Raw genomic sequence first — 72,089 nt, 5'->3', positions numbered from 1 at the left:
TGACTTATGATTTTAAGTTTATCTTAAAGATATTTTTCCGACTTTTATTATGTTTAGAGTGGTTTTTGAGAGATTGTAAGTTTTAGCAATATTGCTAAGTTAGGATTTGCAAAAGTTTGACGATTTTATGATATAAGTTATTTCCTTTGAGTTTTCAAATATAGTTGGTTGTTTTACTTTGAAAATAGTGTCAAAAATATTATATATATATATATATATATATATATATATATATATATATGTATACATCGGCCGAAGTTTGTGAGTATAAAAAGAATTTCTAGTACTTTTTGAGAAAACGAGTAGTGGATGTTTCAGTTGGTATCAGAGCAATGTTCCTGTTGGGAATCGATATATAGTTTAGAGGGGAGATGAATAAACTCTCCTCCTTTAATTATAGTTTTTGCAAAAGGTACTAGAATCCTGTTAGAGATTGTAGCTGTTCTTGTTCAATAGTACGTCCAGCATATCACAATGATAAGTGCGAAAACAATCCGATGGAGTAAGGTGAAAAACAGTAATAGCAGCAGGCAATAAACCAGTAGTTGTTTCTGGAAGTTCGAAGATAAAATCTTCTACGTCTCCCCTTCTTCTGTTTCCAGAAGGTATCACTAAAAACTTTGGATTTTACAGTACAACACTTGTACACACCCACTTCAGCAGGGCTTATCTCTTGCCTAGTCAAACTCTTAGTAACTAAACACAAAGTGACTCAGTACAACGAAGTTTTGGAAAAGACTCTTTTCCAGTTTACAAACTCTTCTCGAAATATAGTAAGGTGTTTTTTCTTGAAGAGATGAGGAAACAGCAGTACAAGATGATCTCCAAAGATCAGATGTAAAATATGAAGCGTGTACTGCTTTTCGGCAATTTTGAGCTTAGAAGATGATGATTGATTCGCGGTTGCTCAAAGTAGCGTTGGATAGATAAAAGATCAGTTGTCATCTTCAAGTGGTTTTGATCCATATATATAGATAACTTGAATCCAGCTTCTATAATAAAAAACGGCTCTTTTGGTGTCTGAAAGAAACAGCTTTATTCCTTAAATGGATCCTGCAAAAAGCTTTCAACACAATCAATCTTGTTACTTACTATAATGGGTAAATCGAATTAAATGACTTAGTACAACATTTAATGGTGCAATAAATAATGTACTTGATAAAGTAACGGTAATATTTAAGACTACTTCCGTTAGCATATAAGACGTCAAGTTTTATCCTAATTGCAGACTCGGTTCGGCTACTGGTTAACTGAGTTCTGAAAACTAAGTTCTGCTTTTATATTGTCTACTGGTTTTCAATAACAGCTAGCTGGTTTTGATTCGTATCGCCACAATAAATTTAGGTCTAACAGTTCCTGTAAAGGGTTTTGCCACTTTTAGTGCCAGAAAGCTCAGTCGTCAAGCCTCAACGTCTGTAAGTTTAAATGTTTTAAAATTTTAATATTATCACATGCATGTTTACATGATTTATACGTTTAAGCTACATATTTAAACAATTTTGAATTTAAATGACATTTATGTTTAAGTTTGCATGATAAATGATTTTTATAATTAAACCTGCATCGTTGCATGCTTTTTTAAGCTAAAAGGTTTGATGCTTTAGAATTTTTACGCATATTACGATATGAAATAAGAAATTATATGATTTCCATACATGGTGGCCTTGTGGATTGGATATGTTTAAGAATTTGGTTAATGGGCCTTAGGAAAGGTCGAAATGATTGGACTATATTGATTTTTGGATTAAAAAGCTTAAAATTATTGAAATTTATGTCATGCGAAATATATAGAAAGTAACTAAAAATGCTAATAACTTATGGGTTAATTGTAGAATTTTCAAAATTTAGGACCAGTAGGAATTTATTTTCAATTGTTAGGAATTTAAGGGCATGTATGGCATTTTTTCGAAAAGCTAGGGGCCAAATTGCAAAATTCAGAAACTAGGAGGGCCTAATTGTACTTTTCCAAGGTTTCAAGGACTAAATCGAGATATTTAAAAGTCCAGGGACTGAATTGAGATAACCGAAATTTCTTGGGTAAAATATGGATTTTCGAAAATTCAGGGACTAAGTTACACATTATAAAAAAGTCTATGGGCTGTTTTGCAAACCTTAGGTAAATAGGGTTGTCTTCGCAACTTCTGGAATTCTAGGGGTTGAAACAATTATTTCTGAAAGTTTAGGGTCCAAATTGATAGAATGTGAAATTCATGAGGCTAAAATACAAATAGTCGTAACTATTTGGAGTAAATGTTAAGAATTCGAAATCTTAGAGGATGGAAACACAGCTTTCGAAAATTATGTGGGTGAAATGATGAATTTTTAAGGAAATTATGAATTTATCTTGCAATGTTTAAGAAATTTGAGGACTAGTTTAGTAATAAGTGAGAACTAAATGGGTCAAAAGATAGGAATTTTTTATGATTTAGACTTGAATGGATATTTAGAACCACAAAATATAACAAGTTGATGAACATGTTGGGTATAATATAAGGAAAATAAGACATGATAAGTTTGGACCTCCATTTCTAATATTGGGAACGAAAGCGTGAATTAATAAACTTTTTTAATTATCGAGGATAAACGAATTTTGGGGACGAAATTCAATTTAAGGGCGTAGATAACATCCCAAAAATTTTAAGGTTCACGTGAACCACATGCATACAAGTTATTAAATTTATTATATATTTTAATTAAATGGTTTTAATTGCATGAATTAAATATAGAGTTCATGTTTACATATTTAAAATGTACTTGCGCGAAGAGGCTGACATGATTAGGGAATGTTTATGGGTTGTTTTTACACGAGTTAAGGGTCCTAGAAAACACTAGATAGACTGCACACGCATTTGAATAAGCTGGAACCTTGGATACACGTTTTTGTGTCAAGCTATGGTTTTGAGGGGTTAAACTGTAAGGTCCAAAATTAAGACGACGTAATCCAACTGCATGCAAATCTAGGAAATAATGGGAAATGAGTAATTAACTGATTTTAATTGCTATTTTATTATGTGACATACATGCTTATATGTTAAATATGTTTTTATTATCACCATGCATAAAATTGTATTTTTAAGGAATATTCAAGTTGCGATCGAGGAACGGAGACCGATGGCTGAAAAATAGAAAATGTTTTTATTAAATAATTATTTTTAATTATTTAAAAAATGGGCGATGGTTTTTATTATTTTTTAAAATAAGAGGTTTTTAGGTGGTTTTATACGCCGGGACGTAATTTTTATCGATGTTGGTTTTCAACAAAAATACGAACATATGGGCAACCCGGCTAATAAATTCACAAATTTATTTAAACAAAATTATATTTTTTGTATTTTAATTAAAGACTAATGGGCCTAATTAAACCTTTAATAGGCCTAAGCCTGGTTAGTAAAACAATTAAGTATTTAAAATACAATTTTCCCCTAACTTTCCCCACAAACTCTCGCCCACTTCTCCAACACAAATCAAACAAGATCAAACTCTTCCCCACTCTCATAAACTCACGGCCCCTTCCCCAAAAAATACCAACCCCTTTGTTCCCCAAGTACACGACCACATACTCTTTTAAATTCAAAAAAACTCTCCCCTAAAACCCTCAACCACACGGCTCCCACATCACACGTAGAAAGCAAGGAAATTATTGAGAAAACTTCAAGGGAACTATCATAGCCTTCGTCTCCTCGCTCCGTTCTTCGTCGACGACGAATTTTCGTGCTTATAAAACGCAAAGGCACGCCATACATCTCTTTTTCTCATCCATCATATCATACTGCCGTTTTAATTATTGTATGCATGAAGAACATGATTTATTTTTTTTTTCCAGAATTTCGGATATAGCATGCACACATGAGAAAAATTAAGATTTTTGATGCAAATTCATGGTTTTATCATGTAAAGGGGATGCCATGGTCTTAGGTTATGAACAAGTAGTGTTTATGCATGATTTAGAGTCACACACACGGTAATGACCCGAGTCCTTGTTTTGAATGAAGTATTAATTAAGAGATAATTAATGAGTTGTTAATTAAGTTTTAAGGAATTGATAAATCGGGATCAAGTTGTTGGTATCCACCGAATTTAAAAAGAGATATACCAATCTACTTCAGATTACATTATCTTGAGAAATCCAACTAGAAAAATGAGATTCTGACACGTGGCAGATAAGATTTATTCGGATATTCTGAAATAGTGCGGATGCAGCCTATAAATAGAAGCCGATTCTTTTGTTTCTTTCACCGCATTCTTCAGAGAGAGTTCTAGTTGTACATTAGGTTTTCTAGCCAGTTTCTATGGCACTTTGGTGTCGGGAAGTTTCGAAGCTAGTGTCGACTCGAGTAGGGTCGGTGAACTGAGATCGAGACATCATCAGCGGGCTGACGACGGACGCGGGTATAATCCTAAATCCTTAGATAGTGATTTAAGGATCATTAGGGAGATCTTTGTAGCATGTTTGATCTGGTTTGTTAGTGATTTCATTATGTCAATATTGTCTAGGTTCAGAGCTTTCTATCAGATTGTTTTAGTGAGGTACGTGATGTATTGACTGAGATAACCAAGCGTAGTATACACACTTATATGCTGCATATTTATTTGTTGCATTATACATGTTTTACTGCTTTGGCATATTATGCATGACATATAATGTTAAGCCTGATATCTTTTGAGATATACCTCGTTTGTTGGAGCCGCTCAGCCCTAGTCTGTATTGTGGACGATGGAGCATCGAGAGCTACAGTGTCCGACGGGACCCGCGGGATCTGATGACCTGGACATTGTAGGTGTAACGTACCGTATTTTCATACTTAAAAATTTGCGGAAAAATTAAAAATTTTCTTAAATGTAAACATCCATACGGTCGTCACTCAACATTCATAAAAATAAATCTCAAAGTCATCCGTCACCAATAAAATTTTGCTAAAAGAAACTGTCTCAAAATATTTCGCATCCAGATATTTAAAAATCAAAGTATTTTGAAACTTTGCATAAAACGTAAGCATTGCGGTCCTCGGGTCTAGCCTTCCACTCAGTCCAAGCATGCCCCTTGGTCGCCACCTCCTGTCTCCCCAACATAGTCACCTGTATCGATCAAGTCTAGCGAGTCTAAAGACTCAACACGTATAAACTGGGATAACGAGTACTTCGTAATAAAATCGCATGCAACTTTAAAAATAAGACATACATAACTTGAGGCTTGAACTTGCATAATAAACTTGGACATACGTACGTACATAACTAGACATGCCATCAACATAAACTTTCATAAACATACTGCATACTTGAACATACGTAACTTCATCATTTTCGTAGAGGATGTTTCAAAGCAAGTGACCCATACATAATAAACGCCTGATCAGACAAACCACAGTACTGGGCTGACAGAGACGTATCCACTGCCACATATATGAGATCCCCGTTCATAATTTAACAGGCTGGTTGGTCCCCGTCCATAATTTAACGCTTTCCAACCATGATCTAACCCGTTCATAATTTAACGGGGTGGAGAGGTCCTCGGCCACGTTCACCGACTTCCAAACCCATTCATAATTTGGTCACAAGACATTTAGCATACCCCAAAAACTTAAAATACTTTCTTGCACGTCATACATACTTACTTGGTGTTGAGGGATTCGTTGGACTTCGATCGGGGCCGTTGCTGCACATACTAACATTAATTCACATACGTAACTTGCATAACTTAGACGTAGGTAATCATGTTTACTTACGAGTTCGTTCAATTACCTAGGACGTTCTAAAATTCCCATGACTTGACCTTTTAAATCATTGCACTAGACCAAGACATCGAACCTCAAACATGTTATAATTTTATTCCCAAAATATGAAGGACACGGACCCCGTGCCTACATCCATGTAGGGGTCCGTGTAGGCTCGGGTGAAAAGGTTCGGAAAGAAGGGTGGACACAGACCCCGTGTCAGGGTCCGTGTGGGGGTCCGTGTAGACTTTGGAAAAATACACCAAGGAGAAACAAAGGCACGGACCCCGTGTCAGGGTCCGTGTACCTACTGTGATCACGAACTTACGGAAATTATGTACATGCTTCGCTCAACTTTCTAGACTCGGTTGCACGGACTATGAATCGACACCCCGAGACCCATCCTAGCATACTATAACATCAAATCGCTTCCGTACAACATCCCAAGCAACGATGTTCACCCTATGGTACATACGAGTCAAAAACGTGGCAATTGACACCAACTCGATTCCTACGACTACAAAAGTGCTCGAGTACCTATCGACACTAAACGACGTATCAATTAACATCCAAACATCATACTAATAATACCTAGACGCAGCAACGATCACCCGTCGATCCCCAACGAAGCCTGCAACATAAAAACTTCAATAACACAATTTTCGTAAAAGTCGCAGTTTGAGCAGTCCCACGAAAAACGTCATAACTCACTCAATTGTCATCCAAAAAGCTCGAATTTTATATCAAATCGAAGTCATCGAAAAGTTCTACAATTTTCTAGTTGAAAGTTTTCTCAAAATCCCGAAATAAAAGTCGCAGTTTTAACCAGAACATTAAAAACGTAAATTTGAGATCTAAAAAGGGTTTCAAAAGCGATTTAAACATGATTGCTCAAACTTCTGCACCACATACACATGGTTTTACGCATAAATAACAATGCACGCATATTATGACATGATCTATGCATCAAGAACAGAATATACGTGCCTTTTGATATTTAAAAAAAACCGTAACGACGATACCGAAGCGGAGATGGCGTGAGGATTGATCCGGGACGATCGTGGAACGATTTTCTTTGAAGAAAACTCGACGAAACTATGCTGGAAATTCAGAGGGAGGGGGCGGCTGCTGACCTACTCAAGAACCCTATGTTTTCACTTTTAAAAATAATAATAATCTGAATGAATAGGTGTGTGTGTGTGTGTTAAGGGTTTCTAGTGTGTGTAAAAACGTGTAAGTGTGTGTGGGTGTATAAAACGTGTGTGTGTGTGTTTTAATTAGGGATAAATTAGTGCTAAATTAACTAATTAAAATGCTAATTAAAAGTTAACACACACTACTTTAATCAAACTCCTTGTTTAAAATAATTACACACTAATTTTAAAAGTTCTAAACTCTTAAATTGCTAAATACATAAATAAAGCTTTAAAATGCTAAACTAAATAAATTATTTAAAATGCCCATCTTAACTTAAAATAAAATACCACATTAAAATTGCCAACATCGTCACCGGTCTTTTCCTCGATCCCGCTTCGAATAATCGCCTAAAACATGAAACTCGAAAAACATTTTAACGTGCATCACTTAAACATAAATAATTTAAAATGATGCATTTAAATAAATCATGCAAGTCTAAAACTCCTTTTAAAAATTAAATGAATGATTTAATAATTAAATAAACGCATGAGTTTTACGTGTACTGAATTTGGGCACTACAGTTCCTCCCCCACTTATATAAAAATTTCGTCCTCGAAATTAAGTCTTACCGAACAACTCCGGGTAGCGAAGTCTCATATCTGCTTCTGATTCCCAAGTGGCCTCTTCCACCGATTGATTTAGCCACTGGACTTTGACTAGCTTAGTCACTTTATTCCGGAGCCTACGCTCTTGCCTGTCTAGGATTTGGACTGGTTTTTCCTCGTAAGACAAGTCTGGAGTCAGCTGCAACGGCTCATAACTCAGAATGTGCGAAGGATTAGCCAGATATTTCCTCAGTATCGAGACATGGAACACATTGTACACCCCGGCCAGATTCGGCGGAAGGGCAACATGATAGGCTAATGTCCCAACTCTGTCCAGAATCTCAAAATGTCCAATAAACCTCGGACTTAGCTTACCTCTCTTCCCAAATCTCATAACACCTTTCATAGGTGCTATCTTGACGAATACATGATCACCGACGGCAAACTCGAGATCTCTCCTTCTCTTATCAGCATAACTCTTCTGACGGCTTTGCGCAGTCCTCATTCTGTCACGAATCTTGACCACCACGTCTGCAGTCTGCTGAACTATTTCTGTCCCAAGTGCTGTTCTCTCACCAACTTCATCCCAATGAACTGGTGATCTGCACTTTCTCCCATACAACGCCTCATAGGGAGCCATACCGATTGATGCTTGGAAGATGTTGTTGTACGTAAACTCCACTAGAGGTAATCTAGACTCCCAAGTTCCTTGAAAATCAATCATGTAGGCTCTTAGTAAATCTTCCAGAATCTGAATCACTCGCTCAGACTGGCCATCTGTCTGCGGGTGAAATGCTGTACTGAAAAGCAACTTCATTCCCATAGTTGCATGCAAGCTCTTCCAGAAGGATGAGGTGAACCTCGGGTCCCTGTCGGACACTATCGAAACTGGGAACCCATGCAAACGTACTATCTCCCGGATATAAAGCTCCGCATACTGCGTCATGGAGAAATTCGTCTTCACTGGTAGAAAATGCGCTGATTTGGTGAGTCAGTCCACTATAACCCAATTAGAATTCGATCCTCTGACTGACCTCGGCAACCCAACCACAAAATCCATAGTAATGTTCTCCCACTTCCACTCGGAAATGGGGAGTGGCTTAACCAATCCTGCTAGCCTCTGATGTTTTGCCTTCACCTACTGACAAGTGAGGCATTCTGACACAAATCGGTGGATGTCTCTCTTCATCCCTGGCCACCAATACAAAATCTGGAGGTCTTTATACATTTTGGTACTTCTCGGATGGATAGAATACGGAGATGCGTGTGCCTCTGTCAAAATATCGTGTCTGATCGATTCGCCACTAGGCACCCACATTCTACCTCTGTATCTCACAATGCCGTCTGTCACTGAGTAAAGAACATTGCCCTTTGCTTCATCTTTCAGTCTCCATTTCTGTAGCTGCTCATCTGAAGATTGTCCTGCCCGGATACGGTCTAGTAAATCAGATTTGACTATCAGATTAGACAGTCTAGGGGCTCTGCCCTCACGATAAATCTCTAGACCAAATCTCTGAATCTCCGACTGAAGCGGTCTCTGAGCTGACAACTGAGCGACAACTGCCACTTTTCTACTCAAAGCGTCTGCGACAACATTAGCCTTCCCTGGATGGTAGCTAATTTCGCAGTCGTAATCTTTCACAAGTTCCAACCACCGCCTTTGTCTCATATTCAGCTCTTTCTGCGTGAAGAAATATTTGAGACTCTTGTGGTCGGTGAAAATCTGACATTTCTCGCCGTATAGATAGTATCTCCAAATTTTCAGTGCGAAGACAACGGCGGCTAACTCAAGATCGTGCGTCGGGTAGTTCTTCTCGAGCACCTTTAACTGTCTGGAAGCATAAGCTATCACCCGACCCTGCTGCATCAAGACTGCGCCTAAACCGAGCTTAGATGCATCGGTATAAAGCACAAACTCACCTTGCCCTGTCGGCATGGCTAGGACTGGCGCTGAAATAAGAGCTTGTTTCAGAGTATCAAAGCTCTTCTGACATTCATCACTCCACACGAATTTAGCATTTTTCTTGGTCAGTGAAGTGAGTGGCACTGCTATGGACGAAAATCCCTTAATGAACTTACGGTAGTAGCCTGCTAAACCCAAAAAGCTGCGGATTTCTAATGCATTCTTTGGCTCAACCCAATCCTTAACTGCCACTACCTTGGCTGGATCCACCTCAATACCGCTACTAGAAATTATATGACCCAAAAATGCTACCTTCTCCAACCAAAATTCACACTTACTAAACTTTGCAAACAACTTGCGGCTCTGCAAGGTCTGTAAAACTGTCCTCAAGTGCTGGCTGTGCTCCTAATGGCTCTTCGAGTATATAAAAATATCATCAATGAATACTATGACGAACTGGTCGAGGAACAGCTGAAATACTCGGTTCATGAGGTCGATGAAAATTGCTGGAGCATTAGTCAACCCAAACGGCATCACCAAGAACTCGTAATGCTCATACCGGGTCCTGAAAGCTGTCTTGTGGACATCTGCATCCTTCACTTTTAGCTGATGGTACCCTGATCGAAGATCTATCTTAGAGAACAATGTAGCCCCCTGCAATTGATCAAACAAGTCTTCGATTCTAGGCAACGGGTACTTATTCTTGATCGTTACCTTGTTCAGCTCACGGTAATCGATGCACAGTCTCATGCTCCCATCCTTCTTCTTCACAAAGAGCATTGGTGCGCCCCACGGTGAGCAACTCGGGCGGATAAACTCTTTGTCTAAGAGCTCCTGAATCTGCTGCTTAAGTTCTAACATCTCTGCTGGAGCTAATCTGTACGGTGCCTTACAGATTGACACTATACCTGGCATGAGATCGATTGTAAACTCCACCTCTCTATCTGGTGGAAGGCCTGCGACGTCGTCTGGAAAGACGTCTGGGAAATCTCTGACTATTGGCACCCCTGATATAGAAAGAGTGGGCACGTCCGGTGCCGAGATGACACTAGCCATGAAAGCCTGACACCCCTTAGAAATTAGTCTCCTCGCTTGCATGCAAGAGATCATGCGCGGGAAACTCCTCCATCTGGCTGGCTCAAAAAGAAACTGCTCCATGCCCAATGGTCTGACTAACACTGATCTCTTCTGAAAGTCGATAAGAACTCTGTTCTTAGTCAGCCAGTCCATTTCCAATATAATATCGAACTCTGGCATCGGCAAGACGATCAAGTCGGCATATACTAGGTGGCCGTGCAATTCTAGATCGATATCTCTGACCACGCTGGTAGCTAACAGCTCTTCCCCTGATGGGACTGTCACTGAAAAGTTCACATCTAGGCCAATGGACTTGAGGTCCAAATGATTAACAAACGTCTCCGACATGAAGGAGTGAGTGGCTCATGAGTCTATCCGTGCAGTTGTGGATAATCTCTTAATAAAAATGTTTCCTAGGAGACGTTAGCACACAAACTGATTTATATCCCCAAAATTACTAACATAAACCTTAAGCACAATAGAACTCAATATCCCTAGGCACACAAAACATTACTAGCACCCTATTGATCCCAAGTAAAAATTCCACATGCAAGGCAAAATAATACTGAGCTTAGGTAGAAAAGTATACCAGTCAGTAAGGTGGTGTCTGGGTCCGCCTCCTGTGCATGCATGGCGAATACCCTGCCTTGGGTTGGCTGCTTCCACTGTGGGCACTCTTTCAGCACGTGATCTGTAGCCCCACATTTAAAACATTTCCCGGATCCCCATAGGCACTGTCCGAGGTGCTGGCGATTGCACTTCTGGCACACTGGGAAGTTACCGAGCTTTTGAGGCGTCCCTTGCTGCTGGATTGGACCCTTGCCCTTTGGTGGTCCATGATACGGCTTCTTCCATGGCGGCCCCGGGAACGGCTTCTTAAACTGGGGCCTCTGATGCTGCTGCTGGTGTTGCTGCTGCGGTGGAGCCTCATAGGGCCTCTTGCCCTGTCTGTCTGCCTCTATATCCCTCAGATCCTGTTTTGCCGCCAATGCTCTAGATACGGCGACCGCATAGCTAGTAGGGCCAGCTACTCTCACATCGCGGCGCAGGATCGGCCGCAGACCATTCAGAAAATACCTCAACTTTGCCTGCACATCATTCGCAATGAGGGGCACGAAGTGAACCCTCTCTCAAACTTCCTCACGAATTCTGCCACGCTACTGTCTCCCTGCCGCAGCGTCATAAACTCGTTGGTGAGTCTGGATCGTACTTCCTCAGTGAAGTACTTGGAGTAAAAGACCTCCTTGAAACCATTCCAAGGCAGCACCTGCAAGTTGACTGCCACTGATGCACTCTCCCACCATAATCTGGCGTCTCCTGTCAGAAGGAACGTGGCACATCTGACCCTATCTACGTCGGTCAGTTCCATAAAGTCAAAGATTACCTCTATGGACTTAATCCATCCCTCTGCTACCATCGGGTCAGTGGTACCCGAAAACTCCTTAGGACTCATCCTCCTAAACCTTTCATATACTGCCTCTGGTTGGAGCCTCGCCCCTGCAACTACCGCTGCAGCCTGGTTCCCCGCAAACTGTGTGCCCCGCAAACTGTGCGAAGAACTGCGTCATACCCGCAAGCATCTGCGCCTGCATATCTGGAGGTGGTGGTGGTGGAGGATTGGCCCTCTCCTCAACTCGAGGCTCTCTGTCCTCCTCCCTTGTTTCACGGTCGATCACACGTCTAGGAGGATACTGTTCCAATAAATTACCCAACACGTAAACCCAATATGCATGAACATATATCAATATTTTATGATGCACGTAAATCAAACTTAAAACATGCACATACTGAAATCATAACTTGATGCTTACTACATAACATAATGCAAAACTTTAAACTTACAGACTTGAGGTGTGACTTCGTGAGCTTCTTGCGACTGGCAGTAGGCATAACCCTTTACAAGAACACGGCTCTGATACCAACTGTAACGTACCGTATTTTCATACGTAAAAATTTGGGGAAAAATTAAAAATTTTCTTAAATGTAAACATCCATACGGTCGTCACTCAACATTCATAAAAATAAATCTCAAAGTCATCCGTCACCAATAAAATTTTGCTAAAAGAAACTGTCTCAAAATATTTCGCATCCAGATATTTAAAAATCAGAGTATTTTGAAACTTTGCATAAAACGTAAGCATTGCGGTCCTCGGGTCTAGCCTTCCACTCAGTCCAAGCCTGCCCCTTGGTCGCCACCTCCTGTCTCCCCAACATAGTCACCTGCATCGATCAAGTCTAGCGAGTCTAAAGACTCAACACGTATAAACTGGGATAACGAGTACTACGTAATAAAATCGCATGCAACTTTAAAAATAGGACATACATAACTTGAGGCTTGAACTTGCATAATAAACTTGGACATACGTACGTACATAACTAGACAAGCCATCAACATAAACTTTCATAAACATACTGCATACTTGAACATACGTAACTTCATCATTTTCGTAGAGGATGTTTCAAAGCAAGTGACCCATACATAATAAACGCCTGATCAGACAAACCACAGAACTGGGCTGACAGGGACGTATCCACTGCCACATACATGAGATCTCCGTTCATAATTTAACGGGCTGGTTGATCCCCGTCCATAATTTAACGATTTCCAACCATGATTTAACCCGTTCATAATTTAACGGGGTGGAGAGGTCCTCGGCCACGTTCACCGACTTCCAAACCCATTCATAATTTGGTCACAAGACATTTAGCATACCCCAAAAACTTAAAATACTTTCTTGCACGTCATACATACTTACTTGGTGTTGAGGGATTCGTTGGACTTCGATCGGGGCCGTTGCTGCACATACTAACATGAATTCATATACGTAACTTGCATAACTTAGACGTAGGTAATCATGCTTACTTACGAGTTCGTTCAATTACCTAGGACGTTCTAAAATTCCCATGGCTCGACCTTGTAAATCATTGCACTAGACCAAGACATCGAACCTCAAACATGTTATAATTTTATTCCCAAAATATGAAGGACACGAACCCCGTGCCTACATCCGTGTAGGGGTCCGTGTAGGCTCGGGTGAAAATGTTCGGAAAGAAGGGTGGACACGGACCCCGTGTCAGGGTCCGTGTGGGGGTCCGTGTAGACTCTGGAAAAATACACCAAGGAGAAACAAAGGCACGGACCCCGTGTCAGGGTCCGTGTACCTACTGTGATCGCGAACTTACGGAAATTATGTACATGCTTCGCTCAACTTTCTAGACTCGGTTGCACGGACTATGAATCGACACCCCGAGACCCATCACAACATACTATAACATCAAATCGCTTCCGTACAACATCCCAAGCAAAGATGTTCACCCTATGGTACATACGAGTCAAAAATGTGGTAATTGACACCAACTCGATTCCTACGACTACTAAAGTGCTCGAGTACCTATCGACACTAAACGACGTATCAATTAACATCCCAACATCATACTAATCATACCTAGACACAGCAACGATCACCCGTCGATCCCCAACGAAGCCTGTAACATAAAAACTTCAAGAACACAATTTTCGTAAAAGTCGCAGTTTGAGCAGTCTCACGAAAAATGTCATAACTCACTCAATTTTCATCCAAAAATCTCGAATTTTATATCAAATCGAAGGCATCAAAACGTTCTACAATTTTCTAGTTGAAAGTTTTCTCCAAATCCCGACAGAAAAGTCGCAGTTTTAACCAGAACAGTAAAAACGTAAATTTGAGATCTAAAAAGGGTTTCAAAAGCGATTTAAACATGATTGCTCAAACTTCTGCACCACATACACATGGTTTTATGCATAAATAACAAAGCACGCATAATATGACATGATCGATGCATTAAGAACAGAATATACGTGCCTTTTGATATTTAAAAATACCGTAACGACGATACCGAAGCGGAGATGGCGTGAGGATTGATCCGGGACGATCGTGGAACGATTTTCTTTGAAGAAAACTCGACGAAACTATGCTGGAAATTCAGAGGGAGGGGGCGGCTGCTGACATACTCAAGAACCTTAGGTTTTCACTTTTAAAAATAATAAAAATCTGAATGAATAGATGTGTGTGTGTGTTAAGGGTTTCTAGTGTGTGTAAAAACATGTAAGTGTGTGTGGGTGTATAAAACGTGTGTGTGTTTTAATTAGGGATAAATTAGTGCTAAATTAACTAATTAAAATACTAATTAAAAGTTAACACACACTACTTTAATCAAACTCCTTGTTTAAAATAATTACACACTAATTTTAAAAGTTCTAAACTCTTAAATTGCTAAATACATAAATAAAGCTTTAAAATGCTAAACTAAATAAATTATTTAAAATGCCCATCTTAACTTAAAATAAAATACCACATTAAAATTGCCAACATCGTCACCGGTCTTTTCCTCGATCCCGCTTCGAATAATCGCCTAAAACATGAAACTCGAAAAACATTTTAACATGCATCACTTAAACATAAATAATTTAAAATGATGCATTTAAATAAATCATGCAAGACTAAAACTTCTTTTAAAAATTAAATGAATGATTTAATAATTAAATAAACGCATGAGTTTTACGTGTACTGAATTGGGGCACTACAGTAGGTCCACGTCTTGATGATGAGTGTGGGATCCAAAACATGCCTAGGGCAGATCAGAGACTACACACCCAGGCGCCTCTAGACTGAGCATGAGATTCTTGATTTGATCCTTGATATATGAGCATATTGTATTTTGCATGCATCATATCAGTTTGTATACTCGTTCATTCTCGTATATTGGGTGATTGTCGCTCACGTCCTTGTTTTCATCTTGGGCACCCCATCCCACGGGGCAGGTCTTAGGTTGGACGGTTCGGACGACCATGGCAGTGGCTAGAGCAGTTGGGTTTTCGGTGGTGATCCAGTGGAGGTTTTCTGTGGTTTATCGTTTTCTCGTTCAAAATTATGTTTTAATTAAGGTTGTATTAATGTTTAAGACTGTTGTTATTGTTTTGTTTTTGTTTGGGTTGTAATATGATTAAGTATTTGGTTTCCGCTGTTTAATGGTTGTTATTAAGTTTAATATTGCATGTTTATTAGTTTGTTTAGTAGTGGCTCGGGTAAGGGCGCTACACACACTCACCCTAAACACCACCATAGTCGAAAGAAACAAGCCAAGTAGCAGAAGTCGATTTCTGCTGTCAAAGGGTTTGGGGTAATCGGGTTCAATGGTTAAGGGGTTTGCTTGGTCTTGGCTTGGGTCAGGGCTCGGCTAGATCTGTCACGGGTCAGGGGGAGAGTCCTAGCCATGCTAGGACTCGGTTTGGAAGGGCTGGGAGGAGTCCTTATAAACAAGGACTCCTACCCGAGAGCAAGCTGCAGTTTGTTGCAGGGCTTGCGCAGCTTGCTGGGAGGGAAGGGCTCGGCCCAGGGCTCAAGGGCTGGGCTAGGGCGAGTCCTTAGGGTCCTAGGTAAGTGTTCTAGAGGATGGTTCAGGGTCTGGAGTGCCGGCTAGGTTCACAAGTCCACAAAAGTTGAGTCCTAGCAAAGCAAAACCCTCGGCCAGCTTATGGGTGAATGTGGGGTTTTCGTTTTTGGTTTTGGGATAGGTTTCTAAGTGGTCTAAGGGTCCAGTAGGGTACTCTAGGATGCTAAGTTTTGGATCAACTTGGTTCGGGGGTGACTCGTGAAAATCGAAAGTTGGCTCGGGGTCGAAGTTTAGGTGTCAAATTAGGATTTTTAACTGATAAAAATTGAAAAACGGCTCACGGGGGTCGAGTCGTGGTTCATAAGGGCTAAAATAATATAAAAAGACTAAATTTTGAATATAGGAATTTTATATTAAAGTTTGGGATTTCTCGGATTAAAACACCGTCAAAACAATTAGTTAAAGATAAATTTAAAAGTCTAATATTTAAGCTAAATAAAATTATGAAAAAACTCATGTGAGCTTAAATATTTATTTGGAACATATTAGAGTCAAGAAATCAAGAAAAAATAAAAAATGTAAAATGTCAAGTCCAGGGGTAAAACGGTCTTTTTACACCAAAAATTAGTAAACGTCATGGCAGTGCCCTAAATGCTGTTTTTATTATATTATGATCATTTTTACATTTTTATGAAATGTTAATGATTAAATTATGATTTTTAAATCCATGGGATTTTTATAATTTAAGGAAGACATTTAAAAGATATGTTGCATGTTTGGTTTCAAAAATAAAAATATATGTTATGCACGATTTTATAAAGTGATGAGAATGTAAACGTTGAAGGAAGTGAAGTAATTGTGACTAATTCGATAATGTTGGAGATATCATGAGGGTGACGGTCCCAGTGGGAGCCCGACAATCGTTTTTTCATCGTTACGAATATGTGGTAACAGTATGTAGTAACGGTAAGAATGAGAATATCGTGAGGGGAAAAGGCCCCAGAGAAAAACCCGACGATCGTATTTCTATTCGAAAGAGGATAGGACAGGGTGCAGTTGACCGGTGAGAGTGTAGCTGGTGTCTCCCGCCGCTCAGTACTGCGGTTTCATGTAGATAGATCCATCGACTTTTTAAGGTTTGAGGAAAGTCACAATTAACGATCTGAATTCAACAAAAGGAAAAGGAAAAAAGGAAAAGGAAAAGGAAAAGAAAAAATATTTATGATCATGAAAAATGTTTATGTTATGTTGAGGAAAAAGGAAAGTTAAAGTATGTTGCATGTCATGAAATGTTATTTTACGTAAAAGTATTTTCACCGTTGCATGTGGATTTATATGTATTATTTGCTATAAAAATTATGGTGTGTTAAGTCTTTAGACTCACTAGGTGTGATGGATGCAGGTGAGGTTGAGAGAGGAGTTGACGGATGATTTGACTGGACTGAAGGCGCACACAACCCGAGGACCAGTGCTTCTATTATTCCGCGTTTACGACTTATGAATCATGCTTTATGTTAGAGATTTTAAGACTATTTATTTATGCTTTTTGAGATATTTTTGAGAGGTTTAGTATGGGCTATACTTTTCAAAATTATTGTTTTTTTTAGGTTTGGTAAAACAGTTGACGACTTCATTTTATGACTATTGCACTTGATTTTAAAAACGTTAGATGGATGATGCTTTATTTTAAAAGAGTATAAATAATAATTTCATGTGGTAAAGGTACATGGCCGAAAAACTGAGTGTTTATATATATAAAAAAAATTCTAGTACTTTTAAAGTAATAAAAAAAGGCAGACATTTCATAAACATGCACGGCTCGGCTTGGGCGCGACTAGGGCTGGGCTGGGGCATGGTTGGGTCAGGAGAAGAGTCCTAGCCACGCTAGGACTCGAGCACAGTGGATGGGAAAGAGTCCTAGAAAGCTAGGACTCTACCCGCATCACATCGAGTGAGGGGAGTCTGTGCGCTTGGGACTTATGGCTCGGCCATGGTGGTTATGGCTGGGCTAGGCTAGGTCTCTAGGCTGAGAGGGTACACGAGGGTCTGGGTCAGGGGCTGGCTCGTTGGTTAAGGTCCTAGCAGGTTTCAAAAGAGTTCTAGTGTTTCTAGGATACTCGCACGACTGTTGTCTCGGGTAGTTGGCTTCGGCGTGAGCTAGGGTTGGTCCAGTGGTTCCAGGAGGGTTCCTAGATGGTCTGGTCAGGGGTTGGCTAAGGGTGGCTCGAGCATGGCCTGTGGAAAACGTAAGATTGCTCGAGCCGTTTAGTTATGCTTCGGTCCTTAGGGATTTCATGGCTAAGGTTTGAAACGTGGTTCAACGGGGGTTGAATCATGGTTCACGAGGTAAAAATAAATATAAAAATTCCATGTTTTAAATTTAAAAATTTTATATTAAAGTTTGAAATTAATTCGGGATTAAAACACATTAAGAATTTAATATTGAATAATAATTAAAAAAACCATGAATTTAATCTAAATAAAAATATTAGTAATTTAATTTAAGCTTAATTATTTATTTGAGATGGTCTAGAGTCAACAGAAATAAGAAAAAGTCAAAATCGTGAAATTTTACGTCTAGGGGTAAAACTGTAATTTTATACCTGAAAAATAGTAAACGTCATGGCAGTGTCTTGAATAGGGGTGAGCAAAAATTCGGTTAAACCGATTTAACCGACCGAACCGAATTAATTCGGAAATTCGGTTCGGTTAAATCGGTTTATTCGGTTTCGAAATTTTCAAATATCGGTTAATTCGGTTCGGTTTCGGTTTTTGTAAAAAAATATCGGTTTAACCGAATTAACCGAATTATTAAATAAATAATTTTAATTTTATTTTATTATGTTTTAAATATAATTTATAATATTTTTATATTTAATATTGTATATTATTATTAATTTTTTTATGAATAAAGTGTTTTCTTATGATTAAAATAGAATATTAATTATTAATTTTATATATAATTTTTAAAATTTTAATTTTTTTAGAATATTAATTATTAATTATATATATAATTTTTAAAATTTTAATTTTTTTTAAAAAAATCGGTTAATTCGGTTACCGACCGAAATAACCGATTTTAATTCGGTTCGGTTAATTCGGTTTTTGTGAAAATTCGGTTCGGTTCGGTTAGTCAAAAAAATTTCGGTTAAATCGGTTTTCGGTTAATTCGGTTCGGTTTGTAACCGAATTAACCGAATACTCACCCCTAGTCTTGAATGCTGTAAAATATGTTACTATGATTATTTTAAAAGTTTATGGAATTTTATGATGAAATATTAACGCTAAAAGATATGTTATATGCTTGGTTTAAAAGAAAAACGATTTATGCATGTGTAATTTTTATAAAGTGATGATAATATGAAATGTTGAAGGAAGTGAAGTAATTGTGACTAATACGATGTTACAATGATACGATAATACATAAGGCCAAAGCTCAGTTGATGGGTGAGAGTGTCGTTGATGTCTCCGCCACCCAGTAGTGTTGTTATATGTAGATGGATCCGTCGAACCCCTAATTCAAAAGTCACAGTTAACTATATGAATTCAGCGAAAGGAAAATGTATACGTATATGATGAATATGAATTTGTTTATGATTGTAAGGCCCGAGAAATTTATCCGGTTAACCTGAAAAGATTTGGCGATGATTATTATAATCTATTGGTGATAATTGATATGATTATAGACGGAACGGATCGAACTGGGAAAGACGAAAGAAAATCAAAAGAGGTGCAAAGAGAAGTCCCCCGCGCACATGCGCGACATGTAAGGGCGCACATGCACGAGGAAGACAGAACCATGCGTGCACATGCGCGACTTGAATGCGCGCACATGCGCGGAACGTCCAGAATGATCGGCGCATATACACGACGTAGATGGCGCACATGCGCGGGTTGGGCAGAATGATAGGCGCATTTGCGCGACGTAGATGGCGCATATGCGCGAGCCAACAAAAGATGCTGGTTGAACTATCGGCGCATATCCGCAACTTTGTGCACGCAACGTGCAGAACATGCACAACGCCACGTGCCCTTGTATCATGCAACACATGTATATATACACACACACACACACAGATATATATATATATATATATATATATATATATATATATATATATATATATATATATATATATATATATATATATATATATATATATATATATATATCAGCATCCGAATTCCCTTCAGAATAATGGAGGAAAAGGAAACCGAAGGGAAACGCTGGAGAAATTGAATGTTACGGAAAATCCGTCCGTCTGTTTTTGAATCCGATTACAGTCCTGTGTTCCTATCACCACAGGCTACAACTGGACGTAAGTTTTATTACGTTTAGACATGATTTGAATTTATGATATTGTCAGAATTGAATACGAATCAGATATGATGTTTCTGCTACAGTAGACATGTTATAATTGAAGTCAGATCAAAGAATAGACTGGTTATACAATTGTTATGATTTTCTGAGTTGAATTGATTGAGATTTGATATCAGAGTTGTATTATTATTCAGATTATGAATTGTACTGATGCTGATTATGAATTCTGGTATTATACTTGCGATATTGAGATTGACGGGGTTATCAAGATTGTATTATTATGCCGTCGAAATATCGGTTGATTTAGATTGATCAGATTCAGTAATGATTTCGATTGTATGGTGATATCGTTGATATGAATTAGATTGTACCTTGTTCAGATATGGATCAGATTATATACTGATTTGAGTAGTGATCAGAACAGGTTTTGAATTGAGTAATTTACTGATATTGTAATTATACGATTGTCATTGCCAGACTGGGTATGGACAGATCAGAATACAAGACTTCGTCTTCGTCAGACCGGGAAGACAAAGGTATAAATAAATGTTGATTCGGGATTGCACAACTCGAGTTAGGTTGACTTGAGCTTCCCAAAATCACATACTTTATTTATTGCATTGATATTTGCAGATTATCAGATTGATATGTTTAGTCTATTGAATGATAGCAGAGTCAGAGATTGAGTCTAGGACAGATCAGCCTAGCTAGGGCAGAACCGCCGAGTCTTTGTCAGAACCGCCGAGACTCTAGAATTACGGTGTATCGTTGAGCTTAGATGTAGATCGACGTCTATCGTAGACATTCGATACAGCATACCAAAGTCTAAATTAGATCGGGATCCCTAGATTAGAATGAGAGATGAGTTGAGTCTTAGATATTGAGACTAGAATTTGATTTACAGATCTGTAATGATTTATGCACAGATTCGTAATTATTTATGTGTCGTACATTACGAATCATGTTTTATTTACAGATTACTATTGATACGTGTTGTTCGATTATGATACATGTGAAAAGATATAATTCATGCTTTTATGTTAATTCAGTTAATTGCATGTATACATTGTTTATACTGAGATATTTATATCTCACATGAGTATCCGGCTGTTTTCTTGTTTGTATGTGTGCATGAAAACAGGTGGGGCAGGATCAGGGTCAAGAGAATGATGAGAGATCGAGATTAGAGTGGTGATTCCGGACTTGAATGTAGACTTGGTTTAATACTTGAAATTTGGTAGTTGAACCTTAGACTAGTTTGAATAATTGTGGTACATTATTGTACTTTTATACTGAGATGTATATTAGTTAAATTCCATTACGTTCCGCACTTATATTTTAAAAAGAAAAATTTTTAGACCATGTTTATCTTAATTGATAATTAAATACCAAAGATGATTAAGAAGATGATTAGCGTCCGGGTCCCCACAACAGGTGGTATCAGAGCGATAGATCCTTTAGACTGAGATCGAAGAGAAGGAGCGGGGTAGATTGAGTTTTCTTACCTTGCATGTGATTGCTAGCCTGAGATTTATTTTAATGTTGACTTACATTCTGTGTGCTAGCATGACATTATGCTTTACTGCTTTGAAATACATGTTATCTAATTATCTGATTTGAATTGGTAATATGTATTATCGAGTATGAATCAGATTTGATTTTTGATCAGCAGTAAGATGACCAGAGAAAGATTTGAACAGATTTATAGTATTTGGGTACTAATGTTTTGATAAGCAGATATACCTCCACGGAGAATTCCAGAAATGGGTAGTACTTCGACTGAACAGATAGATGTACCAGAAACTCAGATGGAAATAAAGTTGAAAGAGTTTCAGTTATTTCAGCCGCCGGTTCTGAGTGGTATCGAGACGTCTGAAGATTGTGAGAACTGGTTTGATGACATAGAAATACTGTTCGATTTACTTGCTTGTACAGATGAACAGAGAGTTAAAATGGTGCCTAACCAGTTACGAGAAGCCGCCAGAAGTTGGTGGATTACAAGTAAAAGAATGTTAGAATAGAGAGGTACAGTGATTTCGTGAGAAATATTCAGAACTGAATTTTATCGAAGATTTTTCTCAGTGTCGTACCGATAGGACAAGAAAGCAGAGTTTGAGAATTTGAGACAAGGTCAACTGAATATTGAAGAATATGTGGCTAAATTCTCTACTCTACTGCGTTTTGCTCCTCATGTAATTGGGAATGATGAAGCTATAGCGGATCAGTTCATCAGAGGATTGACTCGGAGATAGTTGCATTGATGAATATCCAGTGACCTTACCATTTTACTGATGCTTTGAGAAGAGCGGAGGCGAGTCTGATTAGACAACTAAAAAGGGTATGTGCGATGTAACCCCAGACACAGTAATCCCCTCTCCGAATTGATCGCGGCAGCACGAGTGGAAAGCAAGATTTGCTGAAAGCTCGAAAGAAACAGTTTAAGAAGTTAGGGAACGGACTGAGTGGTTCATCTAGCTCCAGTGGTTCTAGCCCGAGTTATACTGGAGTTTATTGCAGAACTTGCGGAGGAAGACATTGCACGGAGCAATGTCAGGGAGTTACTGGTAGTTGTCGTATCTGCCAACAGCCGGGACACTTTGCTAGAGTTTGTCCACAGAGAGATTCCCGGAGATTTCAGGGATCAGGACCATCTGGTGGTAGTGATCGAGGAACAGACCCAAGAGGCACTTGATGATATAGTGGCAGGTACTGTTCTTTTATGATTATATTTCATATGTATTGAAATATACTAATGCATTCCTTATGATTATCTTTGAATGAAAGACATTGATATATGTTGTATCTGTTGAGTCTGTTCGTACTGTAGTATTGATTCCCTTACTTTGTGGGAAAGGAAGATTTTTATCAGAGATTGCTGTGAAATAGTGTATACTACAGTAAGAGAAGAATGAGATCGAGTTAGATTATGATGTACTTGTGTTTTATGATTTGACTGCATTATTGATGTTAATATGCTGAACAAGTACAGAACTATTATAGATTCCTTTCAGGAAAGTATAAGATTCAGAACAGATATGGCTGATGAGTAAAGATTTCATGATAATGATTCTAGATTTAGAATTCCTTTGATATTCGTATTGTCTATGACTCGATGGTTACAGAAAGGAGCAGATGGCATCCTTATGTATACAGTATGTGGGGACCCGGACGCTAATCCATTCCTTAATCATCTTTAGGAATATTTAATCATTCATAATAAACAGGGTCTAAATTTTTTTTTTTCTAAAATACACAGCGGAAACATAATGTAATTAAATTCAAATTACATAACATACATAATATACAATTATTGTAGGATCTACCATAATTCAACTAGGTTCAACTACATATCAGTACTGAATCCTAAGTTGCTTCTGAAGCCCGGATCTCCACGCTATCTAGTCCAGCCTCATTCTCTTCACGACCCTGATTCTAGCCCATCTGTTGCCATGCACACATACAAACAAGACAACAGCCGGATAACTCCGGTGAGATATAAATATCCCAGTATAAATCATGTATACATGCAATCATATAAATCATATAAGAGCATATAACAAAAATCATATCCTATATCAACATCATGATATAAATCAATAACAAGAATAAATCATATTCTAAACATGTACCCTAATCAGGAACATAATTCAATATCTAGAATAAATCCTATTCTCGGCATGTACCAATATCAGGAACATAAATCAATATCAAGAATAATTCCTATTCTAAACATGTACCAATATCAGGAACATAATCAATCTCAAGAATAACTTCTATTCTAAACATGGACCAACATCTGGAACATGATCAGTATAGAGAATAATTTCTATTCTAAATATGTACCAATATCAGGAACATAAAAGGACATGAACCATATTCAGGAACATAATCAACATCAATCAATATCAATCAATATAACTGTCACTCAAGCTCGTGACTCTACGTTTTAGACTAGACTCAATCCTAGTCTAGGGATCCCGGTTTCCAGATGTGGTATTCCTATATCGAATTCCGTAAAGGATGGAACCATAATCTCTATTACTCGATATAACCAGTGCCCTGGTATTCCTATATCGAATTCCGTAATAGAAGAATTCCAATACCCTTTACTCGATATAACCAAATATGGTGTTCCTATATCGAATTCCGTAATAGATTCCATTACTCGATATAACCAAACATCCAGTGTCCTGACCTAACCGTCAAGGACTGTAGCTCTATCGCCAATATCCTATCTTGAGACATCGTGCAATGTGCCGTGGCGATACCACCACTATCCGGCACTTCTGTCACAAGATAACTCGTCTAATACCTGTCATCTAATATCAAGAGAACAAGTACATCAATCAACTTAATGCAAATATCAATGCAATAAGGTAAAGTATGTGATTTAGGGAAACTCGAGTCAAACCTCCCTCGAGTTGTGCAATCCCAACTCAACATTAATTTATACCTTTATCTTCTCGCTCAGAAGAAGAAGAAGTCCCGACTCTATCTTGGTCCATTCTCAATCTGGAAATGACAATATAAAACAGGCACAATATCAATATCAGTTCTGAACTCAAGACTGTCTCTTTAAATCTGAAACGATATATCGAGAATCATAATATCAATATTCCATTCTCAATTCAACTCTGAATCTGATTAATCTGAATTAACTCAAATCAGCGGCATAACGGCACAATCTCAGTATTCCCGTCAATACCATATCACCAGATATTAATTACAAAATCATAACCCATTTCGATACGATTTGTAATCAATCTATAATCCAAATCTATTCAATTTCAATTAATATAATCTGAAAAATCATAACAATTCCAGAATTAATCTGTTTCCTGATCTGACTTCGGTTCTACGATGTCTAACATGTCAAGAACATCATATATGAATTATATCAAATTCCTACAACATCATCTTTTCAAATGATAACCGAACTCAATAAAACTTACGTCCAGTTGTAGCTCTCGTCGAGAGGAGTACGGTACTGTGTCTGGATTTAAATGCTGATAAACGGATCATTCAAAATCCCAATTTAAAGCTTGAAAGAAAACTTGACAAATTCCTTTAAGCTTTCTCGATTCTTCTCTGGACAATTGAAAGAAATTGAAACTTATATATATCACTCAAGCATGGCAAGACAAGTGTCCACTCAAATCCCATTAATTGCACTTTAGTCCCTCAACTTTTCACTATTTGCAAATTGGTCCTCAAAACTCTTTTTAATTCAATTTCAATCCTAAATAATTGCAAACATCTTGTAATATAATTCAACACTCCAAAAGTTTCCAATTATATACTCTCGGATTAAAATAATATCATCTTTATTATCTCGGGCCTTACATTTCTCCCCCTCTAAGATACGATTTCGTCCTCGAAATCACAATCAATCAATTCGTGGAATACAGATAATCATGTCATATCTCAAATCAGATATAAGAAGGAGATATACAAAACTGCAATAAACTCATATCCACGAAATCACTCGTAATAGAATCAACCTCAGAACAATGGCTATACAACATCCGTATATACCAATCACCAGTGCAACAGTTCCATAATAATTTAATATCATCATCTGTTACCAAATCTGTTAATCCCAGTCAAAGATATATTCAATCTTCGGTTTCAAATATCAACAGTCATCGTCCGACGTTGGCTTATTAGTCTATGAATTCTGAGCTATCCTCATTTCTTCTGAATCAGTTTCACTTTTCTTATCAGATTTCTGATCTTATCAAATCCAATCTCAGGCATCACCGCAATATCATTTCCATACGAAGGAAATCCGCAGTTCTCATGGTACAATACCTCGACTAAAGCTATTTCGATACTCATTTGATAGCTATTATTGTACAATAATTCACAAGTGACAATGAATCATGTCAATTAGTGCTAAATTCCAGCACTACAGTTCCTGGATATCCTCCAGTGTTTAGATAGTTCGCTCCGACTATCTTTCAATCTATAAATCATAGATGAAAAATCATGATATATACTCAGCCAAAAGTACAAAATCAAACGAAAATCACAGTCTGATAAAATCAATCCTGGCATTTAATACAATCTAACCCCTTTTCTGACATACTTCTTAGTCGTCGGGTCATATTTGTACGTCATCCTGTACAATATAACATGTACAGATTTGAACAATCGTTCAATCATAATCACATCACAACCCCATCTAAAAAAGATTTCAGTAGTGTCATCACACAGTCTATAGAAATGTACTCCCATTTCTATTTAGAAATCAATAATCAAGATAAACAATCTACAAATTCTATCTTTTTGTCTTCATCTGGCAGCGATTTAGACATTTCCATACAAATTCTGTCATAACTGATTTCATCTGTTTATATCAAAACTGTCTATTCGAATTATTACACATTTCCTGTTACCAGAATAGTATCAAATCTACTATTGTGTGCATCTGACAATACCTGTCAATTTCCAATTCGAATATCTAACATAAACAAATCAGCTAATCATATAAAATAAAATATTACCTACCTGGTAATCGGCTCTGACACACTGTTCTAACTATCAAATCAAGTTCTGAACAGTCTGATCAAACTTCTGAACTGTTTATCATCTCAACGGTTCATAACAATCGATATCAAACACAGGCTCAGAACGATAATAATATCGGATCAGATTCAGGATATCAATACGCAATGCTGATCTAATGACTGCATAAGACGCAATCTCTGACATTTCTGACATCTCTGAAATTCTGTCATATTCCAGGCCATTCTCAGTCACTGATCCCTGTCTCAACAGTACTATAAGTCAGTCAGTATACTATCTTCAGATATCATAGACTCTGAATACAATCTGTCACAATCGAGATTCATATCCGAACAATTCTGTATACCACAATCTCAGTTCCCAGAATATTCAATTCGATCATACGCTGCGAATATATCAAAATGTCATAGATAAAACGAGCATAAGGTCTTCAGAATATTGTTGAACACAGGATCCATCAATCCATAATCGGAACTGAAATACTTTCCAGAGAAACATATATTCAAATGTAACTCTAACTCTTAGACAATAATTCTTTCAACTGATATCTCAATTCTTTCAGTTCAATCAGTATCAGTCTATAAAAATTATAAAATGAAACCAATACCTGGTATCAAATCAAGGCTGAAATCATTCTTCCTAATCCAGGACAACCATGAAATCTCATCTGAAAGACTATAGCAAACCTCTTGCTATTAGTAAATCAATTCATGATAGGCTCAGCTTCAGTCATCAACTGAATACATAAGGAATTACTCCATTCCTTTCGATAATCATCGAATCATAAACAATACAGATATCAAGGAATTCAAAATCAAGAATCCTTACCGTATATCATTTATTCCTTGGTCATTTCAGGTCCGAATCTTACCATCTCCTGGCAAGAATCTATCATAGCTATGTACTTGTTCAATATATCAATATCCATTATGCAGTCATCATCAGACAATACAAGTACAATCGAGTCTAATTCAATCTCATTTTCAACTTACTGCAGTATATCATATCCCACAGAATATCACTGATATCAAATTCTTTCTCCAAAAGGTAAAGAAGCAATACTACAGTAGATACAAAACCAACAGGTAAAGCATATATCAGTGCCACCCAATCAAGGATAATCATAATGATTGCATTAGTATACATCAATACATATGCATCATAATCATAGAGGAACAATACCTGCCACTATATCATCAAGTGTGTCCTGGGTCTGTTCCTTGATCACCATATCCAGATGATCTAGCTCCCTGAAATCCTCGGGAACCTCTCAGTTCTAGTACTCCTTTGGTTGTAATCCACCAAATTCTGACAGCTTCTCGTAACTGAGGGAATACCAGTGTAATTCTCTTTTCATCGGTACAATTAAGTAAATCGAACAGTATTTCTATGTCATCAAACCAGTTCTCATACTCTTCAGACGTCCTGATACCACTCAGAATCGGCGGCTGAAATAATTGAAACTCTTTCAATTTTAATTCCATCGGAGTCTCTGATACATCTATCTGATCAGACGAAGTACTACCCCTTTCTGAAAATCTTCTACGAGGTATATCTGATGATCACAGGAATCATTAATCACAAGAGATAATCAATCCCAATCCCTTTCTGATCAGCTTACCTTCTGATCAAGAATTGGTTCTGATTCATTTTCAAATCAGATATATTACCAAATAAATTCAGATATTCAGGTAACGCACATTTAAACGCAATAAAACATGCTGGCATGCTAGCATACTCAATGTAAATCAACATAATACTATATCACATGCTAGCAATCAGAAGCAGGAAAGAAAACACATTCTACCCCGCTCACTCTTTTCTATCTCAGTGCTAAGGAACCTACAGTTCAAGGACCTACAGCTCTGATACCACCTGTTGTGGGGACCCGGACGCTAATCCATTCCTTAATCATCTTTAGGAATATTTAATCATTCATAATAAACAGGGTCTAAATTTTTTTTTTTCTAAAATACACAGCGGAAACATAATGTAATTAAATTCAAATTACATAACATACATAATATACAATTATTGTAGGATCTACCATAATTCAACTAGGTTCAACTACATATCAGTACTGAATCCTAAGTTGCTTCTGAAGCCCGGATCTCCACGCTATCTAGTCCAGCCTCATTCTCTTCACGACCCTGATTCTAGCCCATCTGTTGCCATGCACACATACAAACAAGACAACAGCCGGATAACTCCGGTGAGATATAAATATCCCAGTATAAATCATGTATACATGCAATCATATAAATCATATAAGAGCATATAACAAAAATCATATCCTATATCAACATCATGATATAAATCAATAACAAGAATAAATCATATTCTAAACATGTACCCTAATCAGGAACATAATTCAATATCTAGAATAAATCCTATTCTCGGCATGTACCAATATCAGGAACATAAATCAATATCAAGAATAATTCCTATTCTAAACATGTACCAATATCAGGAACATAATCAATCTCAAGAATAACTTCTATTCTAAACATGGACCAACATCTGGAACATGATCAGTATAGAGAATAATTTCTATTCTAAATATGTACCAATATCAGGAACATAAAAGGACATGAACCATATTCAGGAACATAATCAACATCAATCAATATCAATCAATATAACTGTCACTCAAGCTCGTGACTCTACGTTTTAGACTAGACTCAATCCTAGTCTAGGGATCCCGGTTTCCAGATGTGGTATTCCTATATCGAATTCCGTAAAGGATGGAACCATAATCTCTATTACTCGATATAACCAGTGCCCTGGTATTCCTATATCGAATTCCGTAATAGAAGAATTCCAATACCCTTTACTCGATATAACCAAATATGGTGTTCCTATATCGAATTCCGTAATAGATTCCATTACTCGATATAACCAAACATCCAGTGTCCTGACCTAACCGTCAAGGACTGTAGCTCTATCGCCAATATCCTATCTTGAGACATCGTGCAATGTGCCGTGGCGATACCACCACTATCCGGCACTTCTGTCACAAGATAACTCGTCTAATACCTGTCATCTAATATCAAGAGAACAAGTACATCAATCAACTTAATGCAAATATCAATGCAATAAGGTAAAGTATGTGATTTAGGGAAACTCGAGTCAAACCTCCCTCGAGTTGTGCAATCCCAACTCAACATTAATTTATACATTTATCTTCTCGCTCAGAAGAAGAAGAAGTCCCGACTCTATCTCGGTCCATTCTCAATCTGGAAATGACAATATAAAACAGGCACAATATCAATATCAGTTCTGAACTCAAGACTGTCTCTTTAAATCTGAAACGATATATCGAGAATCATAATATCAATATTCCATTCTCAATTCAACTCTGAATCTGATTAATCTGAATTAACTCAAATCAGCGGCATAACGGCACAATCTCAGTATTCCCGTCAATACCATATCACCAGATATTAATTACAAAATCATAACCCATTTCGATACGATTTGTAATCAATCTATAATCCAAATCTATTCAATTTCAATTAATATAATCTGAAAAATCATAACAATTCCAGAATTAATCTGTTTCCTGATCTGACTTCGGTTCTACGATGTCTAACATGTCAAGAACATCATATATGAATTATATCAAATTCCTACAACATCATCTTTTCAAATGATAACCGAACTCAATAAAACTTACGTCCAGTTGTAGCTCTCGTCGAGAGGAGTACGGTACTGTGTCTGGATTTAAATGCTGATAAACGGATCATTCAAAATCCCAATTTAAAGCTTGAAAGAAAACTTGACAAATTCCTTTAAGCTTTCTCGATTCTTCTCTGGACAATTGAAAGAAATTGAAACTTATATATATCACTCAAGCATGGCAAGACAAGTGTCCACTCAAATCCCATTAATTGCACTTTAGTCCCTCAACTTTTCACTATTTGCAAATTGGTCCTCAAAACTCTTTTTAATTCAATTTCAATCCTAAATAATTGCAAACATCTTGTAATATAATTCAACACTCCAAAAGTTTCCAATTATATACTCTCGGATTAAAATAATATCATCTTTATTATCTCGGGCCTTACACAGTAGAAGTACTGAAATCGAGCCTAGCATTGGCAGATTTGCCAATGATGTACGAGTTGGCTGATGTTTGTCCAGATAAGATTTCAGATTTGCTTTATATCAGAAAGATAGATTTCAGAATTGAATTGAGATCATGTACTGTTTATTTTATTAGAATTCAGTACGGAATGATATTGAATGTACAAAATGACACTGAAAGAATTGAAAGATCAGTAGAAGAGTACCGACCAGGATATACATCTGATTTAGTGTTTCTCTTTGGTATGTCTTAGTATGTTCAGAGATATTCTGTTGATTTCATGCTCGTTGTATCTATGATATTTTGATATATTTGCAGCATCTGATTGATTGAATCGAATATTTGAAGATTGTATTGAATACTCTGAGAACTGTGATTATTGTATACTGAAATTATTCAGATATGAATCCTCCTTGAAACAGATTGTATTCAGAGTATGCGATATCTGAAGTTAGTATACCGATTGATTTTGACACAGTTGAGATCAGGATCAGTGACTGAAAATGATACCGATATCAGAAAGATTAGAAATATCAGAAAGTTCAGAAATGTCAGAAATTTATTTTGATCTGAGTTGACAGATTTTCTTATACAATTGTTGTTTTGTATCTGCTTGAGTATTCTTATTGTTCTAAAACAGTATTTGAGACAGCTTATATTGTGTGGGGGCAGATTATATTTGCAGATGCTATATAGCAGTTGATCAGAACGACATGAAGATGTGATTGATTAGTCGGGATTGACAGAACTGCCAGAAATTGCCGTTTTATGAGTTTACTGAACTCACTAGATCAGTATAGGTTATTGATACTGTGAATCTGATTTGATAGTATTGTTATTTGAGTCAGTGTTTAATACAGATTATTCAAACCGAATCAGGATTGAATTCGAGAATTATGGCAGTTCAGAGATTTAACCAGAATGTTCAGAACTTAATTTCGATAATCAGAGCAGAACATCGAGCAGAATAACAGATATGTGATTTTTACTGTATGAGAATGATTATCTTGTGATGTCAAATGTTTCAGAATTGTACAACAGAATTTGATATCAATAGTCAGAACCGAATACCAGGTAGGTATTTTTCTTTAATTTATATTATTAACTGATGTTTGTATCAAGTAGTTCGAATCTGAAATGACAGATAGTGTCAGAACCACACAGTAGTGGATTCAAGTTTCATTTTGGTGACTGAGAATGTATAATATTCGGACAGATAGTTTTGATATAGACAGATTAAATCAGTTATGGCAGAATTTATGCTGAAATTGTGGGGACCCAGACGCTAATCATCTTCTTAATCATCTTTGGGATTTAATTATCAGTTCTGATAAACAGGGTCTAAAATTTTTTTTTCCTAAAATATAAATGCGGAAGGTAATGGAATCTAAATAATATACATATCTGTATGAAACTACATTTCAGTATAAATGCACAACACTGTACAACAGTCTTTTCAATTAATCTAGGGTTCAACTACTAAAGTTCAAGTAATAAAACCAAATCTATCCAAGTCCGGAATCACCACGCTAAACTCGTCTTCTCTCGTCGTCTTCTCGACCCCGATCTTGCCCCACCTGTTGTCGTGCACACATACAAAACAAGACAACAGCCGGATAACTCCGGTGAGAATAAATCCCAGTATAAAACATGGTAAACTTGCATATACATATAATAATTCATGAAACATGCTGCCATGAATAAAAGCAATAACAATAGTAATAGAGTTCATCATCTATGAAATCTAATCTAACTGAACATGCTGCTCAAATCAGATAAGCATGCATATAATAATATAAATCATGAAACATGCTGTCATGACTAAAAGTAATAACAATAGGTTCCATAATCTATGAAACCAATACACATACGCATGCAGTTCTAATCAAATCATGTCTAGACTTGACTCAACTATAACTCTAGGGATCCCGGTACGAATAAGACGTCAATGGCTGTCACCTACTCTTCAATCGGGGTGACTGTACGTCTTATTCTTAGACTTCGGTGCTAGCTGTATCGAATATCTGCACTCGGTCTAGATCTGATCCGAAGCGTCAATACCACCGAACGTCTAGCTTTTGGCCGGTTCTGCCAAAAGACTTTCTATCTTAAATGCTATGCATATCAATCTGTAAACAAAGCATAATCATTTTCATATCTGAACATGACAATAATCTCATAAACTTAAATAAAATGCTATAATCAAAGCATAAACATAACAAAGTATAACAACAGTCTAGTATGTGATTTTGTTGGGAAACTCAATGAAATCTGAATTGAGTTGTGTCTTCCCGCATATCACATGAATTATACCTTTGTCTTCCCTATCTGACGAAGACGATGACCTGTATTCAACTCTGTCCATATCAAATCTGAAATGACAATATCGAATACCCTGTATCAGTGAATAACTCAATATACACCATGTTCTGATCAATACTCAAATCAGTATACAATCTGATCAATGTCTGAACAAGATACAATCTGAGTCATATCAATAATACCACAATCTAATCAAAATCATATCTGAATCTGATCAATCTAACTCAGCTGATGTTTCGACGGCATAACAATACAATCTGAATAACCCCGTCAATCTGAACATCACAAATACAATTCTAGAACGTATAATCAATACTGATATAACTCATAATCTCAACAATGACATAAATCTGATATCGAATTTCAGTCAATATCTTTCAAAAATCATAACAATACAGAAACAGTCTGTTCTTTAATCTGACTTCAATTCTACAAGGTCTACGGTTGTAAAGACACCATATCTGAATCATATTCAATTCTGACAATATCATAATTTCAAATCATGTTCAAACGTAACAAAACTTACATCCTTACGTAGCTATCGAAGGGAGGAGCACAAATCTGCGTTCGGATTCAAATTCTGATACACGGATCTTCCACAAAAGGCGTAAGGATTTTCACCCTTTTTCCCTAAACTTTTTCGAATTTATGCTGTTCTGAGGAAGAGAAGAACGAGCTCCACCTATATATACTACATGCAACAGCAGGAGACGTGTCTCCTTTTTCATGTTGCACGTCGCACCGCGGGTGCGGTCATACATGCACCGCGGGTGCGGTCTAGTCTCGTCAGCTATATCCAGAATTTCCCGAAGCTTGACCGCGGGTGCGGTCCTGTTCTTACCGCGGGTGCGGTCCTGCTTCGCATAAATTTGCCAACTTTCTGTCCATGCACCGCATGTGCGGTCGTGTCTGGCACCGCGGGTGCGGTGTGGCTTCGGCCTCACTTCCAAAATTCCATAATTGCATGACCGCGGGTGCACTCCTGTTCTGGGCGCGGGTGCGGTCTTGCAAACCTTATTTTCTCATTTCTTTTCTTCTCTCATTGCATGTCATGCATTCTCATATCTTCCGAGTATCTCGTTAATGAAGATTGATAATCTTGGTTTATCAATTCTATAATTTCTGGGCATTACAGAAATGTTGGCAGAATTTATACTGAAATGTCTGAATCGCTAATAAATGAAGATAGAAAGATAGAGATCAGAAGATTTGTTACAGAATTTGTATATCCTTGACTAGACATGGAAAGTATATTTCGATGAATTTCGTAATAAGATCACTGTAATACTTTCCAGATTATGATATGATATGTTTGTGATTGATAGATTGTTCAATCTATATCTATTAGTTTGTACCAGATAACGTACAAACATGACCAAATGACACAGATCGATGTCAGAAAAGTGGTCAGAATAATTAGAATGTAGAAGTAAATTTTATCAGATTGTGAATCTTGATTGAGTTTGTATTTGTGGCAAAACATACCATGAACTCATTCATATATTATCCACCGACTGACAGATAGCCAGAGTGTACTATCCAGATATTGGAAGGTGTCCAGGGAACTGCAGTGCTGGATGCTAGCACTAATTGATATGACAAAGAAAATTTAGCTAAGAATGAAGATGGCTCAGACTAGACCGACTTAATATGCCAACGTCGGATGGTGACGATTGGTATTCGAAGCTGAAGATTTAATATATCCTTGAATGGGATGAACAGATTTGATAACAGCTGATAGTAGTGATTTGTTATGAGCTGCGGTTTGGTATATACGGATGTTGTATAGCCAGTATTGTGAGATTGATTTTGGTCAGAGCTATTCTGAGAGATAGAATCTTATATAAGATTGAGATTTCAGAATAGATTCATTGAGATGAGTTTCTGATTTAAACTTTGTATACATTCTTCTGATAAATCTGAATTGATTACTTGCGAGTTCGAGGACGAACTCAGATCTAAGAGGGGGAGAAATGTAAGGCCCGATAAATTTATTCGGTTAACCTGAAAAGATTTGGCGATGATTATTATAATCTATTGGTGATAATTGATATGATTATAGACGGAACGGATCGAACTGGGAAAGACGAAAGAAAATCAAAAGAGGTGCAAAGAGAAGTCCCCGCGCACATGCGCGACATGTATGGACGCACATGCGCGAGGAAGACAGAACCATGCGCGCACATGCGCGACTTGAATGTGCGCACATGCGCGGAACGTCCAGAATGATCGGCGCATATGCGCGACGTAGATGGTGCACATGCGCGGGTTGGGCAGAATGATCGGCGCATATACGCGACGTAGATGGCGCATATGCGCGAGCCAACAAAAGATGCTGGTTGAACTACCGGCGCATATGCGCGAGCGCGACTTTGTGCGCGCATATGCGCGCAACGTACATAACATGCACAACGCCACGTGCCCTTGTATCATGCAACACATGTGTATATATATATATATATATATATCAGCATCCAGATTCCCTTCAGAATAATGGAGGAAAAGGAAACCGAAGGGAAACGATGGAGAAATTGAATGTTACGGAAAAATCGTCCGTCTGTTTTTGAATCCGATTACAGTCATGTGTTCCTATCACCACAAGCTACAACTGGACGTAAGTTTTATTACGTTTAGACATGTGATATTGTCAGAATTGAATACAAATCAGATATGATGTTTCTGCTACAGTAGACATGTTATAATTGAAGTCAGATTAAAGAATAGATTGGTTATACAATTATTATGATTTTCAGAGTTGACTTGATTGAGATTTGATATCAGAGTTGTATTGTTATTCAGATTATGAATTGTACTGATGCTGATTATGAATTCTGGTATTATACTTGCGATATTGAAATTGACGGGGTTATCAAGATTGTATTATTATGCCGTCGAAATATCGGTTGATTTAGATTGATCAGATTCAGTAATGATTTTGATTGTATGGTGATATCGTTGATATGAATTAGATTGTACCTTGTTCAGATATGGATCAGATTATATACTGATTTGAGTAGTGATCAGAACAGGTTTTGAATTGAGTAATTTACTGATATTGTAATTATACGATTGTCATTGCCAGACTGGGTATGGACAGATCAGAATACAAGACTTCGTCTTCGTCAGACCGGGAAGACAAATGTATAAATAAATGTTGATTCGGGATTGCACAACTCGAGTTAGGTTGACTTGAGCTTCCCAAAATCACATACTTTATTTATTGCATTGATATTTGCAGATTATCAGATTGATATGTTTAGTCTATTGAATGATAGCAGAGTCAGAGATTGAGTCTAGGACAGATCAGCCTAGCTAGGGCAGAACCGCCGAGTCTTTGTCAGAACCGCTGAGACTCTAGAATTACGGTGTATCGATGAGCTTAGATGTAGATCGACGTCTATTGTAGACATTCAATACAACATACCAAAGTCTAAATTAGATCGGGATCCCTAGATTAGAATGAGAGATGAGTTGAATCTTAAATATTGAGACTAGAATTTGATTTACAGATCTGTAATGATTTATGCACAAATTCGTAATTATTTATGTGTCGTAGATTACGAATCATGTTTTATTTACAGATTAATATTGATACGTGTTGTTCGATTATGATACATGTGAAAAGATATAATTCATGCTTTTATGTTAATTCAGTTAATTGCATGTATACATTGTTTACTGAGATATTTATATCTCACCGGAGTATCCGGCTGTTGTCTTGTTTTTATGTGTGCATGACAACAGGTGGGGCAGGATCAGGGTCAAGAGGATGATGAGAGATCGAGATTAGAGTGGTGATTCCGGACTTGGATGTAGACTTGGTTTAATACTTGAAATTTGGTAGTTGAACCTTAGATTAGTTTGAATAATTGTGGTACATTATTGTACTTTTATACTGAGATGTATATTAGTTAAATTCCATTACGTTCCGCACTTATATTTTAAAAAGAAAAATTTTTAGACCATGTTTATCTTAATTGACAATTAAATCCCAAAGATGATTAAGAAGATGATTAGCGTCCGGGTCCCCACAATGATGATATGAAAAATGTTTTTATTTATGTATGATTATGAAAATGATATTTTATGTAAAAGTATTTTCACTGTTGCATGTGATCTGTATACGTATTATTTGTTATCAAGATTATGGTTTACTGAATCTTTAGACTCACTAGGTATGATCGATGCAGGTGTATATGATAATAATGATAATGGAGGTCCTGATGGTTGATCTGACTGGACTGAAGGTACACATAACCCGAGGACCAGCGCTTGTTTTCCGCACTTATGATTATGGCTTATGATTTTAATTTAATGTTAAAGATATTTTTACGACTTTTATTATGTTTTGAGCGCTTTTTGTGAGGTTTTTAGTTTAAGCAATATTGATAAGTTAGGATTTGCAAACGTTTGACGATTTTATGAAAGAATCGAGACATACAATGCTTGATAAAAGAAGTAAGATCATTTCACATTTGGCACGATCACGTGTCTGACACGCCCCCAAGTTTTCTTGATAGACAATATCATCCGATTTATTTTGGTTTGATAATGATCATGATATTTTTTTTTAATATTGGTATATTTCATTTCAAACTATCCTTAAAAATTTCTGTTGTACATGTTTATTCGTGCAAAAAATACAAAGAAATTTTTTTATAAAAAAAATGACATCTTTGCGTACAATTTTTTTTGAACGAATTTGTACATATTTTTTTTTTCAAGGAAGGTCGTAATTTTTTTAAAAAACTTGTTTGTATGTTAAACCTTTCCGAGAAAATTATAAACTAATTGTTTTTTTTGCTAAAATTTTAATATATGTGAGACACGTTCAGTTTTCTAACATTGTCAAAATGTTTAGGATTATATATTTAGGTTATGTTTGGTTTGTATGGCCACGTAAATATTACAAATTTCTTGTTATAATTTTTTTAATAAAAATCATGATCGTCAAATACATGAAATAAATAAATATCAATAATCTTCAAAAACAAATGTTACAATAATTATGGAAATTATGGTACATGGACAAATCTTATTTTCAGTTTTCTCTTCGATCCCGTTTATGAGTTTTCGTAATTCTATTTTTCTCTTTTGTTTTCTTATTAATTCGATTATTATGTATTTATATTGTTTGAATTTGAATAAACAATGTCCAAGTTAAAATATTTTAATTTTAATTTTAAACTTCTAAATATATTTAAGGTTCTATAGACTATTATATCTTAACAATTAGCATTTGGATTTATTTCTCATTGTGGTGAATTTATTATTTTCACTAAAATTTATGTGAGATTGTTTCATGAGTTAATTTTGTGTGACGAATTTCGATCGATCTAATATTTAAAAAAATATTATTTTTAAACTGGGAAAATGGTTTTAACAAAAAACAATTAAACAAATTTTGATGACTAATCTTAATCCAGTGAACTTAATTTTGACCTAGGTTTAAGGAATCATTGCTCCGGATGCCATATCTTTAGACATCGAGAAGCGACACCATATCCAACACTGTCGGATCTGTACGGTGCATTTGAAGATCAAGCAAGATGAGTGCGGATATGGCGCCAGCGAGCACACATGGGAATCTGGACGAGCAGATTGATCAGCTCATGCAGTGCAAGCCTTTGTCTGAGCCCGAGGTCTTTTCGTGCTTCCTTTTGTTTTTTAATATCTTGTTTCGTTTTTCTTTGTTTTGGTATAAAGATCTGGTCTGGTTCATATGGTTGAGCTGATTTTTTTGGAGAGATGCAAGATTGTTTCTTTATTTTCCCTGCAAGTTCTATGCTTCGATGTTTTATCCAATTCGAGCTATAAGCATTTGTAATTATTTTTTAATTTTTGGGTTCTTCTTGTCGGTTTTAGGGAGAAAAGTAGATTGCTTTGACAGCATAAATTAAATAAAATGCGTACAAGTCAAAAGCTTTTGTTGTTTTAGATAACCGCAGTTAGGGTATTATTGTTGGAGTATCAGGATTTTCCGTTAATGAATGCGTGGCTTCTTATCTTGGAGGTAATATTTTTCTGTAGAGTACTTTTATGCAAATTTGGGTGATTGATGAGCGTGGATATGTGGTGTTTTTTTATTTTGAGCATTTGATATTTTGCTTTATAATTTGAACAATTATATTTTTTAAGGGATGACGAATGTTACCCAGAAGGGATAGAAGAAGGAAGGGGGAGATTGAAAGTTCATGGAGATTATCAATTCTTGAAAGAACATGATGTTTGTAATTATGTTACTGTTGTTTTCCTTTTATTTAGAGGCTTAGGAAACATTTCACAAATAATTGAGGTAGCTTGGTAACTAAGAAGACATTTGGAGACTCTCTTTTTTATTCTAGCTTCATTTAGTTATGTTAATTGATAAATAACCATGACATTATGCTTTATATTTGATCTAAGGATTGGCTGGCTGCTGGTAGTTTGACTTTTAATTAACGTGTTCTTTATTCTTTATCCACATGGTGAAAACATAATATTTACTGTAGGATGGGATGTTTCTCACTTTGTGAATGCAGGTTAGGACCTTATGTGAGAAAGCTAAAGAGGTACTAATGGGGGAAAGCAATGTTCAGGTATTAAAAATATATATATATATAGTTCACGTTTACATCTGGTGTGAGTGTGTTCATTGAGTAGGTTATTCATTTCTTGTAGCTTGACAAAGAATAAGGGTATTTTTAATGTTTTATTATCATCCAATCAATTGCCGAAGGCTGAAGCCACATTTATGCGACATAGGTTTTGCAACTAATATATTCGAACTTTTTTTTAATAAGAAACGATATTTTATTAATAATATGATAAGAATTAAGTACAGCAGTGGACTAATGGTCCACATTCAACAGGAAGTATATAATATCAATGTTGTATAAATGATACACATTAGCCCAATCTCTCAATATTTCTAAGATCGACACGTTTTTAAGTCATCATGAGTACCGATCCACATAGCAACTTTGATCTTGATTTTATCCCAACATTGTTCTGTAGTGTCTTACTTATTTTAAAAATTCTTCTATTTCTTTCCAGCCATACTGTCTAGCATATGCCTTGAACCACCACTTGCCAAAAAATTCTTCCCCTCTGTTGTCCTAGGTCCATAGAGAATAAATCCGTCGTTGACTTAGGCACCACCCAAACCAATTCTAGCTCTTGCAAAGCTCTAGCCCACAATCCGCTCGTGAATGCACAATGTATAAGCATATGATCTTGGGTTTCCGTTTCATTTCTACACAACATACACCAATTTGGGCACGTAGCAATTGAGGGCCACCTTTTTTGCATCATCTCCGAGGTCGGCAGCTTACCCTGAATCGCTATCCACGAGAATACCTGAATCTTTGTTGGAACCAGAACCTTCCAAATAACATGGAAAAGAGGAAAAACGGGGAAGCGACTTTGAGAAAAAAAGACTCAAAGAAAGATTTGACTGAGAAAATACCACAAGAATCCCCCCTCCACATACGATAATCATCTATCCCATCAACCAACCTAGTCCTCTCTAACACACCTAATAACTCAGACAACTAAAAAAGCTCCTCAGCTCTCACGGCCCTTCTAAAATGACAATCCCAGGAATGGGTAAACATGGAATTGTCAAATTAAACAAAGTGTGATATAGGCAAATTGTGAACCACAGATAACTGAAATAATGCCGGAAAAAATTCTTTAAAAGAAGAGTCCCCCACCACCTGTCTTCCCAAAATCTAGCCTTTGTTACTTCCTCTCAACTTAATAAAAACTAGCTACTGAAAAATCGGGTATAGTCGGGAAATAAACTTCCATAGGCACCTGAATGTCACGTTTCTTGCTAGACCCGGATCCGACCATTTTCTTGTAACCCATATTTACTTACATTGATCTTCTTCCACAACATCCCATTTTTCGCATAAAATCCCCACCACCACTTCCACAACATAGCCTTGTTTCTCAAAATAATATTCCCAACACCCAATCCGCCTTTATGTTCCCACGCAATTAAGTGACTATATACTTCTCCATCCGCTCCATCCCATAAAAAGTTCGTTGAAATCTTATCCATCAGTTCCGCTATACCTTTAGACACCCTAAAAAGAGACATATAATGTATCGGGAGTGCATTTAAAAAACCGACGTTATCAAAGTTAATCTTCCCCCTCTTGACAAAAAAGATTTTTTCCAACTTGCCATTTATTCGACATATTAGACAAAATGGGGTCCTAGAACGATGCTTGCAACGGATTTCCACATAAAGGCACTCCCATATACTTAATCGGCCGCTTCTCCTTACCACATCCAATTTGTTGTGCTAACAGTTCAACTTCTTCTTGTTCACAGTGGATACCCAACAAAGCATTCTTCTCCCAATTGATTTTTAATCCAGACATATCGCAAAAAGAACTCACAACTCGCACAAAAAACCTGATATGGTCCTCATTCCTCATAAAGAAAAGTGTATCATCTGCAAACGGAATGTGAGATATCTCTATCCTGCTCTACCAACCTCGACCCCTCTTATTAAATTCCCGTCACTGGCTTTATCAATCAATCTCCCCAACACATCCACTACCAAATTGAACAAAAAAAGTGACAGTGGATCACCTTGTCTAAGCCCTTTATATGCCTTAAATTTATCCCTTGGCCTCTCGTTAATCATAATAGAAAATGATATATTCGAGACACATCCTTTGATCCATCTTCTCCATCTCCCTCCAAACCCCTTTTTTTCATCAAAACAAAATCCAAAATATCCCAACTCACATTGTCATAAGCCTTTTCGAAATCCACCTTCAATACCCACCATTTCTTCTTCTTTCTCCTTCCTTCTTCGAGTAGTTCATTCTCTATAAGACCACAATCAAGTATTTGTCTTCCCTCAATGAAAGCATTCTGAGACTCGGATATTGTCTCTGCTATCACATTCTCGATCCTTGCTGTTAAAACTTTTGCTATTATCTTATACAAACTTGTTGTAAGGCTAATCGGTCTGAAATCCTTTACTTTGATTGATTCATTTTTATTTCGGATCAAACAAATATATGTTTCATTGGTTACACCATTTATGATTCCACTTTGAAAGAACTCATCGAAAACCTTCATGAGATCTCCTTTGACTATATCCGAACACTCTTGAAAAAATGCCAAAGTAAAGCCGTCGGCCTCCAGACTCTTACATCCGTCACACTGAAAAACTGCTTTCTTCACCTCCTATTCCGAGAACTGTTTTTCTAACTCTCGACTCAAATCTCCATCAATGGGGCGCCACTCCACCCCTTCAATACCCCAACATCTCGACTCTGACAAACTATACAACTCCTTAAAGAACTTCAAAATAATGGAGACAATTTCATCCTCATCACTTGTAACCGATCCATCATCTCTTTCCAATCTGTTAATGGTAGCCTTACTCCTCCGTTGATTTAAGAGCGAGGGAAAAATTTTGTATTGTGATCCGCATCTTTAATCCATGAGTTTACTTTTTTGGTTATTGATTTGATTTTTTCGACATATCAACTCTTCTAGCAATCATTTTGCTTCTTTTCATTCATTAGATACTTCTTCCGATCCTCGACCCTTACTCTCTAATTCATCCAGTCTGCTGAACTTACCTCTTAACTCTGTTGATTTCATTTCCACCATCCCATAAACCTCTTCATTCCATCGTCTAACGTCACCCTTCATTGCCTTGAGTTTCATCATAAATTTATACCCCTTCCATCCTTTGAATATAAATTTAAGCCTCAACCACACATTCTCGAATATAGAAGGCGTTGTTCCCCACTTACTTTTTTCCAAATCCAAGACCACTGGAAAATGATCTGAGGTGATTCTTGGCAAGAGTGTTTGTCTATAAAATGGATAAATTTCAGTCCATCCCGCCGTGAACAAGAATCTTTCTATATTCAAACTGGGTTATCATAATCGAGAAATCTTAATTGGTAGGGCTTGCTCTCATTGAGTAATTTTCTCAGATGCTCACCATCACATGAAACAATTGATTCTTTACATGGCTATGCGGTTATGTGGCAAACATTACCTTTTCAGGCTGTTTAATCTCTGTACACACACAATTTTGGGGCTTTGTGAAATCTTAAGACTTTCATTAATTTTATTTAAAACTTTTCAGATCTTTATTTATTTAAGAATTTTTTTGGTGCCATGTGGCTTCTGAGGGTAATAGTTTTCTAACAGGTTAGTTAATATTCATGCTTCTTTTGGAATTAATGATATTTTCTTAAATTTTAATCAACAATGGAATCCTCAAATGTGCTTTTTTCGATCCTGGTGCTTAAATATTTAGTTATCTCTTAATATTTAGATCAATGCCTCCAGAATGTGTCTCTAGGCAATGGTCTTAAAACTGTGTCTTTTCGAAAATTTACTCTTTTTGAATTTTTATGTTAGTTGTTTTGATTGATACATATAATTTATGGGCTTGTGTGGGTGTAATTCTGCATGAGCACTAATTCAAGTTTCATTCACTAATATTTCTCTTGCCAGTTAGATGCTAGAGTGATTTCTTTGTTTGTGTATGCAGCCTGTAAAAAGTCCTGTGACTATTTGTGGTGATATTCATGGTCAATTTCATGATCTTGCCGAACTTTTCCGCATTGGAGGGAAGGTATCATAATTATTTGTGTGTCGAAAGAAATGGAGTTGAAGTTGAACTGTTTTTTTTCTTTGACATCAGGTTTTGGGGAATATAATTATTTTGCAACACGGGGATCCAATTAATTAATCATGAGGCATTCTCTCTTAAATGATTAAAATGTGTTTGCTTTATTTGCTGTGCATTTTCCCTTTCATGGTGCTATTGTCACTTGTTTTGATGCTGGAGTTTGTTTAACTTCCTTTAATGCCTCTTTTTTGCACACACGCTTTACATGCAAGAGTCTTCAAAGACAAGTAAATTTATCAAATCCATTTCTTTTGTGTCCAAATTATTCTTTTTCCTTATTGTCACTAGTTCACTGGAATGGGTATGTTTAGAGGTATATTTCATTTGATGTTTAAGATATTGACTGAGGGGTTAGTGAATACCGATGGAATTGTGGGATTATTCTTCTCAGTTCTTCTATTTTTTCCTTTACTCAACTTAATTTATGTATAACTATTTTATAGTTTGGGCCAAACTGAGAGTAATTAATATGTTTCATCTGCTTGCTGACAGTGTCCGGACACAAATTATCTATTCATGGGTGATTATGTTGATAGGGGCTACTATTCGGTCGAAACTGTAACTGTAAGTATGTTTCATGATTTCTTTGCCTAATGCTGATTTTTGGCTGTCCTCCTTTTCTGGCATGAAAGATGCTTATAAGACTTGCCTGCAGCTTTTAGTGGCTTTGAAAGTTCGGTATCCTCACCGGATCGCAATTCTTCGAGGAAATCATGAAAGCAGACAGGTATTCATTTACATTCTTCCCCTCAACATGTGGCAGAATGAGCTCTTGATGTTACTTTTTTGCAAGTTAGTGTTAATATATGTTAGCTTTGCTTGGAAGAAAATGTGAGTGTTGAATGCCAATCTTTTTACATGGAATCCATAAAAACAAGATCAAGTCTTCATCAGATATGAAGTCTGTACAAGCTGCACTTAGGATTATTTGCCTTGGTTAAGAATATACGTGTTCAGGAATTATTAATTGAACCACAAACTTTTATTTTTTATGTTGATTATGTGTTTGTTTTTCGATGCATGTGGAGTTGTAGCTGTGTATATTTTATTGTTAAGAATGCACATGCAGCTTTTTTGGCAATCCTTTTTTCTCTTTCTAAGAGATGAGTAAGCCTTATCATCTTATAAACTTTACTAATCTAATCCTTTCCAGTCAACCACTAATGAGTGCATCGTATCTCTTAATATGCTAAACTCTTCCTGCATAGTTCAACGGAAAGACCTTATCCAATGGTAATGTTGAGTTGGTATATATTATGATAAACTGGCTACTAACTAAGATATTTAATTTTTTCATCATGCTGATTCACAATCTTTAATAGGGTGCAAGTTCTTGAAGAATTTATTTTTGTAGGAAACCAATAATAAATATGGAAGAATGAGAAAATCTAGAAGAGGGCCGAGGAACAATGAATTTTTAAGGAAATGGGTAGTCATATCTCAACGTTTATGTTGCACTTTTAGCACATCTGGATGAATATGTTGAAGAAACTTGTGAATCAAAACCTTTATTAGCTTAAGTCAATAATCATTTAATTTCATTATGATGATACTAGGTATTAAAACTGGGTTGTACATCTCTATTTTTTGTACAATTGGTCAAAAGGAAGTCTTATCAGTTGCTTGTGCATTTTACATGTATTAACTAATTCTGCGTCATTGATAAAAATGTGAGTACATTTTTCAAGTTACGCTTTATTGAATGTAAATTGGCTAATGGATGTGTTTTTTTCTAGTATTAAAATTTGTTTATTTGTCTTAATGCTTGTTTATTTTTACAGATTACACAAGTCTATGGGTTTTATGACGAATGCCTACGGAAGTGAGTTCTATATGTCCTCGTGATTGGCTTAAATCTAGCTCATATTTATTAATTTACTTTCATTTCCTAAGCAGAAATTTTTAAAAACAATATTCGTTAAAATTAACAAGATTTCTTGTGTTCATAAACATGAAATGATAAGATCAGATGAGTACATTAATCTGCATTTATATGCTCTGTACCGTAATGAAATATTGCATGTTCCAGAAACAAATAATTTTGAGTAGAAAAGATAATTAAATTAATCTTATGCATTATGGAGGCAGTTGTGGAGGGGATGGAATGATGATTTGTTTTTTGATATGTTGTTTATTCACATGTCATCAAATTGTTCAGACTTAGTAGTTTATTGCTTTAGTCACCCCTTCATTTGACTCATTTGTAAGTTTTTGCTCATGTCACTGGGCATACTTCTAAACTTCGAAGATTCTCCTGATGTTGATGTTTTGTATAGTTGGTTGCAATAGTATATATTTCATGTTCGTATTATTATTAATTATTAATTTTGGTGTTGTAGAATATTGATTTTTACATGTTCACGGATATTTTGAATATTTTTCTCGACTAGATTATTTGGGAGGAGAAAAATGGTATGGCTTTAATTGACATTAACTTGAAGCATGGGATAGAGATCTGAATTGACACAAGAGGCTTAATGGTTGAAGCTCTTGAATGTGCCTCATAGCACGAGTGCAATCCCTTCCAGGCGCAACTAACTTTGAATGACTTGGATGGAACATGTGCTTTATGTTATAAGAGGGGGATTGCGAATTTGTCTTCTGTTTCACAATGTAGTGTTGATGGATTATATGAATGGGGGACACTATTGTTTAAAATGCTATTTTGTAATGGTGTAATCTCTATGGGTTTCCCACATTAATTTTCTCATTTTCCCTCCCAAATTAATTCAAATATTGATTTTTTATTCTGATTGTAGATATGGAAATGCTAATGTATGGAAGACATTCACCGATCTGTTTGACTACTTACCTCTGACTGCATTGGTAATTCTTTATTATTCTCTATGTAGCTTCTAGATAATTTTTGTTTTAAAAGGTTAAAAAGATTATTTTCCAGTTGATTGTGTTGGTCCCTGGATTTTCTGATAAATTGGTTTTGAGATAGCTGCTAGTCTTCCCCAGTCGTATCGGAAATGTAGCAATTAATGAAGTAATTGAGTGATCGAATTGGTAGTTATTATGTGGAGGTGCTGGTTTTGAGTTCAAAGTTTTATGATTTATTTAATTTTGTTTCGATAGATCATGCAAGTTGTTAACAACCGATGTTTTCAATAGGTTGAGTCAGAAATATTTTGTCTCCATGGTGGATTATCCCCCTCTATTGAAACGCTCGATAATATAAGAAACTTCGATCGTTTCCAAGAAGTGCCGCATGAAGGTGCAATGTGTGATCTGTTGTGGTCTGATCCTGATGATCGTTGTGGTTGGGGTATATCACCTCGTGGTGCTGGTTATACTTTTGGCCAGGCAATTTCAGAGCACGGTTCAAATTTTTCTTGTTTTCGTTCATTTTTTCTTTTGATTAATCCTGCATTCTATTCCTGCCTGTATTTCAGGACATATCAGAGCAGTTTAATCACACCAATAATTTAAAACTAATTGCAAGAGCTCATCAGCTTGTTATGGAGGGATACAACTGGGCCCACGTAATTACTGCAATTCAGAATTCTTTGCCTTTGATTTCTTATATTTTACTAGTTTTAGAAGAGGTGTTTTCAGTTGAAATACAGACCTTTTTCACTTTGACAAATCGGATCTTCACTTCCTCCTCAGGAACAAAAGGTTGTCACTGTTTTCAGTGCACCGAATTATTGCTATCGCTGTGGAAACATGGCATCCATTTTGGAAGTTGATGATTGCAGAGAGCACACATTTATTCAGGTTTCATCTCTTTTGATATTCTTTATCAATGTTTTATATTTTTTTTTACCGGGAGTGCGGACTACTAGTTATTGTGTAGTGCTATCTATGTTCTTTCTACGTTGACACCTATAAGTGATTATTAGCTGATGGCACACCTCGTGTTTACATTATCTCAGTTTGAGCCAGCTCCAAGGAGGGGAGAACCTGACGTAACTCGAAGAACACCAGATTATTTCTTGTAAAAAGCTCTATACTCAGTAAACATCTCAGGCCGTACTCTCTTGTTAGCATTGAGATTCGATCTTAAAGTTGCCATGTTTTTTCGAGAGTGATGAGGTATGTAAAATGAATAAGGCCTTCTGACCAAGTGATTTTCTAACTCAGAAGTTGTGAAGCAGATTAGTGATGCTAGCGTTTATCATGTTTTGTAGCTTTTTTGGATTCTTGACTTTGTTATTCATTAATTACTGCTTTTATTTATTTTTCTTTGTTTTTTGTTTGATTATTGCTATTCTGTGGACTGGTTTATAGAAGTAATTTGTAATGTAGTACTTAATTTCGAGGTTTCTTTTCATATTTTGAGTAGGTGCTGAAGTTTGTTCTACACTTAAAGTTCCGTTTGATTTCAGTAAGGATGTAGCCTAGCCGAACGCTATCATGCTCGAGCTATGCTCGTTTAGGATACATATAGGTTCGAGCTCCATTCCAAATTTTATGAAAAGGTGAGACCAGCGAGAATAGTGAAACTCAGTCATGCACTAGGTTTGAACAAAGTAACTATGATTGATTAAATACAATTTAGGCCAAAGTTTTCTGTGATAATGGCATGAATGAATGTAAATTGATTTGTTTTCAAGGTGTGACCATTGATAAATATCTTACAAAACTGCAATTCGCATTATCATCAAGTGATTCACTTTGATCGAACACTATTTGCTATTTTGATAAGGAGATAAAAAATGGGCAATAACCCAATATTAATGGATCAACAATTAAGTGATTGGGCCACCAAAGGAAAACTACAACATAACCAAGCCCATCTTCTAAATCAGATGGATTCAAGTGCCGAGGCCTCAACGGTGGGGAAGGAGAGAATGATACGAGAGTGCGCAAGGTAACCAAGGGATGAGATATTACGTCACCTAGAAGAAGGACCACGTGATTGAGTTTCATGCAATTATTTAATAATATACATAAATGCATATTATTATATATAGCATATATATCATAATAATATGACATAAAAATTAATAAAGATGAATAGATGATTGATCATTAACATTATTAAATCCATGTGAGTTGGATCTGGACTCATAACTTAGGTGAATATAAAGATGCAAATGCTATTTATTCTAAGAGCTTTTAATATATTAAATGTCTTACCTTGTGAATCGGATCCACGATCTTGCAGATTTGATCTCCCACTATTCTAATAAGTACATTTCAATAGTCATGACACATAAAATATACATCTTGTGAGATGAAACATGACATAAATCATGCTCACTTTAATAATATCAAATATTAAAAAAAATGAATTAAATAATAAAATATCTTAACATACACCTATAATGTTGGTCGAGACTATCGATCATCTTTCGTGCATTTAATATCACATATTAACAATAATCAATTAAACAAATTTAATTAACTGATTAAACCATTCATCTAGTAGTTTTATTGCTAACAACCACAGTTATTAAAAGAGTTAATAAATTAAATAAAGTTATTTATTTTTCCTCGAAAGAAATCATCTCCCGTTCTATGTAGATTCGACCTTACTCACCATTACACTCATTTTACTTACATAGTAGAAATTTAAGTTTGGTGGCACAACGACATCACATCACGTTTATATAACATATGCTAGTCTCAAGGTCAAGCGACTTATATATATATATATATATATATATATATATATATATATATATATATGTAAATATATATATATATAATCCCCACTCCTCCTATATTTGCACTAGAGAATAGCTTATATTTAGATTGAATATTAACAAATGTTTTGCGAGAGATTTAAACCAACACTTTAATGTTTAAAATTAATATTATTAATTATGAAAAATATCTGCAACTTACACCAACAGCCACTCACGTATCACAAACTTTAGCTCACGCATTAGCTATTGTGCCGTACGGTGGGAAAAGATGGTCGTGGCTTTGGCTACGCCTCCGCTTCCTCCGCCACCGTCAATACGTCTCCGCCGCCCCTGCAGTTGCACTCTCCCTTCATCCGGCACTTCGACACCCAGCCGCCGCCCTGCTGTTATCCTTCCAGTTACAACTCTCTTCCTCTCTCTGTCGCTTTTTTACCCGCTTTCACTATTTGCGTTTGTATTTTATTTTTAGAAGATTCATTCTCAATTTTTGGCATGCCCACGTTCTTTCTAACACTACTGAATGTGGTTGTGGTCAAATGACAAAGAATTTGCTACATTTTTTATAAATAATTTAAATTTTAAAATTTATTTCAAAAGTAATTTAATTTTTTTTTCAAATATACCGCAATTCGAGTTTCGTAAGTACGGATCATGCTCCACGTGGAGTGTCCATCTCCACCGTCACCTTATCATCCTTCTCCACCTTATCTTATAAATAATTTAAATTTTAAAATTTATTTCAAAAATAATTAATTAATTTTTTCAAATGTGCCGCAATCCGTGCTTACGCAGCACGGATCTTGCTCCACGTGAGCATTATCCGTGCTTCGTAAGCACAAATGCTCCAACGCGGAGCATGATCCGTGCTTACGTAAGACGAAGCACGGATTCTCAATATTATATTGTTTTTCTTTACTTCTTTTTTTGTCGTTTCTTTTCCATCCGTTTATTTATTGAATGTTTCACGTAAATTCTGAATTTCTGAATCTTCACGTGATGTTCAATAATTGAAATCTAATTTTTCTTTGGTATTTTTCTCTTATATAATTGTTGTGAACTTCGACGAATGAGTTATCGATTTCATTTTCGAATCTGCATAAATTTTCTCTTAAATTTCATCGGCAAAATGTCTAACATCGATTTAGTATTATATTTTGGTGGTCATGTAGTTATCGATAATGGATCGGTTGAATATAGCATTTCATTTGTTCGATCGATACGAGTATTACGATCTATTAATTTGTTGGAGTTGGTTGAAGTTGTACATAAAATGTTAGGAATCGATCAAACGAATTTTTCTCTGAAGTTGTGAACAAAATATTTATTCATGGAGACATCATCTTGGCATGAAATTCAAGTCAATCTCGTTGATGATGATACTTTACAGTTTATAATGCAATGTGACAATATGCATATGTTGCATTTATATGTGGAAGAAAATTCAATTGAGCATCATGTTGGATTTGATGATCATGAATCCTACGTTCCACGTGCATCCGATTCAGGGTTCAATAACCAACCCGGTACTTCTACATATGGTGGTTTCCAGGATCTAGAATCTTATGTTCCACAGGTTACCGAAGGACTCGGTAATATAAATTTCGATGATGTTAAGTGGGTCTTGGGATCAATATATCAATGTCTCGTCGGAACAAAATCCTACTCCATATTGGCCGAATCCAACATTAGATACGAGTGCTCGTTGTCCGGGTCTGGCCACTGATGATGATATTTGTAGGAGTGATTCTGAACCAGATACGTCATATAGCGAGTTTGAAGAAGAAGAAGTGAATGATGACAATGAAGTGAATACATTTTCAAATCCTGATGAGGGGACATCATCTCGAAAACCACCTCGTGACACTTTATAGAGGCAGACCGTACCATTTCTTTCAAACACTTCTGAAATGCCATCATTTTTCAATAAATTTTTTGGGGAAGAGCCTTCTGTTTCTGTCGATGTACCTTCTGGAATGCAAACAAGCTATTATAATCCAGAAAGAAGTGAATTATGCGTTAATATGTTATTTAAAGATAAGAATGATCTTATTGCATCTTTGAAGGATTATTCAGTTAGAGTTGTCAAGCGTGAGTACCGTGTCGTGGATAACACACGCAGTTTATTGAAATTACATTGCAGAAATTATTCTTCTACGGTCATTTGTCGATGGAGACTTCGCGCTTCTTTGAAGGCCAAAACTGGTTATTGGAAAATAACAAAATATGGCGGGCCTCACACATGTATATCTATCTATGTTGGTATAGACCATAAGAATTTGAACAGTGATATGGTGACACATACGCTATTGGGAGTTGTTTGTTGTGATCCTTCGTACGAGATTAAGTTTATCATTGAAAATGTGAAAGATAAATATGGATATCAAATCTCGTATACGAAGGCATGATGAAGTTTGAAACGTGCTATGAAAATTGCTTATGGTAAATGAGAGAGCTCTGTTCAATTACTTCCAAAATATATGTGTGCTTTGTCCAAATATAATCCGGGAATAGCTGTGGACTAGAAGCATCTCAGAGCCAACACTGAAATGAGTAAGACACTGAACTATGTTTTCTGGGCATTCAGGCCGTGTGTAGATGATTTTCGGCATTGTCGAAAAAATAATTAGTGTCGATGGTACACACTTGTATACCAAATACAAGCACAAAATGTTGATCGCTGTTACTCTGGATGCGAACAATCAGGTTCTACCGCTAGCATTTGCTATTGTGGATGAAGAAACATCATATTCTTAGAAATTGTTCTTAGAGAACCTAGGAAGACATGTTGTTCGTGGTGAAAATGGTGCGTGTCTTATTTCTGATAGGCATAACGGAATCGTGCGAGCAGCTGAAGATATACCATATTTTCAACCTCCTTGTGGTGTGTATCGTTTTTGTTTGAGACATGTGTGTTCAAACTTTAATGCTAAATTCAAAGACGTGCATTTGAAATATTTATGCTGGGCGGCAGGAACACAAAATCAAATTTGTAAGTTTGAAGCAACAATGGAGGCAATCAAGCGAAAGAACATTTTGGCACACAGATAAATCGCCCATTTCTCATACTTCTGACATGCATAATCTGACCACAGCTGAATTTCCTGAACCATACGACCACCTCTTGTCACACGTTCAGTGAAATATTGTAAGCACCTCAGAAGTGTCAAGTGTACTATGGCAGATATAGGAAGTCTACGAGCACCCTTAAACACATTATTTAAACACTTCGACATATTGGTTGTCATCACCCCATGACGCCAACCACCGTCATGAGCCAAACTCAATTTCTCTTTCGCAATTACAGCCAAATATCTGTGCGCCAAAATATTCTTTTGCTTGATTGCCTCCATTGTTGCTTCTAACTTACAAATTTGATTTTGTGTTCCTGCTGCCCAGCATAAATATTTCAAATGCACGTCTTTGAATTTAGCATTAAAGTTTGAATACATATGTCTCAAACAAAAAACGATACACACTACAAGGAGGTTGAAAATATGGTATATCTTCAGCTGCTCGCACGATTCCGTTATGCCTATCAGAAATAAGACACCATTTTCACCACGAACATGTCTTCCTAGGTTCTCCAAGAATATGATGTTTCTTCATCCACAATAGCAAATGCTAGCGGTAGAACCTGATTGTTTGCATCCAGGATGACAAGGATCAACATTTTGTGCTTGTATTTGTTATATAAGTGTGTACCATCGACACTAATTATTTTTCGACAATGCCGAAACCCATTAACACACGGCTTGAATGCCCAGAAAACATAGTTCAGCGTCTTACTCATTTCAGTGTTGGCTCTGAGATGCTTCCACTCCACAGCTGTTCCCGGATTATATCTGGACAAAGCACACATATATTTTGGAAGGAATTGAACAGAGTTCTCCCATGTACCATAAGCAATTTCTATAGCACGTTTCAAACTTCGCCATGCCTTCGTATACGATATTTGATATCCATATTTATCTTTCACATTTTCGACGATATACTTAATCTCGTACAAAGGATCACAACGAACAACTCCCAATAGCGTATGTGCCACCATGTAACTGTTCAAATTCTTATGGTCTGTACCAACAGAGATAGATATACATGTGTGAGGCCCGTCATATTTTGTTATTTTCCAAGAACCAGTTTTGGCTTTCAAAGAAGCGCTAAGTCCCCATCGACAAATGACCATAGAAGAATAATTTCTGTAACGTAATTTCCATAAACTGTGTGTGTTATCCACGACACGGTACTCACGCCTGACAACTCTAACTGAATAATCTTTCACAGACGCAATAAGATCATTCTTATCTTTAAATAACATATTAACGCATAATTCGCCTCTCTCCAGATTATAATAGTTTGTTTGCATTCCAGAAGGTACATCGACAGAATCAAGTGGCTCTTCCCCACAAAATTTATGGAGAAATGATGACATTTCAGAAGTGTTTGAAAGAAATGGTACGGTCTGTCTTTGTAAAGTGTCACGAGGTGGTTGCCGAGATGATGTCCTCTTATCAGGATTTGAAAATGTATTCATTTCATCATCATCATTCACTTCTTCTTCTTCAGACTCGCTATATGACTTATCGAGTACAGAATCACTCCTACAAATATCATCATTAGTGGCCAGATCCGGAAAACGAGCACTCATATCTAATGTTAGATTCGGTCAATATGGAGTAGGATTTTGTTCCGACGAGACATTGATATATTGATCCCAAGATCACTTACATCATCGAAATTTATATTATCGAGTCCTTCAGTTGCCTGTGGAACATAAGATTCTAGATCCTGGAAACCACCCTATGTAGAAGTACCGGGTTGGTTAATAAACCCCGAATCTGATGCACGTGGAACTGCTCAATTGAATTTGTTTCCACGTATAAATGCAACATATGCATATTGTCACATTGCATTATAAACTGTAAAGTATCATCATCAACGAGATTGACTTGAATTTCATGCCAAGATGATCTCTCCATGAATGAATATTTTGTTCACAACTTCAGAGAAAATTTGTTGGATCCATTCCTAACATTTTATGCACAACTTCAACCAACTCCAACAAATTAATAGATCGTAATACTTGTATCGGTCTAAGAAATGGAAAGCTATATTTAACCGATCCATTATCGATAACTGCATGACCACCAAAATATAATACTACATGAAATTTGCGACAAAATTTATGCAGATTCAAAGAAGAAATCGATAACTCATTCGTCGAAGTTCACAACAATTAAATAGGAGAAAAATACCGAAGGAAATTTAGATTTCAATTATTGAACATCACGTGAAGATTCACAAATTCAGAATTCACGTGAAACATTCAGTAAATAAATGGATGTAAAAGAAACGACAGCAAAAAGACAAAATAAAGTAGGGAAAATGATATAATATTGAGAATCTGTGCTCCGTGCTACAACGTGGAGCATGATCCGTACTTACGAAGCACATATCTTGCTCCACGTTGGAGCGTCTGTGCTTCGTAAGCACAGATTGCGCTACATTTGAATTTTTTTTTAAAATTATTTTTGAAATAAATTTTAAAATCTAAATTATTTATAAAAAAAACCCTTCGCATCTTATGTCGAATCAAGATCTTATATCTTTCGGCAGACTTTAGTTGCATCTCATTTGAGATTTTTTTTTAATTATTACACGAGTAATTTTTTGTAGCAAATAAGAAAGTTTCATTCATTCAACGTCCACTGAGTTTCTTTAGCATTGTGAAAATATCATGAGAGTGTCATTCAGAATTTCAGATATGGGATTCTAAAATTATTTTTTTGCCACTTCTCTCTCTTTTCCTGAAATTTTTGCAATAAGCCGGGGCTCAGTGTTTGTGGTTGTTTGAGATTGTCTCTGTCAGGGCTTAGGAAACAACACAAATGACTATCAGAAATTAGACCTTATCTTGAAAGACTATGGGGTATCCAGTGTGATTGCAAAGGTTTCAAGAATCGATTGGCTGCGAAATGCTGCTGGTTTGGTGGACTCGAACTATTGGAAAGGCAGTCTTCAACCTAGACCAGTTCTTAATTGGTACTTTTCTTTTGTAACCTTCTATTTTCTAAATCTAAGTATTTGCATGCATATTTCATGTATTTTCTTATTTTGCATTTCATTGCAGGTATCTTAAGAGGGTTGAAGAAGCAGTATATGAAGCAAAAAAATTGGTTCCAGGTATTTGTAATCGCTTGCCAATTTTCATTAGAACGTTGCATCAAATTCGAAGCTGTTGCGATTAGCTCTGCGCCTCCACTTTTGTGCTTTTCAACCTGCATGTACTTTACCTTTGTTAAAATGGAATGCCAATTAGTTTGCCAAGGGAGTTCATGTGTAAAATATTTAACATCCTACATATGTTGTTCAGATGGATTAAAGAAAGAAAATGAATCCTAACGTTTATTCTCTAATATTTATTTGATTGCATCTATCCTTATTTTTATCTTTATAACCTCAAGTTTTGCAATTTAAATTTGTTTGTATTGTGATATGACCCAAGGGAAAAATTATTATTGGAATCTGTTGAAACCTGTCCTACCTTTTGAGCTTAAACCTCGTAATTCGATTTCTAACCAAAAAACAAGCTAATTTTAAATACATTACGTAATGAAGGCATTCCATTGTAGATTCAAGCATATCGTTGATTGGGCACTCAGCAGGAGGATGGCTGGCTCGTGTTTACTTGCAAGAATTTGGGGCATCAGATGTTTCTTTATTGTTGACATTAGGAACCCCACACCTGTATGTTATATTTCATTTTATTGAAATTATATCAGTTCTCTATGCCTTGTTACCCTTTGCTAGGAAGTGCTATGTTTTTGTATCTAAAATGGAATTCTACGTAGTTTTTCCCTTCATGAATATAACTGATCAATTAAATTCATGTTAGGGCACCGCCAAAAGGTGTATCGGGAGTAATCGATCAAACCAGGGGTCTCTTAAATTATGTTGAAAAAAATTGTGCAAAAGCCGTTTACTCTCCAGAACTAAGATATGTGTGCATTGCTGGCAGGTATTTGAAGCTTTGTCAATATTTATCCTTTTAGGATTATATCTAGACTATATTTGAGTAGCAATCACTGGATGCTGCAATGATGTTTATCCAGACTTCTGAAGCAGGCCGAATATAATATTCAGAGTTTTTACTCATTGACAGAATCATAATATTTTATAGTGGAGGTAAACCTTCATAAGTGATATATTATACAGTTGCTAAAGTTGTTATATACAGTGACTAAAGAAGGAAAGAAAAGTTACTGCAATAATATGAGGAATGCATCTTCTAAGCTTGGTTATTTGTGATTAAAGGAGGATTCATCACCCACCTTTAAAGGTTTTTGTATTAATAACGACTCCATAATGTGTGAACATAGCATTCAGGGCATGAGAGATTCCTTAAACGATTGGAATTAGATTGATAAATATACACATACAGAATCACACTTTTATTTCTTTGGGCTATATTCTGGGCATTTTTGCTGATTCAACGGAGGCACTTTCAAAACTACATTCCTGTGCTGGCTTCAGAAGTTGCTAAATCATCGGAGAAAAAATTGCTGAGGGAAGTAACAATCTGGTTATTGTTCCTATAACATAATTTATAGAGGGCACTCCATGCAAATATTTTGCAGAGAAAAGTTACTAAGTTAAGCTTTCACGACTGATAATGATTGTTAATACATGATACTATAACTGAGAGTCGGGACTGAAGGTATCATCCTCTTGGTTGTTTGGATGGTGATATCGGATATGTGCCAAAAAGAACTGAATATAAAAGCAGGAATCTGTAAAAACTTTTGCCCCCCTGATAAAATGGTCTGAACAGATTTGTGTGAATGGCAGGTACATTCAAGGGGTCCGTTTTCTTGGACTGAGTGATAACAATGATTCTGTAGATTTGATTGCACTTGACCAACAAGTTGGGGAAACGGTGGTAGTAAATACTTCGCTTCCAGCATCTGCCTCCTTGCAAGCTCGATTTATTGGTCAAGGATATAAACAGGTAAATGGTTGGCAACATTTAAAGTCCTGTTTTCTAGTTCCAATATTATTCCTGAAGAAAAGTTGTTTTCTTGGTTTTAGACAACCCCATTTTGCGTCATTTTGTGGCTTTCTTATCCTGTTTGGTATGTGATATCACTTGGAGAATGTATTAGGTTTGTGGGCTGGCAGATGTATGGGGAGATGGAGTCGTGCCAGAAATGTCTGCACATTTGGATGGTGCACTCAACATCAGTCTGGACGGAGTGTACCATTCGCCTGTAGGTTCCGACGATGAGAAAAGACCGTGGTATGGCTCTCCGGCTGTTGTTGAGCAATGGATACACCACCTACTTGACTAGCTACACAATTATTTTGCAGATGCAATTGGCAATTAGAATTAGTTAGTTTCCATGTGTTGTCTTTCATTTTCCTTCATCGAATGAATATAAACTGATCAAATGTCTCCACATACAGAATCAGATTTATCACGCTCTCATGTTCATTAATGACATTCTTTCCCATCAAAACCTCAAACATTTGCAGCACAGTGAAGTCACGATCACAGTTAGTAGCAAGTAAAAATTTGGTCATTTGAACTAATCGACCATACCAAAATAACTGAATTCCTTTGGTTTGATTACCGTGAAAAGTATGAATTAGGTCAATCGATCCAAACATGGTTTTCTCAGTTTGTGTTTGCTTGGTAGTGCAAATAATGCCCAGATTTAAAATTTAAACACGTCTAATCAGCCTGCCGACATCGGAAGCGCACAAGGGCGTAAGCTGTTCACGACATACTAAAACCAAAAGAGCATAACACTACAAGCACTAGAACGCTTACATGTACATGAAAGCCAACAACGAACAAAAGCCAACAACGAACACAGGTAAGATTAATCTGCTTGTTTTGTACATGATCTCCAGCTAACAAAGTATCACAAAGATTAAGCTTGAGATTTTACAAGGTTTCAACAAGGAAGATTGCCACGTACGATTAATCAGCGGTTAGTTATTCACGAAATGAGGAGAAAGCAGTTTTGTTATCTCTAAAAACCCGACCTTTTCCTTCCCGTTAAACAGAGCCTTGAGCTTCCCATCGCAAAAGATTTCTTTCTTGTTACTTGGGTTCTGTACACAAACACAGCAGTGTCACTAAACATTCTGGAAAGCAAAAATCAGAAATTCATCACATGATATTTCTTAACAAGTGGTTATGAAATTCAAAAGCATAAAGAACTAATACAAGGGAGTGTATTTTGTTCACAGGGCCATTACGATGACTATTGTTTTGGTTTTGTTTTTTATTTGAAAAACACAAGTAATACATACTTCTGCAAGGTCAACGTTAGCCTCATTAACGCGGAGGATGCGTGTTCCACACTGAACACAACACAAACAATGAATTGAAGATAAAGTATCCATATATTCTGATTCATGTACATTCTCATCCAACACATTTGTCACAGTTTTTAATTTCTGTGCTTATCAAGAGAAAACAACTGCTTGAGTGAAAAAGGTACAGATGCTCAATCAGCTTCATAATAAGTTGCCCAGACAAAAACTAGATCTATACGTAATTAGATTCATCACATAAAGGAGGAGAGTAACTATAGGCTACACTGCTCAAAAAGAAAGAAAAATTCAAAGCAATTTATGATTTCAATATACATTGAGGTCCACTTATACCCATGCACAGTTTGGCTATTGGAACACAGTGAAAGATCTATAATATTGAAATAATAAATTGAAAGTTATAGATAACATAACTATTTTTAACTCTAATTATTGTAAAATTTGAGTCAAACACGGGATGTCACAAAGATTTGGAGTCCTATATGACGCACCAAATGGTGCCCTAGAGTTTCAAGCAGATGATACATGCAAAGTTTTATCTTTAACCATACAAAGAAAACATGTCATAAAAAGAACAAGGCTACAACCTAAAGTAGTTTTTAGAATAGCACACGCTTCGAATAACATCAATACATTTAGGAGTCACGTTACTACAGTAGCATGAAAAATATTTTATTTATGTTTTTTCTTTTCTTCCCTCCCATTCAATCAAATCTCACAAATACTCGCACCCCAAAAGGGAAAAAATCGAAATACAGCCAAATTTTATATCGCAAATCATAACTGTCAAAAGAACACAACACTTGGAATACAGACTCAAGATCATGCCTTACTGAAGCAAAGAGTCATGGGTGATGATATTTTAAACTTCACACTTATTACAATTATCACATCATCTTACGCTTAATGTGGAACTTACATGCCACAATGTTCAAAATGTAAGGAAATATGAATGACTGTGACCTCTAATGTGCTTTTAAGCGTCAAAGGTGAAGTACCCAAAAGAAGAAAGGCAAGTGAAATTAGATACATAAGAACCCATAGTGATACCTGTAGATTATGCAGCTTGATATAACCCCAAACTTTCTTAAGAGCTTCAGCACGAGAAATTTCTGAGGCACCCACAAAGTTACGCAGTGTGGGGGACACTGGCTTTGCTTTCAACAACCCCGTAGGCGAACTCTTCTTGTCCTTAGTACCGGCGGCAGCTGCGGCGGGTTTATTGCTGGAGGCGGAGATGTTGGGTTTCGGAGAAGGGGCAGCGGCGGACTTGGCGGCGGAATACAAGGCCCTGCAGCCCCGGAAAAGCCCAGAAGTAGGCGCCATTGGAATTTCTTCAATTTGATCTGTGCGTGATGCAGAGAGTGTTGACCGGCGAATTTAGGGTTTATTCAAAGTGGAATACTCTACATCACTGCTATATCAGACATATTTTTTTTATTAAAAAAAACATTATTTATTTAATAAATAAAGTATTTTTTATTTTTTAGTATTTAAAATAATTAATTAATTAAACATATTTAAATCATTTCCAACAAAAAATGGTAAAAATATAATAGCACTTTACTTGTGAACTTTTTTAAAAAATAATATAAAAATAAAAAATAATTAAAAATATTTCTCTTTCAAAACTTATACAAAAGCAGTACCAGTGTTTTCCGGATTTTTATTTATTTATTTTTAAAAATCTATTTTAATTAAAAAAATAATATAGAAAAAAAAAACCGAATTATTATGAATTTGTAACTGCCTATCAGATTTTGATCACTTTTTTATTCATGCGCAAATAACACAACATTTTTTTGCTATATAATTGAGAGTTACGATTTATCATTTTTTTAAGACAAAAACTTGTGTGAAATGGTCTCACGGGTCGTATTCGTGAGACGAATCTCTTATTTGAGTCATCAATGAAAAATTATTACTTTTTATGCTAAGAGTATTAGTTTTTATTATGAATATGGGTAGGGTTGACCCGTCTCACAGATTAAGATCCGTGAGACGGTCTCACATGAGATCCACTCTTTTTTTAAACAACATCAATGCAAATGTAATTAGGTCTCTTGTAAGACGGTCTCACAAATCTTTATCCGTGAGACGAGTCACCCTACCGATATTTACAATAAAAAGTAATACACATAACATAAAAAGTAATATTTTTTATGAATGACCCAAATAAAAGATTTGTCTCACAAAATACGATTCGTGAAACCGTCTCATACAAGTTTTTGCCAACATATATTTGATTTTTGAGCTAACAACAAGCAGTATTTGGTTGTTTTAGTAATTTACGTACAAAATATTTATTACATTTTTATGAATATTAAAAAATTTATTTTGTAATATTCTGATAACATTTTTCATTAATTTCACGTTGTAATGTTATTCTTTCATTTATCACCAATTTCATAGGATCACTTTTGAAAATAATTTTATTAATTAATATTTTTTATAAAGGTATTATTTGTTGTTACAATATTAAAATTATTATTTGTAATTTATTTTATTACTCTTATAATGAATGCATGCATGTTTTTTTTACATATAATATAAAAAAATTATTTTTTAATGGATTATTTAGATTAAATCATATTTATATTTAGATTAAACATAACACATAAAATTTGTGATCCAAGATTTTTTTTTTCTTGGATTCCACCTTTTTATTTTTTAAATTATTTTATTATTGAACCTACTATCTCATTTGTGACAAAAATATATATGACTAAAATAAAACTTATTTATATAAGTTAGAAAATTAAGCGATTAGTTTAAAATATTTTAAAAATTAATTTTAAAATGAAACCATACTTTTTATTATTATTCTTATAATAAAAATATATTTTAATAATGATAATAGTAATAAATTATATGAGTACATATATTATTAATAAATGTTTTTCATTATCCTCATTAACGAGAATTCCCTTTATTATTTTTATTAATGTATACGGTTAGTGATTATTGTTTTTTTCCCTTAATTTCTTTGAAATTACTTATTAATTTATTATTATTATTATTATTATTATTATTATTATTATTATTATTATTATTATTATTATTATTATTATTATTGTAATTACAAAGATATTAATTTATTGTAATTACAAAGATATTAATTTATTTCATTTATTTGAAATTACTCATTGTTATAAAAATATCTTATTTGAATTTATTTATTGTAATAAATATATTTATTTTTTTATATGACATTATATCTTAATTTTTCCTTCATACATGAATATAGTGAGGGCCTATTCTATGTAATTAGCAATGTCATTATTGAAGATGCGAGAGTTGGATATAACATTTCCGCAAGTAGGCCCATGAAAATCCCATGATTTATTATATTTTCTTAATTGGTGAATTATATGTGTCGCACGCTCCAGATCAACCCATCAAAATTTTGCATAAAATTGTCGACAAAATATTCTCACAGTGCGATATCTCGTTACATTGAATACATGTATATATCATAGATGATGATTTATGTTTGATTTTCCCATACTAGATTGCTTATACTTATATGTTGAATTATCGTCAATATCACAAAACGTAAGTGATTACGATTTTTATACATTCATTACAGTCATAGCGCAAGGTTTGGAAACAATAAGTTTAATTGATCAAGCAGGACCTTCTACAGATCACGTTGATGGACATTCAACTCGTTAGATTATGAGATTAACACAAGGCCTTGGGATTACCATATCACGTCTCCCACCAAAGAAGATTACACATGGGGGACAAATAGAACAAGACAACGATATTTTACTTCAGGGGATCGGGACCATCATATTACGGTTTCCTCATAAATTGATGTTGCATTAGGGTCTAATAGAACACAACCATGAGATGTAAATTCACGAGGTCATGAAGAAAATACCACAAATATTAGACCTTTCGATAGTTCTACTATGACTGCAAATATTTCAACCCCAGTTATAGAACACATGCCTGAGTAGCGATGATGATTACAAAACACAGTTCTCGACATGTCATGAGTAACAATGATTTTTTTGGATGCTCCATCCATTGATGGAGGAGATGATGAGCATGTTGACAACGCAAATGAAGGCATATCTTCGTGTGTTCTGATCCCAGGAGCAACACTTACACATAAATTTCCTAATGCACCGTAGCCACAATTACATGAAATTCTACAATTTTTCAATATAGTATATGACAAACAAATTGAAGATTCATTTGTTCTTCTTTCAGCAACGCGAAAAAAGTATTATAATCCTGACATGACAGAGCTTACTGTGAAAAATATTTTTTACGAGCACAAGTTATTTAATAGCTTCCATCAAGGATTTCTCTGTTCGAGTTTTGAGACTTCAATATATCGTTGTCCAAATTTTCACAATAATTTGGAATGTCAAATATAAGAACTGATCCGAAGGTGGCAATTATAGGTGTGGACTTTGAGAATCATTGAAACAAAAATTTGGTTATTTAATGATCACAAAATATGGTGATGATCACACATGCATATATAGTCAATTGAGTATAGTTCACCACACCTTGACATCAACATGATAGCTAGCACACGTTTGAGAATCATGTGTTGTGATCCTGCATATGAGATAAAGTATGTGTAAGAGACCATTAAATCAAAATATGGTTATGATATATCGTACGCTAAGGTACGTTAGAGTTTGAAGCGCAAGGTAGAGATCATTTATGATACATGAGAAAAAAAAATTTGTATTTTGCTCTCTAAATATATGAGTGCTCTGTCAAAGTACGAATTTTTATAAAGTGGAAGCACCTTTGACCTTACTACCATCCACTTAAAATAACTTTTTATTTTGGGCCTTCAAGCCATGTATAGATGATATTCGACATTGTTGCAACATAATCAGTGTATGGTACCAATATGTACACCAAGTATAAGCGTAAACTACTCATAACATTAATTTCGGATGCTAATAACAAGGTTTTACCTCTTGCATTTGCGTGTTTGTGGGGACTCGGACGCTAATCACGATCTTAATCATCATTGGGACTAATTAATCAATTATAAAACAGGGTCTAAATTTTTATTTTTTTTTTTTAAATACAAAGCGGAAACGTAATGTAATTAACTCAATTACATAAACATGAACATACACTTCTTGTGTTATCTACACAATTAAACTAGGTTCAACTATAAATCAAAGCTGAATCCTAAGTTGTTGCAAAGCCCGGATCTCCACGCTATCTATCTTCTCTCATCCTCTTCTTGACCCTGATCCAGCCCCATCTGTTGTCATGCACACATACAAAACAAGACAACAGCCGGATAACTCCGGTGAGAATGAATCCCAGTATAAACAATGTATACATGCGATCATATATAAAAACATATATAAAAGCATAATAACAAATATTCATAACATGTCTCAAATCAGAAACATAAATCAATATCAAACACTGAATCATACTCAGACTCAGACTCGACTCAAACAACGCGTCGTCTCAGACTCGACTCAACTCTATCCTAGGGATCCCGATGTCTGAATAATGATAAATATACCGAATCTCAGTCGCTAGGAATGAATCAATCCCTAAACGGCATCGATATAATTCATATATCCAGTATCTGGGCGAATCAGCCGCAGATTGACGAATCAGTCAAGAATTAGGCGAATCAGCCAATAACCAGACGAATCAGTCAGTAATTAAGCGAATCAGCTTAAGTTTAGACGAATCAGTCCATCACTAGGCGAATCAGCCAGTGACTAGGCGAATCAGCCCATAACCAGACGAATCAGCCGGTGACTAGGCGAATCAGCCTATGACTCAACGACTCAGTAATCAATACATGCATTCAGTATCTAAGCAAATCAATCGATGACTAGCGAATCAGCAGTCATTACATGCAGTGACTATAACTCAATAGACTACATATCTCAATCTTATCATATATCAGCTATAAATCAATAGACTACAATCATAAGTCTCATCAATTGCAAATATCAATGCAATAAATGAAAGTATGTGATTTAGGGAAACTCGAGTCAAACCTCACTCGAGTTGTGTAATCCCAACTCAACATTAATTTATACCTTTCACTCTGATACTCTGACGCTGTCGAAGTCTCGAACCCCAAGCCTGTCAATACTCAATCTGACAACAACAATATCGAGGGTACGATATCAATACACCACTCAATCAATACTGGGTATAATCAGAATTTAATCAAATTCTGTTTCAATATCATAACGTCATAATTTCAATATATCCAGCCCTACCATATCAGTCAGATATCAATCCCAACATCTCATAATCAAGAACAATTCAATTCTGATATCAAATCAACTCCAAAATTCATAACAATTCCATATGATATTTATTCTTCAGTCCAGTTCCGATTATACGATGTCTAATATGCCAAGAACATCATATATGAATCATATCAGATTCTGACAATACCATAATTTCAAATCTTAACAAAACGTAACAAAACTTACGTCCTGTAATAGCTATCGTTGCTAGGAACACGGTGTAGTACTCGAATTCAAAATCAGACGGACGGATTTCTCGCAAAAGGCGTAAGGATTTTGCAATCCCTTCCTCGGCCCTTTCTCTGAATTTCTCTCTTTTCATTCTGAGAGAATTCGTGCATGTTTATATATATATATATATATATATATATATATATATATATATATATATATATATATATATATATATATATATATATACATGCAAAACGCCGAGTGGCACTTCCTTCACGCGACACGCCTCGCGCTCGAGCGGTAAGAAAGTACCGCTCGGGCGCGAGCTCGGCGCTCGGGCGGTGACAATCTGCCGCCCGGGCGCGAGGTTCTCTGTCCGGATGCTCCTCCATTGGCGCTCGAGCGGTACTATTCTACCGCTCGGGCGCCACCTCTTCTGCCCGAGACTCTTCTTTGTTGAACATTGGCGCTCGGGCGGTCTCTTTCTACCGCTCGGGCGCCACATGTTCTGCCCGAAAATCACATAACTCATATGTGTTACCCAATTTGGTCTCGGAGTGGTCCAACTATACTCATATCCGTTCCTTATCAATAAATCAGCTCAGATTACGTTAATCATTTCAGATTACATTAATCAAATTCTTGGGCATTACAGTGTTGATGAAGAGAATTACGAGTTTTGGCATTGGTTCCTAAGAAATTTTTCACAACATGTTACAAGCGGTTGATTATGTGTGTGCCTTATATTTTATAGACACGCGGGTATAACAAGTGCAGTGCAATATCTCCCTGACTTCAAAACCCCTCGTGGGGTCTAACATTTTTGTTTGAAGCATGAATGCTCTAATTTCAACAGTAAGTTCAAAAACATTCATTTGAAGGAGTTTAAAAACATTCATTTTAAGGGCTTACGTTGGGAAGCAGGACGCAACACCAAATTGGAAATTTTAATGCCATAATGGAAGCAATAAAAATAAAAAATGCAGCAGCTTTCACTTATTTGTTAAACATCCAAAAAATAGAAACGGTCATTGGCTAATGATGGTGGATGGAGACGAGGGATAACTACGACAGACATATCTTACTGTATTAATGGTGTGTCGTAGGGAGCTTGACATCTCTTTATAACCACGATAGTGGAATTGACCTTATAATGATGCGTGCACTATTTCGTACAACACTGAACAAGGAGTCAAAAAATGATGGAAAAAAAATCAATCATGGACTAATTATGCTTACTGAAATTTGATATCTGGTCAAAAATTCAATCGAACATCGAGTAGTAAAATTTGTCCAAATGGATCAAACAACATCCGTTACAACATGAGCAAGATCAGGCCATCATCATCACATACAAGTTGTTAACATTTCTACACGTGATTGCACATAAGGAAAATTGACAATATTCGGAACTCCTAGTTCACATGTTATACGTGTAGCAAAATTTTTTGGATTATGATAGGATCGATTTGGAGGATAATCGTTGAGCTAAAAATAGCTCTGTTATTGAAATATTGAACACCAAAAAATTAAATCGAGTTTGGTTTTCAAACCAAGCGGAAGAAATCAAAACAATCATTCGTAGAATCCAATTAAACATTTATAAAATATTTAAAAGATATGCAAGTTGAATGAGTAAACATTTTGGCTGAATCATTTTATCAACACTTGGTAAACAATATTTTGATATTTGAAGAACACATAATATGCTTCAACAATACATCTAAAACAATAGAAATGATAAGTAAATGCAATATGTAAATAGACACAAATTTATTTATGGATGTTCAGAAATTAACAACTCCTACATCACCCTTTCTTCCCCCTTGAAAGAATATACTAGAAGGCTTTGATTTAACAATTTTTTTGTACAAACCCATTTAAACTAATGAATTATCTCTTGCCTAATTGAAACTCCTAGTACACTGTCGATTCTAGGCCGCAACCTCACAATCCGCATAATATTTAACATCTCTTATGCCAAGACTACAAATATAATATTTAATGTCTTTGTGTGAAGAATCACTCAACTAAAATTTGAAACTCAACTCTCATGTATGTGTGTGAGTGATTGTGTGTGACGATTTAATCCTTTACAGTGCATTTATCTCTCAAATGTATCCTCACTTATTGGGCTTGCTCTCATTCTAGGTTACTCATCTTTGAATCCACTTCAAAAGCTTGTATTTGATCTTCAAGATGTATTTATAGGCTCCAATAATGATATATACGTTAGATATAAGAATATGACCGTTTATAAAGTTTTTGTACTGTTTCTGATATTGAAACAGTCAATTCTATCTTGATGTACATTTTTGCAAGCTAAACTGGTCATTTAGTTTTGCTCCTGGTCAATTGGTTCAGTTTGGCTCTGCTCAACTGGTTCTGTAATGCCCGGAAATTTTAATCCTAGTAATCTGTAATTATGGGATTATAATTTGATATGATTATGAAAGGATTAATTGGGACACGAAATAAGATTAAATATGAAGGGTGCAATCTTTGGACAGAACTAGTGGCGCCCGAGCGGTAAGAAATGACCGCCCGAGCACCAAAGTTCCATAAAAGCACGTCTTGGACAGAAGATGTGGCGCCCGGGCAGTAGTTTGTGACCGCCCGAGCGCCAAAGTGCATTCGGAAAATTCTTGGACAGAGAGTGCCGCGCTCGAGCGGTATTTTCTTGCCGCCCGAGCGCCGACCGAAAGTCAAGAAAAACAAGCCACGTCGCTTTACATGCAAACTTGATATATATATATACATATATATATATATATATATATATATATATATAGTATGTATATGTATACAAGCAACTTAATCCTTCAGAAACGAGAGAAAAGGGTCGAGGGAGGTTTAAGAAAAATCCTTACGCCTTTTGTGAGAAATCCGTCCATCTGATTTTGAATCCGACTTTGGTACCGAATTCCTATCGACGTAGGCTACAACTGGACACAGACTGTGAATTCAGGAATTTGACTGAACCAGAAACCGACAAAAGAAAGGTATAAGTCAATGTGGTATTGGGAGATCGACTTGAGTCGGTTAGACTTGAGTTTCCCTAAATCACATACTTTACTTTATTGCATTGATATTGCATTGATTTGATTGATATACTTGTTCTATTGATTATAGATAGCAGGTATTAGACGAGTCGTCTTATGACAGAAGTGTCCTGATAGTGGTGGGATCACCACGGGCACATTGCACGATGTCATGAGATATTGTATTGGCGGAAGTGTCATAGTCTGCTACTGGATAATTGGCTATCGATGTGGATAGAATTATAGTTCATTCTATTACTGGTGATCAGTATTGTATCGATGTGGATAGAATTATAACTTCTTCTATTACTGTTGATCGATGTTATATCGATGTGGATAGAATCAAAGTTTCTTCTATTACTGGTGATCCATGCTATACTGATGTGGATAGAAACAGAGCTTCTTCTATTACTGGTGATCGATATGGAATGCCAATGTCTGGAAACCGGGATCCCTATGCTAGGATTGAATCTAGTCTGAGTCGTGGAGTCACGAGCCTTTGTCGACAGTTTGATATTGATTATGTTTCAGATATTGATACATATCTTTGTTACCTGATTACATGTTTTATATTTGTTTATATGATTGCATGTTTCGTTGATTTATACTGGGATTATATTCTCACCGGAATTATCTGGCTGTTGTCTTGTCTGTATGTGTACATGACAACAGGTGGGACAAGTTCAGGGTTGAGGAGATGAAGAAAGATCGTGATTAGAGTGGAGATTCCGGACTTTGATTTTGATGTATAATAGGGTTTGAACACTTGACATTAGTTGTTAAACCTTAGTTTAGTTTGAATGCATGCAGTACAGGACTTGTATTGTATTTTATATACTGAGATGTATATATGTTTGATGTCACTACGTTCCGCATTTAAAAAAAAAAAAAATTAGACCCTGTTTTATAATTGATTAATTAGTCCCAATAATGATTAAGAACTGGATTAGCGTCCGGGTCCCCACAGGTTCACTTTTTCTCCTCTGCTCAACTGAAAATAGTCAACTGGACCTGCTCAACTTCACTTGCTCATGCTCAACTAATTGTTGTTTTCGGGCAATCAGTTGGTTTTGCAATCACCCGTTTGCTTAGATAACATCTGATTTAGCCAACAGACGTGAAGTATGACTTGTCCCAAATTGAGTTTTCTATTCAGTTTTATTGGCGGCTTTTCATTTGAATTATTGAGCTGTGAGATATCATTAAAGTACCGAAACTTGCCAGATTTTCAGTTTGGCTAAATTCGAGTTTCAGCTTCCATATTGACTTAACAATTTCATACTTGAGTAAAAATATATTAGAAATACAATAAAAAGTTTTGTTATCATCAAAATAAAAATTGTTAGGGTTTTTAAACCCAACATATTAGATATTGCACGGCTTCTACAACCATGATTTACACTTAGCGAATATGTGGATATATATGATGACAGATTATACCATGTTCATGATGTACAATATTGGGATGAACCTACATTCCAATTACAATACAATATTGTTCGTCAAGAAATGAGGCATGCTAGTAGAGATCGCACAATAGACATAAAAAAATGAGATGGATCAAGTATCATCGAGGGAGAGACAACCTGGGAGTAAAACATCTACAATGACATATTGTACTAAGTTTTTACTTTATAAAATTTGAACTGATTTGAAACGTCTGGTATTCATTTCCTTAAAAAATGCTAGAATTTTTTTTCTTATCTTTAATCTCCATAATTCAAAATATACATATATATACTTTAAAATACCTTGACACCATTTTGAAAATAAAACAACCAACTAACATTTGAAATTAAAAGAAAAATAGTTTAAAGATAAAACCATCCAGCATTTTACCAAAACCTAAACCATTATTTGAAAAGCATAGCTCATACTATAACCTCTCAAAAACCACTTATAGACATAAATAAAAAGTTGTAAAAATATCTTTAACATAACTTAAAATCATAATTCATAACTAGTGCGGAAAACTAGCGTCGGTCCTCGGGTTATGTGCACATTCAGTCCAGCAAAGTCAAACATCAAGACCTCCATTATCATTATTATCATAATTACCTGCATCAATCACACTTAGTGAGTCTAAAGACTCAACACACCATAATCTTGATAACAAACACTACATATACAGATCACATGCAACAGTGAAAAATAATTGTACTTAAAATATCGTTTTCATGAAGATGCAAAAACTTTAAACATAACCATTTTCATGATGCATAAACTTTAAACGTAAACATTTCCATAACCTTTTCATAAACATTTTCGTAAACTTTTTCATGTCATCATAAACATATTCATATGAACATGCATAACTTAAACCTCAACCTTTTTCTTGATATCATATATCCTTTCATCATAAGCATATACATTTTTCCTTTTTATCATTTCATATCATATATCCTTTCATCATGAGCACACATTTTTTCCTTTTATTGAATTCAGATCGTTAATTGTGACTTTCCTCGTCCTCAAAAATTCGATGGATCCATCTATCATGTAACCACAGTACTGGGTGGCGGGGATATCAGCGACATTCTCACTCATTAACTGAGCCTTGGCCTATCCTCATCGAATAAAAATACGATCGTCAGGCTCTCTCTGGGGCTTTCTCCCATAGACGTGCTCCCTCTGGGGTCTTCTCTCGTAAATGGTTCCTTATGAGGCATTTTCTCTCACGATATCCCCATTCTTATCCTAATATCCTCAATAGTCACAATTACTTCACCTCCTCCAATGTTTCACATTTTTTCATCACTTTATAAAATCGTACATTTTATTATCAATTTCCTTTTAAAACAAGCATGCAACATATCTTTTAATGTTTTCGTTTAATCATAAAATCCATAAACATTTAAAATAATAAATCGTAACATATTATCATAAAATCCATAATCGTTAAAATAAACATTTTAACACATTAAAAATACATAAAAAATTTTAAATAACATTTTAAATCATGACATTTAAAATAACATTTTGACATATTAAATCATAAACATTGAAAATAACATTTTAACATATTAAAAATCCATAAACATTAAAAATAAATATTTTAACATTATAAATTCATAAACATCCATAACCATTGAAAATAATCATATTAGCATATAAAGCAGCATTCAGGACAATGCCATGACGTTTACTAATTTTTAGGTGTAAAATTACCGTTTTACCTCTAGACATAAAATTTAACGTTTTGGACATTTTCTTAATTTCATTGACTCTAATATTCCCAAATAATTATTTAAGCTTATAATAATTTTATCATATTTTTATTTGACTTAAATCGATGACTTTTAAATTAATATTTAAATATAACATATTAATGCGTTTTAATTCCGATTTAAATCAAACCTTAATATAAAATTCACAAATTAAAGACTTAAACTTTTAATAATTATTTGAGTTTAAATATATTTTTTCATAATTTTATTAAGCATAAAACTAGGCTTTTCAATTAATTCTTAAATTTTCGTTTCGTGCGGCGATTAAATCTCAGATAAATCCAAAACTCGTTATTTTGATCCCAAATTTTAAACATAACATTATTAAGCTTAAAAGATCAGTTGAGTGAGTCTTCCACGAAGACGTAAAACTTGTGTATGTAGTGTTTGACACATATGTTAAACAAGTGTTGGCTAGAAAGTGTTGCCTTCAGTCTAGACTAAGAAGTCAGTTAGGCAGTAGAGTAAGTCCAAAGTTGAGTGGATTTGTACAAAGTGTTGTATAAATCAAAGGCTTCTACTGTATCCTACCCGAGGAAGTAGAATGGGTGACGTATGAGCAGTTGAAGTCTCCGAACATTCATAAAAATCTCTTGTGTGCTTAACTGTTTAACTATCGTTTTCAAACTGATTTTAACAGTTTGAACTGTTATCAGTTCAGTTCTCACCATAACTGAACTGATACATGCAAGAACTGATCCCGTTTATA

General features: G+C 35.8%; 3 protein-coding genes and 1 long non-coding RNA gene across 4 annotated transcripts; 3 read left to right on the top strand and 1 right to left on the bottom strand.

The window, feature by feature from the left end:
• The first annotated feature begins 38,469 nt into the window (after positions 1-38,469).
• Positions 38,470-48,012, top strand: LOC140813594 (serine/threonine-protein phosphatase PP2A-2 catalytic subunit-like). The gene is made up of 11 exons (XM_073172174.1): positions 38,470-38,706; positions 39,586-39,642; positions 43,587-43,670; positions 44,220-44,291; positions 44,383-44,454; positions 45,509-45,549; positions 46,487-46,553; positions 46,845-47,036; positions 47,126-47,215; positions 47,343-47,450; positions 47,609-48,012. The coding sequence occupies exons 1-11, from the start codon at positions 38,614-38,616 to the stop codon at positions 47,672-47,674; spliced, it is 942 nt and encodes a 313-aa protein (XP_073028275.1). The 5' UTR covers positions 38,470-38,613; the 3' UTR covers positions 47,675-48,012.
• On the top strand, positions 38,716-39,501 carry LOC140813595 (uncharacterized). Its single transcript, XR_012113986.1, has 2 exons — positions 38,716-38,887; positions 38,955-39,501. It is a non-coding gene; the product is annotated as an uncharacterized lncRNA (long non-coding RNA).
• A 1,501-nt stretch (positions 48,013-49,513) lies between the features above and the next one.
• On the top strand, positions 49,514-57,801 carry LOC140814200 (uncharacterized). The gene is made up of 7 exons (XM_073173103.1): positions 49,514-49,724; positions 55,194-55,366; positions 55,455-55,507; positions 55,957-56,071; positions 56,220-56,342; positions 57,173-57,332; positions 57,487-57,801. The coding sequence occupies exons 1-7, from the start codon at positions 49,596-49,598 to the stop codon at positions 57,670-57,672; spliced, it is 939 nt and encodes a 312-aa protein (XP_073029204.1). The 5' UTR covers positions 49,514-49,595; the 3' UTR covers positions 57,673-57,801.
• Positions 57,802-58,180: 379 nt separating this feature from the next.
• On the bottom strand, positions 58,181-60,091 carry LOC140815223 (upstream activation factor subunit UAF30-like). Its single transcript, XM_073174346.1, has 2 exons — positions 59,717-60,091; positions 58,181-58,441 (listed from the first exon to the last, which is right to left on the bottom strand). Exons 1-2 carry the CDS (start codon positions 59,990-59,992, stop codon positions 58,319-58,321), a joined length of 399 nt encoding a protein of 132 aa, XP_073030447.1. The 5' UTR covers positions 59,993-60,091; the 3' UTR covers positions 58,181-58,318.
• Positions 60,092-72,089: the final 11,998 nt, after the last annotated feature.

The sequence above is a fragment of the Primulina eburnea genome, chromosome 15, assembly GCF_022965805.1.
Source record: "Primulina eburnea isolate SZY01 chromosome 15, ASM2296580v1, whole genome shotgun sequence".
Classification (NCBI taxonomy): Eukaryota; Viridiplantae; Streptophyta; class Magnoliopsida; order Lamiales; family Gesneriaceae; genus Primulina; species Primulina eburnea.
Note: the sequence above shows the minus strand (reverse complement) of the source record. Positions and strands in the feature narration are given on the sequence as shown.

Excerpts from the sequence above, each read along its gene's own strand:
- LOC140813594 (XM_073172174.1), top strand. The coding sequence starts at position 38,614 with ATGAGTGCGGATATGGCGCCAGCGAGCACACATGGGAATCTGGACGAG. Across the intron at positions 39,643-43,586 it reads TGGGGGAAAGCAATGTTCAG|CCTGTAAAAAGTCCTGTGAC; the intron begins GTATTAAAAATA and ends TTGTGTATGCAG. Across the intron at positions 47,216-47,342 it reads AGGGATACAACTGGGCCCAC|GAACAAAAGGTTGTCACTGT; the intron begins GTAATTACTGCA and ends CTTCCTCCTCAG.
- LOC140815223 (XM_073174346.1), bottom strand. The coding sequence starts at position 59,992 with ATGGCGCCTACTTCTGGGCTTTTCCGGGGCTGCAGGGCCTTGTATTCC. Across the intron at positions 58,442-59,716 it reads TCAAGCTGCATAATCTACAG|AACCCAAGTAACAAGAAAGA; the intron begins GTATCACTATGG and ends GTTTGTGTACAG.
- LOC140814200 (XM_073173103.1), top strand. The coding sequence starts at position 49,596 with ATGGTCGTGGCTTTGGCTACGCCTCCGCTTCCTCCGCCACCGTCAATA. Across the intron at positions 55,367-55,454 it reads CCTAGACCAGTTCTTAATTG|GTATCTTAAGAGGGTTGAAG; the intron begins GTACTTTTCTTT and ends ATTTCATTGCAG. Across the intron at positions 55,508-55,956 it reads AGCAAAAAAATTGGTTCCAG|ATTCAAGCATATCGTTGATT; the intron begins GTATTTGTAATC and ends ATTCCATTGTAG.